Source organism: Sorex araneus, chromosome 9, assembly GCF_027595985.1.
Source record: "Sorex araneus isolate mSorAra2 chromosome 9, mSorAra2.pri, whole genome shotgun sequence".
Taxonomy (NCBI): domain Eukaryota; kingdom Metazoa; phylum Chordata; class Mammalia; order Eulipotyphla; family Soricidae; genus Sorex; species Sorex araneus.
Genome location: NC_073310.1, coordinates 1,764,831 through 1,831,901, shown reverse-complemented (window position 1 = coordinate 1,831,901; position 67,071 = coordinate 1,764,831). Strand labels below are relative to the sequence as shown.

Genomic DNA, 67,071 nt, shown 5'->3' with positions numbered 1-67,071 from the left:
GCTTCTCGCCCCGTCTGGCTGTCTCATCCTGCCCCCTGCTGGCTGCAGAAGTGTGAGGTGACCTTGGGAAGGAGCGGGTGGCGGGGTCAGGTGGGTTACCTGCCCCGCAGGGCCGCCCCGCCCGTCTCCCACCAGCCCCACTTTCAATCTCCAGAATTATTCTGTTTTCTTCTGTTTGGGGGGCCACATCCAACAGTGCTCAGGGCTTACGACCCCTGGCAGGTCTCGGGGGACCAGTTGGGGTCAGACCCAGATCAGGAGCGTCCGGGGAGGCGCCTCAGTTGCTGCCCTCGCTCTTGGCCAGTCTCCAGAGCTCTGTCTTCATCCCGCAGGAATCGGTGCTGTTCGAAGCGGTCAATGCTCCCCCCGCCCTCCCCCGTCCTTTCTGCTATCTGGGGGTTTGTTTTCAGTTAGGGGGGCCACACCTGGCAGGTTTGGGGCCCACTCCCGGCTCAGTTCTCAGGCTCGGAGAAGCACACATTGCTGGAGGCGGACCCCGGCTCCCTCGTAAAGCCCGTTTCCGGCCCCTTAGGCCATTTAGGCCATTCCCCGTCCCGCATGATCCTTTAGAAAGTCACAAGGTCGGGGCTGGAGCCATAGCACAGCAGGGAGTGCGTTTGCTGTTGGGGGTTCGATTCTCAGCATCCCATATGGTCCCCTGAGCACCGCCAGGAGTAATTCCTGAGTGCAGAGCCAGGAGTAACCCCTGTGCATCGCTGGGTGTGACCCAAACAAGCAAAAAAAAAAAAAATCCCCAAAAAAGAAAGTAACAGGGTCCGAGGGGTCAGCAGGCCTGTGTCCGATGCTGACGACAGAGTCTGGACCCCAAGAGCCAACGATGAGCATCCCTGAGTCAGCGAGAGCTGTCGGAGAAGCATCAGCAGGCAACGTGGGAAGCCCACAGCCGGGGCCTGGCCACTGTCCTGGCTGACAGTCCACACCCACCTCCCCTGCTCTGCGCCTGCCCCCGGGCCGGGCAGGTGGCACCAGCCAGCACCAAGGGCGGAGTGCCCGCGGGAGAGACAGAAGTCCCCAAAGAGTTTCACTTTGAAAGTGATTTTATCACATGGAACAATATAATAAAAATGTCAAATAATAATAATAATTGTTGGAATATTTCCCCTTTTCCAGCTGCCTTCTGGAGTTTTGTCACAGAAACCTTTTGTCACAGAAACCTAGCTGATCTTTGACCAGCAGATCTAAGGTGCTAGCCAGGCTTGATTTGACATTGTAGATTCCAGGCTGCAGCCCAGCCTGGTCTTTGGGATGTAAATCCGAGGTTTTGTATCTTCTTTCCGGGGGGCCTAGATTAAGGGCCTGCAGATACAAGAGAATTATGTTGCCTCAATGTTCTTCCTGTAAGATCTTTTGGTGCTTTTGGTGACGTCAATGTATTGCGCCCTTTGGAAGGGCCATGATGAATAAAAGGGGTTTGGAGAGAAGGTGAGGGGGGCGGAAAGTGTATAGAGGACGGAGAGTGTATAGAGAGAAGATTGGAATAAACTGCAAGTGAGACCAACCATCTTGGCTCCGTTCCTTCCTTTGCCGGCCACATCTTCGCCATCAACCCCCCCGGGGTGGGGGAAGCGGCCGGAGGCTACAGAACTCGGGTGGTGGGAGAGACAGCTGCTGCCCTAGGCCCTGTGCCTGGCTCCATGCGATGAGGCGTCCCTTCCCTCGCCCGCGCCTTTTCTTTTTATTTTTATACAATAATAAAATGAACTGTGTCCTTATCATCCTAGAAGAAACTCAGATAGGAGATAAGAGAGATAGGAGGGCAGGTTAGGTACTTGGCCTGCATGTAGCTAACCTGGGTTTGATCCCCGGCACCGCACAATGTCCCCGGAGCCCTCCCGGAGTGATTCCCGAACACAGGAGTAAGCTGTGATGGCCCCAAGCAAGAAAAATGAAAACTCTCCTAAGATAACGATGCGTCACTGCGGAGGAGCTTTGACTCACGTTCTCTTTGGCCCCTGCCCCCAAATCTTTAGATCATTTCTGCTGGAGACTAGAGGCTGCTCCAAGGCCCCCAAAACGGGGGCACTCCCCCACCTCAAAAAAGTAAGCGATGCCCTGTTCCTACTAGGCCTCTTTTCTTGAAAAGAAAACTAAGGGCTGGAGGGGGCTGGAGCTATAGCACAGCGGGTAGGGCGTTTGCCTTGCACGTGGCTGACCCGGGTTCGAATCCCAGCATCCCATATGGTCCCCTGAGCACCGCCAGGAGTGATTCCTGAGTGTAGAACCAGGAGAAACCCCTGTGCATCGCCGGGTGTGACCCAAAAAGCAAAAAAAAAAAAAAAAGAAAAAAAAAGAAAAAGAAAACTAAGGGCCGGAAAGATGGTACAGTGGGTAGGGCGTTTGCCTTGCACATGGCCAATCAGGGTTCAATGCCTGAATCCCATATGGTCCCTCAAGCATCACCAGCAGTAACTCCTGAGTGAGAGCCAGGAGTGAGCCCTGGCATTGCTGGGTGTGGCCACAAACAAACAAGAAAGAAAATGAAATGAAGGGGCCGGAGAGATAGAGTAGGGTTGAGGCGTTTGCCTTGCACGTGACCAATGCTGGTTTGATTTATGGCACAAAAACGGTCCCCTGAGCACAGAGCCAGGAGTAAGCCCTGAGCACTGCCAGGTAGGGCCCCAAACCAAAACATACGTACACACACATACAGTGTCTTCCACTTTGCACGGCTCGAATGAGTCAGCCCAGGAGCCGCTCTGGAGTGCCCCTAATCCTTACCCTGTTGGTGAGCCCACTGGCCAGCGTACTCTCCCGCCCCCTGGAGACGCCAGAGAAAACTGCGACTTCGCCAGGAGCCCTGCAGAACCGCCAGCACTGCCGGGCTCCAGCCCCGGGGCTGCCAGCGTGCCAGGAAGCAGCCGCGTGGGTGAGGCTGGTTTCCCCTGCAGTGACACACCAGCGCTGCCCTCAGGGGGGCCCGCGACTCCCCGCCAGCAGCCCTGCCCGACAGGGCCCCTGCACAGGCCCCTGTCCCTCTCAGCCCTGGCTCACCCCGCTTCCTTCGCTGGCAAATGGCTCACAAACATTTGCTTGATGTCTGGGAACGTATGAATGATGCTGTTTTCGAGGGCTCAGTATTTTTCTAACTCATCGTGTAGGGAAAACAAGTTTTCAGGACGTGTTTCCGTCCAAGGGAAAAGACTCCCTTGTGTTTTGAAAAAGAAATTTAGCCCCGGGGGCTGGAGCAATAGCACAGCGGGGAGGGCGTTTGCCTTGCATGCGGCCGACCCAGGTTCGAGTCCCAGCATCCCATATGGTCCCCCGAGAACCGCCAGGGGTAATTCCTGAGTGCAGAGCCAGGAGTGACCCCTGTGCATCGCCGGGTGTGACCCAAAAAAGAAAAATAAGGGCTGGAATGATAGCATAGCGGGTAGGGTGTTTGCCTTGCACACGGCTGACCCGGGTTCGAATCCCAGCATCCCATATGGTCCCCTGAGCACCGCCAGGAGTGATTCCTGAGTGCAGAGCCAGGAGTGACCCCTGTGCATCGCCAGGTGTGACCCAAAAAGAAAAATAAAAAAAGAAAAGAAATTTAGCCCCAGGGGTGCTCAGAGGCTATTCCTGGCTCTGCTCGGGAATGACCCTTGGGGGTGCGTGGGGAACCCTCTGTGGTGGGGGGGTCGCATTTCTGGAGGTCCTGATGGTGCTGTGTGTGTGAGGGTGAATGGCTTCCTCTCACACCAGGCCTCAGAGAAGTGCTTGATTATGGGCTCGAGGGCCATAGCCAACAGCACTGCACAGGGGCCTGTAGATGGCACAGCAGTTGGACTCATGCCAGGGGCCCTGGCACCCTGCGTCTCCCATGTACCCTCAGGTGTGCCCTGGTGGTCCCAGCACTCAGAGCCTGGGCAGCAACGCCTCCTCCTGGTCTTTATTTTTTTTGGGTCACACCTGGCAATGCACAGGGGTTACTCCTGGCTCATGCACTCAGGAATTACTCCTGGCGGTACTCGGGGAACCATATGGGATGCTGGGAATCGAACCCGGGTCGGCCGTGTGCAAGGCAAGTGCCCTACCCGCTGTGCTATCGCTCCAGCCCCCCTCCTCCTGGTCTTGCACTAATCACTGACCCCTACCTGACCAGCCAAGTATTGCTGGAAGTGGCTCCTGGGCTCCCGAATAAAGTGCTCCCTCGGGACCCGAGTGGGGTACCAGGCCAGGGCCTAGCAGAGCAGTGTCCCGCCGGAGCCCGTCTCGCTGTCCCTGTAGCACAGAGTGACATCTCCTCCCCACGCCACTTAATTTAGTGTCCTGACACCCGGCTAAAACTAAATTCAATCGCTTCTCCCCGCTGGTCCCGAGCAGAACACCGGCCGCTCGGGGAAGCCCGCTCCAGAAGCCGAGGCGAGGGGACAACAGGCGGGGGGAGGGGGTTGTCACACAGAGCGTGGGAGGCAGCAGCATCCAGAGATCTTCCAAGTGAGCGGGTGCTGGCTGCCGCGACAGCACAGCGGGGAGGGCGCGTCCCTTGCACGCAGCCCACGCCGTGGCTGCGGAGACGTGGGTGCGGACGGTGACACTGACTAGCGACGCTTCTGAAAGTCACAATCCCTGGGGGGGTAGGGAAGAGGAAGTGCAGGCTCCTCCATGGTGCCCACACAGGCCTGGGGACAGCCCCCTCCTCCCCCGACCCCCAGGCTGCCCATACCCGGCTCCCAGAGGGCTGCGGGTTGAGAGCGCCTGTCCGCTTCCATCTGGGGAGGGACGGCGGGGAGGGGGCCGGCCAGGGCTCCGGGTTCCTCTCTGCTCTGAACTCAGGAGTCACCTGGGTAGAGCCCCGGGGCAGTGCGTGCCAGGGCTCGTGCCAGGCCTCTGAGTCATCATTCCAGCCCTGGAGAGTTTGTCGATGCCCACGCCAGCGTCCCCTCTGGTGGGGCCTCGCGTCTGCCGGGCCCTCCAGCTCCAGCCCCTGTTTGGCCTTTGCACTGAGGGGCACAATGGTTTCCCTTTTGTTCCTCACACAGTGAACTCCACGTCCAGGGCTCCTGTGGCGCTGTGCGTTTTTGGCGGCCCACCCGCCGTGTTCAGCACCCAGCGCTTGCCCCATGCTCTCGAGAGACCCCTGCTCTTTCCCCAGGCCTCCACCTGGTGGTCTTTCCCCAGAAAGCCTCTCCTGCCCTTGCGCCGAGCAGACCTCAGTCCTCCTCCCCAGCCCGCCCAGGCTGTTCCTCCTGCTAGGCCGTCATGCCCGTGTCACCGGGGGCCCTGGGAAAGCTCAGAGCAGGGCCAGCGCTGCAGGTCACTGCTGGGCGTCCCGGCTGGAGCTTCACGGATCGCCCCAAAGCTCTGCCATCTGGGGGTTCACACCGTGAGAAGGTACCCAGCATGTGTGCAGGTGCTGGGGCGCTCCTTTTACACAGAGTGTGTAAACACATGGCCCTGCTCACTGCAGACACAGCGGGGAAGGGAAAGGGGAAAAGCCAAGCACAGCAGTAACCGAGTTTCCATAAGAGTGAGCTGAGAGCGGAGAGGGAGCACAGCGGGTAGGGCGCTGGCCTCGTGTGTGGCTGACCCAGGTGCGATCCCCAAGATCTCCTGTTTCCACCCCAGCGCTGCCAGGAATAAATACTGAGCACGGAGCCAGGAGGAAGCCCTGAGTACCGAGTCCCACCACAGGTGCCCTCCCCCCCCAAAAAAAAAATTAGCTTTGAGATTTGGGGGAAGATAAGTCATTCCCAATTGGAAGAGTGAAGAAAGACGTGGTGGGGGGCTGGAGCGATAGCAGAGCGGGTAGGGCGTTTGCCTTGCATGCGGCCGACCCGGGTTCAATCCCCGGTATCCCATACAGTCCCCCACGCACCATCAAGAGTAATTTCTGAGTGCAGAGCCAGGAGTAACCCCTGAGCATCGCTGGGTGTAACATAAAAAGAAAAAAAAAAGACATGGTGGTATCTTTTTAAATTAGATCCTGAGGGGCCGGAGTGATTGCACAGTGGGTACGGTGTTTCCCTTGCACACGGCCAACCCAAGTTCAATCCCCAGCATCCTAAATGGTCCCACCCCCCCCCCGCCGAGCACCACCTGGAGTAATGTTTGAGCGCAGAGCCAGGAGTAACCCCTGAGCATCACCAGGTGTGACCCAAAAAGCCAAATAAATACATTAATTAGATCTTGGCATTCAGTGAGATTTCACTTGTCCAGGTAAACGCCTGGTATTTTAGAAAGAGGCAGCGACCCGAGTGAAAGGTGGAAACAAGAGTGCCGGGAAGTGGCGGGGTGAGATCTGATGAGGCGACACAGGGTCCCTGCAGAGCTGGAGCCGCGCTGGAATAAGACGTTAGAGAGTAAGTCACGGGGTTGCAGGAGTCGGCTGCAGGGTTGCATGGGAAGGGGCGGGAAAGCCGACTTTTCCCAGAGAGTAGACGGGGGAAGACGGGGGCCATGATTCAGTGGCAAAGTGGGTCTCCGAGCTGCGGCCCGATGCCGCTCACCTGGCCACGCGCAGTCTCCGCGGCCCTGTGCTCGGCGCGGCCTGAGCCCCAGCACAGTACAGGCAGCTGTGGGGAGGCCGTGAGCAAGGACCGCGCAGGCGCGCAGCAGCACAGCACCCCCCCCCCCAAGAAGCGCAGCTAAAGAGCACAGCTGTGTGCGAGCACCCCCCCCCCCCCGCCAGTGTCCCCAGGGTTCCTTGGCCAAACATGTAAGCACAAACCAGACCTGTGGCCCCTCCGATCCCCACAGCCACAGGGAAGGAAGCGGGAGGAAACATGTCTTTGGTGTTCTGGAAAGGTCAAAGCTTGGGCTCGGGGGCTGGAGCGACAGCACAGCGGGGAGGGCGTTTGCCTTGCACACGCAGACCCGGGTTCGATTCCCAGCATCCCATATGGTCCCCTGAGCACCGCCAGGGGTGATTCCTGAGTGCAGAGCCAGGAGTGACCCCTGTGCATCGCCGGGTGTGACCCCAAAAAGCAAAAAAAAAAAAAAAAAGCTTGGGCCGGGACATAGCTCGGGGGCAGCATCAGGGGCCTGGATTCCATCCCAACCCCAGCTGCCGCGCGAGCAATGAGAACAAGCGCTGCTCTACCTGGCCTTAGCGCCGCCCACCAGGCTCCTAGCCCAGCAGTGCACATGGTGTCCAAGCCGCCAGGAGTTTCCTCAGCACAGGGTCAGGAGCAAGCCCGAAACACAGCAGACCTATGGCCCCAAACCCAGAAAACAGAACATTTAAAAAGCTTAATTAAATAAATTGCCTGCTCAAACACAGCCACGAGGGGGCGCTGCAGGCCTCATGAACAAAGTCTGCTCCGCAGCGCCCTCTTCTGGCAGAAATAAACATTGCCGCGACTGACGGTTACGTCCCAGTCTCTCTCCAGGTCTTACCTCGGGAGCTAAGTCAAACCAGGAACAAATAATGCGCTTTTCTTCCGGGCTGTTCAAACTTCAACGTGTGTAAGCAATTCTTACGTGTTCGTGCAAGGGTCTGAGGCAGCACAGGGCTAAGGCGCTTGCCTTCGTGGCCTCAGGAGTGAGCCCTGAGGACTGGGAAGAGACCAAACCAGAAACAGAAACAGGAATCTTCCAACTTAGGGGTGCTAGAGGTTAAACTGTCACTGGTGGAACTGAAGAAGCCCAGCGTCATTTTGGGGGGAGCAGGAGGGGGCACACCGGCATTGCTCAGTGTCTGCTCCAGGCTCTGTGCTTGCTGGCAGGGCCAGACCTCCTGATGCAGAGCAGTCTGACGAGTTCTTTCACCTATCTCTGTACCTCCATTCTGTAACAGGACTAAGCGCCCTTGATCTGTGTGTCTGTGTGGACTGTGTGTGTGTGTGTGTGTATGTGCGTGTGTGCGCGCTCACGCTACACTCCATGATGCTCAGGGGACACTCCAACCATTTCTGGCTCCTGCACTCAGGAATTATTCCTGACAGTGCTCAGGGTACCATATGGGATATCTGGAACCAAACTCTGACCAGCTGCCTGCAAGGCAAATGCCCTCCCCACTGTCCTACCACTGGCCCCTCAGGTCCCTTGACTGTAACAACTCCTCTCATCCATCACATCACTAAGGCAGATGTTTGCATCTGTTAGATGCAGTCCCTGATGTTCACAAGGAATGTTGTGGTGGCTTTATCCTTGAGAAAATTATTCAAGTTGTTTTCTTTATTTAAAACAAAAGGATAGGGGCCGGAGCGATAGCACAGCGGGTAGGGTGTTTGCCTTGCACGCGGCCGACCCGAGTTCGATCCCCGGCACCCCATATGGTCCCCCAAGCACTGCCAGGAGTAATTCCTGAGTGCAAAGCCAGGAATAACCCCTGAGCATCGCTGGGTGTGACCTAAAAAGCAAAAAAACAAAACAAAACAAAACAAAAAAAAACAGGCTGAAGCAAATGCTTTGCATGCAGGAGACGGGGGAAGGTTCTGTGAGCCTGCCAGGAGTAAGCCCTGAGCGTCACCGGGTGTGACTCCCCCACCCCCGCCAAAAGAAAAAGTATTGTAATGATGTACTTTGCAAGAGGATGAGACAGCAATGACCTGGAGACAAAAATTGGACAGGTCCCATTTTAAAGCATCTGTAAGTGGGACACTAGAATGCTGAGGGTAGACAGTATACAAGGACCAAGGAACTCAGCTTGCGTGTGGCTCGCCTGTTTGATCCCTAGTGCCACATAAGGCCCCTGTGCACCACCAGGCCTCATCTCTGGACAGAGCTAGGAGGAAGTCCTGAGCAATGAAGACTGTGACCCAAAATCAAAATAGGCCTGGAAAGACAGTACAGCAAGTTATTGCACACGCTGCCAACCTGGGTTCCATCCCTGGCATCCCAGTGGTTCCCCCAGGCACAGCCAGGAATGATCCCCGAGTGCAGAACCAGAGCAAGCTCTGAGCACCGCCCCAAAACAATGAGGTCAGAGAGAACATGGTGCTTGCTTGCCTTCCATGTACTTGCCCCCGTTTGATCCCAAACACTACCAGAAATGACCCCTGACCAGAGCTAGTAGCCCCTGAGCACCACCAGATAAAGCCCCAATACCCACACCCCCAGTGTACATATGCAGGACTGGAAACTGGAGAGGGTAGGGCTTTGGCCTTGCATTCAACTGACCTGGGTTCTGTCCCTGGCACCCCCCATGGTCCCCGCCAGGAGAGATCCCTGAACAGAAGCCCTGAGCATTGCTGGGTGTGACCCCTAAACCAAAAGCAGAAAATACACATATGCAGCCATGGGAAGTGTCTATAACTACCGAATTTAAAACAGTTAAGTCACAAACGGAGGGCTGGAGACACTTCAACAAGTAGGGCACTTGCCTTGTACACAGCTGACCTGGGTTCTGTCCCTGGCATGCAAACGTACACCCTATGGTGTACTTCTCATATGGGGCAATTTAAGTGTTTCAGGTTTTAGGGGCTGGAGCGATAGTAGAACAGGTAGGGCAGTTTGCCTTGCACACAGATGACCTGTTTGATCCCTGGCATCCCATATGGGCCCCCAAGTCAGGAGTAATTCCTGAGTGCAGAGCCAGCCATAACCCCCGAATCGTTTTTGTCAGGTACAACCCAAAAAAGTGAAAAAGAAAAAAATTGTTTCAGATTTTAATGGTATTTAACGTTGAAGTACAATGGGTAAGGGGCTTGCCTTGCATACAGCCCATAGTTTCAATACGACACCCAACATGGTCCTGCACACTGCCAAGAGTGGTCCCTGAAGTTGAGACAGGAGAGTTCTTAGGAACAGCCAGGTTCACAGCCCAAGCCACCCAGCCCACCCCAATATAGTCACTCCCACAGTCCAAATGGGCAATCGGAAATTTAGATTATTCTTAAATTCTTAAGCAATGTAGGTATATTGCAATTAAAGATATAATATGCATGTTACATAGGAAGGTAGGTATAAGCGTAATTATAACCAAGTCAAACATAGCCCTAATTCCTGTTCCTGGGAATTAAACACACTGGATCCTATAGCACTGTTTTTTATTTTGGGTCACACCCAGTGATGCACAAGGTTTACTCCTGGCTCTGCATTCAGGAACCATCCCTGGCAGTGATCAGGGGACCATATGGGATATTGGGAATCAAACCTGGGTTGGCTGCGTGCAAGGCAAAAGCCCTACCTGCTGTGCTCCATCCAGGCCCTATCAATTTACTGTCACCATGCCTGCAATGCACACCTTACACACTAACAACTTAACACCAACATGTACCTTTTTCTAGAAGTCCACTCCATCCACCTTTGGTTCTAGTTGTGACATAGCAACTATCAACAGCAGATTGCTACGCCACTACCAATTAAACTTATCTAAACAAACCTAACTGTAGTCATAACAGAGCTGAGGAAGAGACGAGGCCTTGCACTCCCCATCAACCTGGGTTCCATCTCCAGCATCCCATATAGTCCCTAGAGCACTGGCAAGGAGTAGCCCCCAAGGCACTGCCAGGTATGGCCCCACCACAAACAAAAAAATAAATTTATGTTGACTTTGGTGATGATATTCCACCCAATTCTATTTTGAGCCATTCTTATCTAAAAGTATCCCAGTAACATGAGACCAGAATAGCAGCACAGCAGGTAAGGCTCTTGTGTTGTGCACACAGCCCATCCACTGCAAGCCAGGCCCTGTGGGGAGTGAACCCTGAGCACCCTCTAGTGCAGGCCAGCAACAGTGAGCCTGTCCTGATGTTTTAAGCTTTCTCATTCTCAGGCACCTTACAAGCTACACACCCACATTATTGCCAGTGGTTTACAATTTTGGTAAATTCAAGTTTGTAAATTTCCCTAGTTTTGGGATATGTACCTTATTTCTATTATACCCACCCATAATCCAATTGCTATTTCACAAACCATTCATTTGACTGTTTACCTCAGTCCCTTCATACTTCACGCTAACCAACTATAATCTTTACTTAATATATTAAAAAAAAAAAGACACCATTTGGAATGCAACAACTTTATTCAAGGAAAAGTGCAATTGAATTTGTTGAAAGCTTAAAGGGGGTATTTAGAACCGCCCACCCCTCAGGCGCAGGACCAAGTGCAGAGTGGATTCTTTCTGGATGTTGTAGTCGGACAGGGTGCGACCATCTTCCAGCTGCTTGCCGGCAAAGATCAGCCTCTGCTGGTCGGGGGGGATGCCCTCCTTATCCTGGATCTTGGCCTTGACGTTCTCGATGGTGTCACTGGGCTCGACCTCGAGGGTGATGGTCTTGCCAGTGAGGGTCTTCACGAAGATCTGCATGCCACCCCTCAGGCGCAGGACCAGATGCAGAGTGGATTCCTTCTGGATGTTGTAGTCGGACAGGGTGCGACCATCTTCCAGCTGCTTGCCGGCAAAGATCAGCCTCTGCTGGTCAGGGGGGATGCCCTCCTTATCCTGGATCTTGGCCTTGACGTTCTCGATGGTGTCACTGGGCTCGACCTCGAGGGTGATGGTCTTGCCAGTGAGGGTCTTCACGAAGATCTGCATGCCACCCCTCAGGCGCAGGACCAGATGCAGAGTGGATTCCTTCTGGATGTTGTAGTCGGACAGGGTGCGACCATCTTCCAGCTGCTTGCCGGCAAAGATCAGCCTCTGCTGGTCGGGGGGGATGCCCTCCTTATCCTGGATCTTGGCCTTGACGTTCTCGATGGTGTCACTGGGCTCGACCTCGAGGGTGATGGTCTTGCCAGTGAGGGTCTTCACGAAGATCTGCATGCCACCCCTCAGGCGCAGGACCAGATGCAGAGTGGATTCCTTCTGGATGTTGTAGTCGGACAGGGTGCGACCATCTTCCAGCTGCTTGCCGGCAAAGATCAGCCTCTGCTGGTCGGGGGGGATGCCCTCCTTATCCTGGATCTTGGCCTTGACGTTCTCGATGGTGTCACTGGGCTCGACCTCGAGGGTGATGGTCTTGCCAGTGAGGGTCTTCACGAAGATCTGCATGCCACCCCTCAGGCGCAGGACCAAGTGCAGAGTGGATTCCTTCTGGATGTTGTAGTCGGACAGGGTGCGACCATCTTCCAGCTGCTTGCCGGCAAAGATCAGCCTCTGCTGGTCGGGGGGAATGCCCTCCTTATCCTGGATCTTGGCCTTGACGTTCTCGATGGTGTCACTGGGCTCGACCTCGAGGGTGATGGTCTTGCCAGTGAGGGTCTTCACGAAGATCTGCATGCCACCCCTCAGGCGCAGGACCAGATGCAGAGTGGATTCCTTCTGGATGTTGTAGTCGGACAGGGTGCGACCATCTTCCAGCTGCTTGCCGGCAAAGATCAGCCTCTGCTGGTCGGGGGGGATGCCCTCCTTATCCTGGATCTTGGCCTTGACGTTCTCGATGGTGTCACTGGGCTCGACCTCGAGGGTGATGGTCTTGCCAGTGAGGGTCTTCACGAAGATCTGCATGCCACCCCTCAGGCGCAGGACCAGATGCAGAGTGGATTCCTTCTGGATGTTGTAGTCGGACAGGGTGCGACCATCTTCCAGCTGCTTGCCGGCAAAGATCAGCCTCTGCTGGTCGGGGGGGATGCCCTCCTTATCCTGGATCTTGGCCTTGACGTTCTCGATGGTGTCACTGGGCTCGACCTCGAGGGTGATGGTCTTGCCAGTGAGGGTCTTCACGAAGATCTGCATGCCACCCCTCAGGCGCAGGACCAAGTGCAGAGTGGATTCCTTCTGGATGTTGTAGTCGGACAGGGTGCGACCATCTTCCAGCTGCTTGCCGGCAAAGATCAGCCTCTGCTGGTCGGGGGGGATGCCCTCCTTATCCTGGATCTTGGCCTTGACGTTCTCGATGGTGTCACTGGGCTCGACCTCAAGGGTGATGGTCTTACCGGTCAGGGTCTTCACGAAGATCTGCATTATCTGTTTGGGTAGGGGTGAGGAAAGAAAAACACCCACAATTTTAACAGCCAATTCTCATGCTACAACGCTTGTGTTTAAAAACAAGGGCCAGAACAATTTTAACTATTTTAATTACAGTGAGGGCGTTTGCCTTGCATGGGGCCCACCTGGGTGGGTTCGATCCCTGCATCCCGTATGGTCCCTGAACAACGCCAGGAGTAACCAGAGCAGCGCCAGGAATGAACCTCCCTCCCATCCTCCCCCACCCCCCCAAAAAAAGGGCCAAAGAAACTGTCAAGTGGGTTAAGTTCTTCCTCTGCACACAGCAGACCTGGGTTGGACCCCCGACAAGGCGACGGTCCCCAGGACCCTGAAGGCGTCACCGTTAGGTTACCTCGGGGTGTGGCCCCGAGCACCAATAAGCCCCATAGGCTAGCCAAGGGGTCAAACTGACAGACTTGCCTAAAACAGCCGGCGCGATCGAGTTCGAAACCGCAAGCCCGTCACTCACCCGGGGACACGGTCAACCGGGCCGGCCCGGCAAAGTAAAACCTACAGGGGTCCTCACTTCCCGTGCCCCCCTCGCGCCTTGTTGCCCCCGGCAAATGCCGGCAGTCGGCCGCGCACACAAGCGGGCGGCCCCGCCCGGGATTGTGAGCGCACAGGCGGTGACGTCACGGCGGCGGCGCCCGCCGGCCGAGGGGCCCCCGCAGCGCCGCCCCAGCCACTCCCCGCCGGGTCCCTCAGGTCGCCCACGGCCGGGCCAGCGCGACGGGCGCTGCCCGAAGCCCCCGAGGCCCCCGGCGTCTCCCCACACACTCCCCAGCAGCCCCCCAGCAACCCCCAACCTCAGTCCCTCACAGGGCGGCGTCCGCTCAGGAGCGCTCGCCGGCGACCGCCATCTTGCCGCGTTCCCCTCAGGGCCGCGGCGGTCCCCACGGCCCGGCGTCCCTGCCCTCGGCCCCGGCGGACGCGCGCCTCGCCCGGCCGGGCGGCGGCTCCCCGGCTCCGGTCCCGGCGGCTTACCGAGCGGCGGTTGGCGGTAACGAGCAGAGAGGAAACGACTGGACTCGCGGCACCGGCGAAACTGCCCGCGCCACGCCCGGCGCCGCCTTATATAGCATCCGGCGCGTCACTCGCCGGATCCCTCCGCAGAAAGGTCGAGAAGGAACTACTTTTCCCCGCCCCCGAGGGCCTCCCGACCGGAAACTCGCCCCCGGCGGCCACGGAGCCCCTCAGAGCCCCTCACAGTGTCCCTCTGGCCGGCCGGGGAACGGGGCTCGGCGGGGCGGGGCGCGGGGCGCGCTCGGGGAGGCCGGGCGGAAGGATCCGGCGGCCCGTGGAGCGCTGCGGCCGGCCGGCGCTCGGCGGGGGCGGGGCCGGGGCCCGGGAAAGCCCGGCGCGGATTCCCGCACGCCCGGAGCGGACTGTCCCCGCGGCCGCGCCCCGCCGCCCCCTCCCCGGCGCCAACGGCCCCCGCCGCTCACGTGGCCCCGCCTCACCCGGGGTCCCACCGCAGCTCTGCCCAGTCGCGGTCCGCTGTCCTCGCGCGCGCCCGGTCCCGCCCCCGCCCGAAACCGAGGGGGCCTTTATTGGGGGGGTCTCAGCCGCGGTGACGTCACAGTGCTTCACAAACGCCCCCCACCCCAGCGGTCCGGAGGGTCCCGACGGTGGCCGCGCGCGGTGGCCGCCGGCCCATCCCCCGCAGCGGGCACCGGGACAAGGCCGATGACTCGACAAATCTCGGCAGGGCCTGGACGCGGGCCAGCCGGAATTTGCCAAAACAAAGGAGTTACCAGAAGCTTCCACGGAGGCAGCACTGGCGGGGGCGGGGGAGGGAGTTCCAGGCGGCTTAGTAAACTCGGTAGCCCCGGCCGAGAAGCCGACCAGGTCCTTCTAGATCCTTCTAGAGAGTTCCCGGGCGTCCCTGCCTAGCCGAGACCCCGGCCGACAGGCTCTGCGGCCTGAGGGCTGACTTGGGCGCGTGTCTGTGGAAACAACGCTTCGCTCTCCCTCGGAAGCCCCGTGGCGGCCTGCGGCGGCCCCGCGCCGGCTGTCGCGTCAGGCTTCACAGCCACACCTGGGCCCGTGTGTCTGTCTCAGCGACCCCCGTCACAGCCCCCTCAGTGGCTTCTAGAACGGTCCCCGTGCGACCTCGGTGGGGGGCGGGCAGGGGGCCTCTAGGGGTGTCCTGAGGGAAGGGTGACATGGAGTCTGTCGCGCCAAGGCGCCCGCCCAGCCTGCGCGGTCTCAGCCTCTCCCCAGCAAGCGCCCGAACCTGACAGGTGACGGGTCGCTGGTGAGGTAACCCGGAGCCGCCCTTTTGTTCCCCCAAACAAGGTGACCTTGTTCAAAACAACTTGTTTTCTTTCCTCCTCCCGGGTGACTCACGGCTGCAGCTTCCTTGAGCCTGTGGAAGCGTTTCCTTCTCTGAGGCCAGGCGGGAGGCTGCGGGCTCGTGAGTCACCGGGCAGGGTCCCCCGGAGACGCGTCAATACCGCCTCCGCGCCCCCTCGGGGCAGGGACTAGTCCCCCAACCCTGAGTCCCAGCCCACGACAGAAACCAAGGGAAACTTTAGCCTCTGATTCTTAACCGCCTCCAGTGGGGACGAATCCACCATTAGGACATTAAACTGAAGAATAAAAGTATTTTTGGAGGGGCCAGAGCCGTAGCCCCCGCGCGAGGCAGCGCCCCGCGTGTCCCGGAGCCCCACCAACACAGCCGGGAGTGCGCCCAGCCGCGGTGTTGTTGACGACAAAGTAGAATAAGGAGGGTGTGTTCCAGCGGGTGATGTCACGCCGCGGGAACACTGTGTTTTTAAGTCGGCGATTAGAGCTCAGTCGCCTCGCCTCGACACAGATTTTGGGAAACGCTTCTCTGTCTCTGGGCAGGGGCTGAGAGGAGCCAAGCGGTGAAGCTCTGTAAGGTGCTCCCTGAAGTCCCGGGGAAGGACCCGGAGCCAGCAGGCGCGAGGCCTGTTTGCTGTGGGCTGATGCTGCCGCCCCGTCTCGTGACAGGTGTGGGGCTGAGTCATGCGTTGTGTCGCACCTTTATTCCAGAGTCCAGGGTACGGGAACCACAGGCCCCGGCGGCGGGAGGGGGAGGGGTGCGGGGCCAGGAAGGAGGGGCTGTGAGCACTGCTCTCTGCAGAAAGGAGCCCCAGCTCCCCGCAGGACCCAACAAGCCTCTGCCTCCTCCTCACGAGACTGACTGGGGCGGCTTTTGCCCTCGGCTGCCAGCGGTGTCTGCAGATGCCTCTGAGATCAGGAGGCGGGAGGCAGGCGGGGGAGCTGGAGGACCCCTCCTCCAGGGTCTGGCGCTCCACTTACACCCCCCCCCCCCGTCCCCCCTCCCCCCAGTCCCAAGGCCCTGGGTCAGAGCCCTGCTGACAGTGCATCATTATTGTCCTCACAGCTGCTTTTCTTTTTTCCCAAAAGGGACCGGGGGGGCCTAAACGTCCCACTTGGATTTGGGCTTGGGTATCGAGTCACGCTGCTGAAGCCCGGTGTCTCCAGCCCCAGCCTGAGACAGCTAGAATGTGCCAGAAATGAGATGAGTCATTGGACCCGTTTTCAGTTCCACCCACAGATCCGTCCTTTGCAGGCACCCCAGAGGAGAGGGCCTGGCTGGCACCAATGGGGAAGTGACAGAGGCCCAGCAACACGGCGCGATTGGCGGGCCCCAGCACGTGACGGGCTGAGTCACAAAGGGGGGGCGGGGGAGGCCGGGGCCTGGCTCCCTGTGGCCCTTTCTTCCAGCCCACAAGGGACTCGGGTCCCCTGAAGGTCACCACCTTATTTGGGATCTAACTCAGCGTCGTGACAATGTCCAGAGCACAATCAACAGACGTTTCCCCCAAGAGAAAGGAACCAGATCCCGGAGCTGGCTGGGGACAGCTGGCCTGGCTTTGTCATCGGTTATATAACCATAAAAGGTCGCTGCCGCATCTGCGGCGCAGGGGGGAAGCCAGGGGATTCTGCTCCTTCTCCTGCCCACACACCCTCGTTGCCTGGAACCGGCACAAACCGTTGGTGCCAGGTGCAGCCCCACCGCTGGCCAGGCTCCTTCCAGTGGGCCTGGGCTAGAGCTCTCTCTGGGTGCTTGCCTGGCGCTGCTCTGCCCGTCATAGGGGCGGGCTGTGACTCAGTGGTAGCACTTTGCTTGCCTGTGTGAGGCTGTTGGGTTCAGTTCCTCTGCCCATCCCCCACCAAAAAAGCCCCCTTGTGACAAAATACACGTATGATTTCTACCAGTGCAGTCAGGCGCAGTGTTAGGTAGATTGTAGCGGAGAAGAAATTTTTCTTCCACCCTTTGGAGTTACTAACTGAGACCCTGTAATGAAAGACTAACAAGAGAAAGACAATTTTATGAACAGCTGAAGTGTGCAAGAGAGATAACCAGGGTTTTTGGGTTTTTTGTTTGTTTTTGTTTTTTGGGTCACATTCAGCAATGCTTGGGGTTACTCCTGGCTCTGCACTCAGGAATTTCTCCTATGGCGGTGCTCAGGGGACCATATGGGATGCTGGGAATCGAACCCGGGTCAGCCACGTGAAAGGCAAACACCCTCCCTGCTGTACTGTCGTGCTCCAGTCCCCGGTTTTTGTTTTTAGGGGGGGCCACTCCTGGCAGTGCTCAGGGCTCACTCCTGGCAGTGCTCAGGGTGCTGCAGGCGGGCAGACAGGGAAGCCCCTCCCGAGGCAGGGCGGTCCACTTCCTGGGAAGGAATCCCCTGACCTGGCAGGGGTCCGGGAGCTGAGGCCTGATAAGACCCACCTGGTACCAGTCTGTAACAGACCCCAAGGAGGCTGGACCCCCTCTGACAGAAGCTCCCTGGCAGGCACCAAGGGCCAGGAGGGGGTTTCAAAGACCACCCCCACTGGCCCCCGCAGCCTCCTTGGCAGGCTCAGCCCCAGGGAGCAGCCCCAGTGGGGCAGGTTGGAGAAACCTGGAAATGCCACCTCGAATGAAGGAGGCGCCCACGGAGGCTGCCCGAGCCCGTGTGCTGCTCGTGCCACGTGGCCGAGCACATGCGGTGCCCGAACACACGTGTTGCCGCATTTGGCCCTTGAGATGTGGACTTTCCTGCCTTCCTGTCTAACGCTGGGGTGGGGTCTCTGCCCTCGGAGAAGCCCGGGCTCTCTCTCAGGCACGTTCCTCTCCACTCTCCCCCACCCTCTCCCTCCCCCTTCAAACCTCCAAATAGTGTCACCCCCTGCTCGTCTGCTCCTGAAATTCCTTTCTGCGGGCGAGACAAGAACCCCGTGGCCCTGGGTCCCGGGTGGCGGAGGCGGATGGGGAGAAGGTGACCGTCTCTCTCCTCCCCGCTTCACACGAGCCACCCTGGCCCCCACTCTCCCCACGACATCAAGGGGACAATGGGGGTGTCGGGGATCAAACCCGGGGGTCCCGTGCAAGGCCAGCACCCTCCCCGTGGTACTCCAGTCGGAGAGAGATACCAGGAGAACATACTTTCCCCTTGAGGTGTAAACGCTCTGCTCTGGGGCTACCTCTGGGGAGAGCTGGTCAGTTTCCGCCCAGATTGCTGGAATGGGGGTCCTCCTCACTCAGGCCTCCCCTCTGCTGGCACCACCCCTTCCCCTGCCCCCTCCCTGCAGGCTTTGCCTTTAAAACAAAAATAGGGGCTGGAGTGATAGCACAGCGGGTAGGGCGTTTGCCTTGCACGCGGCCGACCCGGGTTCGAATCCCAGCATCCCATATGGTCCCCCAAGCACCGCCAGGAGTAATTCCTGAGTGCATGAGCCAGGAGTGACCCCTGTGCATCGCTGGGTGTGACCCAAAACAAAAAAGCAAAAAAAAAAAAAAAAATAGACTTTAGGGGAAAGGAAAGGGGAGTCCGGGATTAGGGGGGTGTGCGCAGGAGGGGGCCCCTAGAGGATCCCCAGACCCTCCTCGCTGGCAGGGGTGAGATCAGAGCAGGGGTCCCCAGCAGCCTTGCCCCCCGGCTGCCGAGCCCTGCTGAGTCATCACCCACGGCTGCCTGTCCAGAGGGCCAGCCTCTCCCCTCGCAGACCGCCTGGCCCACGCATCCTTATTTTTCAAGTCAAAACAGGATGTAACAATCCAAAATAAAACAAAACAAAACAAAACAAAACGATTATTTATTTTTCAGTGACACCATTTCCCTAGGGAGCTCCGTATTCCAGCGCAAACCCTGAGGCCTTCCTTCCTGGTCATTGTTCTGTTAGAAATACCTAGTCATAAAACAAAATGGGACAAAAGCATCTAGTTTCAATCCAGGCCTTGATAACTTAATTTTATTTATGTGTTTATTTTGTCTCTTTGGGTCACCCCTGGCGGTGCTCAGGGTTCCTCCTGGCTCTGCACTCGGGATTGGCCCCCGGGGTGCCGGGGGACACTTCGGGACACTGAGTTCAAGGCCAACGTCCTTCCTGTCCTTCCTGCCGTGCAGTCGCCCTGGCCCAAGGCCTTGATAACTTTAGAAACAACCTCACCAGCTCCTGCTCCTTTAAAAATGGACGTTCAGGCCGAAGCAGCGTCCGTGGGAGTGGGAGATCACTCGCTGCAGGGGGTGGCGGGGCTTGTCCACCTCGGGAGGAGTCTGGGCCTCAACTCAGCTTCCTCCAGCACCCTCGAGTCGTCTCCAGGCCTGAGGGAGGAAACGGGAGGATTTGAACCTGGCAGAGTCCGGGCCTGCCCAGCCACGCCGCCCCGGCCCCGCGGCGGCCTGTCCCCCCTCCTCTCCGAGCAGTCAAGGCCCTTCCTAAACGCAAGCAACCGCAGCAGCAGAGGGGAAGCCAGTTCAGAGCACTGGACCTAGGAGTCAGCATTATACCAAGAACTGTCCCCTCAGAAGGCAGTGGGGGCCCTTGCTTCGCGCAACAAAATACATATTTTAATGTCTGATGAGACGCAGAGACACAGGCCTGGAGTCCAGCTGGAGGAAGCTGGCCTCGCAGACCAGCCGGGATTCTATCTCGGTTCCCCGTACGGTCCTCGGACCCCCCTCAGGAGGGACCCCTGAGCACAGAGCCAGGAGTAAGCCCTGAGCACCGCCAGGTGTGGCTCCAAATAAAAAAATAAATGAAAATTAAATGAATAAAATACAGATACAGGCACCAGGGAAGTGGCTGAAAGGCCTGAGCAACTCCGGGAGGCCCAGGTTTGATCCTGATCCCCTGAGCCAGGAGCACCGTCACCCAGGGGCAGCCCGCCCTCCTCTTGTCCACCTGCAGGTGGTGGCCAGGACAGGTGGGAACAGTCCCCACTCCCGAACACCCAGCTGGTGCTCATTCCTTCCTTCATTCTTTCGCGCACAAGTCGTTGCTGATCACAGGGCGCTGACAGCGCCGTGAGGGCAAAGGTGAGTGCAAACACAGACATTCGCTGCGGTCACCCTTCCACAGAGTCAACAACCTGCCAGCACGGGTGGACTTTGGCGGGCCACAGCGCCAGGAAACCGTCACCTCCCCAGTCCGTCCAGTTACTCACTTTTGCTTGCAGTTTCAGCCTTCTCTGAAAGTTTCGGGGTGTATACACACACACACACACACACACACACACACACGGCAAGGGCCCCCCTCCCCCCCACAGTTTTGGGGTGTACACACACGTATACACACACACACACACACACACGGCAAGGGCCCTCTGTTCAGCCACACACACACACACACACACACACGGCAAGGGCCCTCTGTTCAGCCCCCCCCACACACACACACATGGCAAGGGCCCTCTGTTCAGCTACACACACACACACACACACACACACACACACACGGCAAGGGCCCTCTGTTCAGCTACACATACACACACACACACACACACACACACACACACACACACACGGCACGGCAAGGGCCCCCTGTTCAGCTCCAGCCCCAACCCCTTGACATTTCCCTCCTAACTGCTAACTGCTCCCCTCTTTCTCTTCTGACAAAACACAACAGAGCCTTTGGAGCTTTAGCGTTAAGGATTCCAGAAAGGGAATTCTCTGCGGCTCATGAACAAAGATCCCGCTTCTGCACGACCCCGGGACTATACAGCCACTTGCTTGTGCATTATCCACAGGAAAAAAACTAGTGGAGATGCCGGGGATCGAACCCAGGGCCTCATACATGCAAAGCATGCGCTCTACCACTGAGCTACATCCCCCGCCTCTGTGAGCAGTGGCTCTGAAACTCCCTGCTATAGGCTAGTCACAGATTTTTTTTTTTTTTCTAAATTGGCATTTTGTTGATTTGAATGAGCAAAAACAAAGCAACCAAATCCTTTTGTATTTCCTAACTCAGCCTGTTCTTCCCAAGCAGTAGCTGAAGACTGGAACAAAGGGCTCGATCCTAACACTTCCCCAGTCTGCCTCCAGTCCTGGGGCTCTCGGGACCCCCGAGGCTGAGGGCTGCGAGGGGCCTCTCCTTATTCAAAGCGGCGGTCTCCACTGTCCCTTTGCACTGAGGCTCACGAACTTATTCGGCCTGCGCTCTCCTTTTCAGAATTTGCTTTTTAACCCAGTTTTTCCCGGGAATCAACAAGCAAATAAAACATCAGCCACGGGGACCTGACTTAGCAGAAGATAGTGGGGTCACTGCAGGGGGCGCCTCCCCGCTCGTCCTTGGCTCTCAGAGTCTAGACGGAGCCCCCCAGCGGGGCATGGGACGCGTCCCCTTCCTCTCTGCTTGGCCACCCCGTGTCCGTCCACGCACGCCCCATCTCGCCGTGTGTGCGTCAAGAAGTGAAGTTTCCTTTCCCGTCTAATGCTGCCTTCACCCTGCTCCAGCCCTAGGAGAGCACAGTGGGGTGGAGTCCGCCCCCCCAGCCCTGCCATGCCCCCGAGGTCTCCTGAGCGCAGAAATGGCACCCGAAGGCCCCGGGCTGGCCCTGACCTTGGAATCTGAGGACTGGCTCCTCTCCTCCTCGCTGGGGAGCCCCGGCACTAGCTCTGTGCCCAGTGCTCTGCGTGGCACCCTTTATGGCTCTGGAACTCGGGTGCCCGCCATCTGTGTCCCTCGAGGGGCAGGAGGCTCAGCAGCGCAGGGTGGGGCCACCCTGCTACCTTCCACGTCCCAGGCCTGCAACAGCGCCTGGAGCACGGCGAGCACTGGACTCGAGCACTTGACCCGAGCACTGCACCCGCATCCGTGAGTGGAGGTGAAGGAGGAACCAAAGGCGCAGAAGGCCCAGGGCCCCGTGGGCCGGCCGGGTCTGCAGCTGCACGAGACAGGGAGGGTCTCGGCCCCGCACCTGCCGCGAGACCAGCGTGTCACGGGGTCCCGCGTCCCTGCCCCGGCCCCCTCCGGTCAGGGCGCCCGGCCTGAGGCTGGACGTTGCCCACCGAGGCGCAGGCCCCGCCCGGTTGTCCACTGGGGGGTCTCTCCCCGCCGACTCTGCCGGCCGCGACCCCCGGTGGCCCCGGCGTGGCCCAGAGGCAGGACCCACTCTGGGCCCGGGGCCGAGGGTCCGGGCTGCCGGCGGGAACGGGGGGCGCGGGCAGAAGGGGAGTCGAACCCCGGCTCCCGCGTGCCGGGAGGGGCCCCTCGCCACTGCACCGGCGCCCCCCGCAAAAGGAGAGTCGGGCCGGCAGGCGCGAAAAAGGAGCTGCCGAAACCCGGGATCGAACCAGGGACCTTTAGATCTTCAGTCTAACGCTCTCCCAACTGAGCTATTTCGGCGCCTGCGCTGCCCGGCGCTCCCCGCCTCCTGAGCGTCTCCGCCGCCGCCTCCGCGCCGCCCGCCGCGCCGCCCCGCCCCCCGCCGCGCCGCCCCCCGGCCCCCGCCCGCCGCCCCCCGGCCCCCGCCGGCCCCCGCCGAGCCCGGGGGAGCCGGACGGTGACCCAGGACCCCCCGACCCCCGGTCCCGCGGTGGGCGGCGCGCGCTCGGCACGCCCGAGGCCCCGCGCCCGCCCCTCCTCCGGGCCCAGCGGGGCGCGCGACCCCGGCCCGGTCGCGGACGGGGCTGACCGCCGCCCCGGGCCGGGCAGTGGCGGGGGTCGGGCGCGGCCTTGGGGCGCTACGCGAGCCCCTCGGCAGGCCTGTCCGCACGGGCCGCGGCGTGTGCCAAGGCCCTGGGGTCGGGGCGCGGGTGCTGCAGGGGGACGGACTGAAAGCTCGTGCTCCGGCCCGCGCGGGGTCCCGGGGGGCGCCACTGACCCCCGCCCCCCACCCCGCGCGACCGGCCGCCTCGGGCTCAGGTGCGGCCGCGCCCCCTGGTGGCCCCGCGGAGCACAGCCGGGCTGCAGGGGCCGGAAGGACCCGGTGCCCGAGGAGCGAGCCGGGCCCTGGCCGGCTTCTGGGGGGCAGGGCCGAGGGTGCAGGGAGGGGCCGTGGCCGCCGTGGCGGGAGCCTGGGTGCGAGTGTCAGACCCGGTGCTCCTGTGGCTCGGGGGCCTGGGGCCACCGCACCGCCCCAGCCCGTGTCCGGGAGGCCCACGCCGCACGTGCGCACACGGGGCAGCTGCGTGGGCGCTGGGCTGCCTGCCCGCGGGACCCCACCCAGGGGCCGAGGAGCGTGTTTGGGGGCTCTCGGGGAAGGGACGTGGGCAGACAGGACCCCCGAGTGCTTGCCCCGCACACACAGGCCATGTCAGTGGCCGGGACAGCTGCAGGCCCCGGGACCCCAGGATGGGGCTGTGGCCAGGCAGGCCCCCCCTGCCCCCCGGGGTTTCCCCGCGTGCTCCGACAGAGGAGGGCGGCCCCGGCTTCCTGGTCCCGCTGGGAAGGCACAGGACAACGTGGGCTTCAGCCAGAGGGGCTGGAAGGGCAGGGGCGCACGCTCTGCACACAGGGTCTGGGTTCGAGTCCCGCCGCCCCCAGCTGAGTTTCACGGCTCAGGAGTGCCGTGGTGCCAGGGCAGCTGGCACGATGCTGGCGCCGTCCACGCGCTGCCGGGCTGAGACTGGCCACGGCCCGTGGGCTCCGACAGCCGAGTCAGGCCCATGCCGGGCTGGGCCCCAGCGCCTCACTGCAGTCGGCAGAACCCACGTGGGCAGATCAGCTGGGGGAGGTCGCGGCAGGGCCGCCCCTCAGGAACACGGGCAGGGCGAGGGCCAGGGCCGCGGGGCGGAGACACACCCCCAGCCTCAGCCACACACCACCTCGGCCTGTCCCTGCCCCCCCCCCCCCCCCCCGCTATGGCCGAGGGGCAGCGCAGCTGTGGGCGGAGCCAGGCCTGCGCCTGGGGGCGCCCGAGTCTCCCACTCAGACCCAGCACACGCGACCCGACAGCCCCCCAGTGACGGACAGCGCTGTGGGGGAGGGGCTTTATTCTCCCCGGCCGCCCCCTCCCCGTCCAGTGTCCCGGCCAGCCCGGCCTGCTGGCGTGGCTGCCGCTGTGGCCTGATGCCCGAGGGGAGCCTGGGCACCCGGGCGGCTCCTGCTGCCCAGCTCGGCCGGCCACTCGCTGGCCGTTCCAGGGCGCCTGCTGCACGGGGTGCTCTCGGGGCGCCCCAACTCCAGGAACAGGTCGGGGCCCAACAGCAACGGGAACAGCATCCACGGCTCGGACGCTCCTCGGAGCAGACTGTGGTCAGGCTCGGGTCGAGGCCAGCGCCAGGGGTCAGCGTGGGGGCCAGGCCTTCTCCACGGCACCGTGCAGGGACTGCGGCAGCCACTCGCAGTACTCGGGCAGCAGGTCTGTGGGCAGCGGGGGTCAGAGGCTGCCCACCCTCCCCGCTGCCCCCCCACGCCTGTCTGCTCCAGCCCGCCCCCACGCACACTGGGCCTCCTGACCCCGCCCCCACGCACACCTGGGCCTCCTGACCCCGCCCCCATGCACACTGGGCCTCCTGACCCCGCCCCCACGCACACCTGGCCCTCCCGACCCCCGCGCCCACGCACCCCTGGGCCTCCTGACCCCCTTGCCCATGCACACCTGGGCCTCTTGACCCCCTTGCCCACGCACCCCTGGCCCTCCGACCCCCTTGCCCATGCACCCCTGGCCCTCCCGACCCCCTTGCCCATGCACCCCTGGCCCTCCCGACCCCCTTGCCCATGCACACCTGGGCCTCTTGACCCCCTTGCCCACGCACACTGGGCCTCCTGACCCCGCCCCCACACACACTGGCCCTCCCGACACCCCCCCCTTGCCCACACACATCTCGGGTTCTTCTCCCACGCGGCCAGCACGGCGTCGCGGCTGTCGGCTTTCTGGGCGACCAGCGCCTGCAGGAGGTGCTCTGTGCGGGGCTGCAGCCTGCGGGCAGGGGGCCGGGGGTCAGGGCAGAGCCATCAGACCAGGCCCTGCCCAGCAGAGCCACCCCGGGGCCGCAGGGCTGTACCTGGCCCAGGTCTTCAGCATGGTGCCAGGGCTGGACAGCAGACTGCTGCGGAACGAGGCCAGCCTGGGGAAGACCTGGGGAGAGGGACGGGACGGTCAGTTCCGGGTGAGGAACGGGGGAGCACGGCCCGGGAGCACCGCACCCACCTCTCCTTCCAGCAGGAAGCGGGCGAAGTGCTTGTAGCAATCGATGCCATCGGGGAAATCCACCTGGACGGCGGGGAGGGGCCAGCCAACTCGATCTGAGGGCGGGAGCCGGTTAGTGGGGGGTGGGGGCGGGGGTGGGGGGGGCCCGGCCTGCACACCCCGCCCCGACTCACAGAACACGCTGCTGCGGTGGCACTGCACGCGGCCCCGCGTGTGGCAGTAGGCGGGGGGCGGGTCCTCCCGCGGCGGGTCGAACTGGCAGTAAGACGGCAGCAGCTGCGGCACCCACTGGGGCTCCACGGCCGAGACGCCTGGGCACAGGGAGGGCGGGTGAGGGCGGTGAGCGCAGCCGGCCCAGCCTGCCCACAGCCCTGGCCGCCGCTGCGCCGCTACCTTTCATGTACATCTTGGTGGTCTCCACGATCTCCTGGTAGACCACGAACTCGGGGAGCTCCCTGAAGAGCACGGAGCTGGGGTGGATGAAGACGGGGTCGTCGAGCAGGGGCGTCTGCGGAGAGGGCACAGGGACAGGGCTGTGTCCAGGGCGTGGGCCCCGACTCGCCCCCCCACGGCCGGCGCTGTGCGGCGGGGCCGTGCCCACCTTGTAGGCGTTCTTCCAGCCGGCGTCCAGCAGCTCCTCGCTCTGCACCCTGCGGGCCAGGTGGTCGCCCATGCCGGCCACCACGATCTGCCGCAGGAAGGTGACCTGGCTCTCGGAGGGCGGCTGCATCCGGGGGTCCACGAAGAGTCCGGCCTCGGGGCACACGGTGTTGACTGCAGGGCAGGGGAGGCCGGGGCTGACCTCTGGGGCTGACCCCGGGGGCCTGGGCTGCCCGCCCCCCACCCCCCTGCCTGTTCAGCTCCAGTGGCCGAGGGCTCAGTGCCCTCCGTGGATGCTGCGGGTGACGGGAGGGTCCTGGGGGAAGGCCCAGCCCGCACTGTCCTCCCGGGACCTGGACAGCAGCGGGAGCCTTCCCCAGCCCAGGCCGGCAGGCTGCTCAGAGCCGTGACCTGCACTCAGGGATGCGGCGACACGGCCTGTGACCCGGCCCTGGCCCCCGCCCCAGCCCCCAGCCTGACCGAAAGCCCAGGTGAGCGCGCGAAGGGGCCAGCCGGGAGCACGAGACGGCAGCACCGGGCACAGGGCCAGCAGCTGCGTCCACCCAAGTGCTGCCCAGGCGCAGAGACGCGTCAGCGGCGGCACGTACCTGCTGTGGTCAGCTGGCCGCGCAGACGGCGGATCTCCAGCATGGCCTTGTACCGCAGCCCGTGGGCCTCGCAGAACTGCGGCGAGCAGCCCGCGAACTCACAGGCCCCCACGGCACCTGCGGCGAAGGGTGGGCTCAGGTGGGGCGTGCGGGCACCCGGGCACCGGGAAGGGTTGGCTCAGGCAGGGCGGGTGGGTGCCCGGGCACCGGGAAGGGTTGGCTCAGGCAGGGCGGGCAGGCACCCGGGCACCGGGAAGGGCGGGCTCGGGCGGGCACCCGGGCACCGGGAAGGGCTCGCCCGCGCCCCTCGCTCACCCAGCAGCACCATGACGTCGCCAAGCTGCAGAGACGCGCCCTGCCCGGCCCAGACCCGCTTCATCTGGGCCACCCGCGCCCGGCGGGCCTTCAGCTGGGCGAGCTCCTGGTCGCTGGACGCCGGCCTGCGGACAGTGTCCCGTCAGACCAGGGCAGGCACAGGGCGAGGCTGGGCATCCAGAACAGCAACGTCCAGGGCCGTGTCCCGAGAGCAAGGCCCAGCCCGGGACTCGCCCGGCTGGCGTCGCCGCAGCCCACCCTGGAGCTCAGCCGCGGAGGGTCCCACGAGAGCCCCCGGTCCCAGGCGACCCCGCACCTGTCCAGCTCCTCGAAGAGCTCCCGGACGGTCATGGCGGCCACGACGGTGACGGCGTAGGGCAGGCAGCCGTGCTGGCGGCTCAGCGCCAGCATCTTGGCGTAGCGGGGGGCCACGGGGAAGCTGGCCATGGTCCTGCCCAGCGCCGTGATGGGGCAGCTCAGCTGTAAGCTCCGCAGCTGCTTCACCCTGCGGGGCGGTCAGCAGCGGGGACACCTGCAGGGGGCCCCTCCCCGCCCGGCCCGGCCCGGCCCGGCCCGGCCCCCCCTTACCTCGCTGTGCTCGGGGGCGCCTCCAGGGCGCCCAGGGCGATCAGCAGCTCCTCGGCCGCGATGAGGGACTCCAGGGACGGCGGCGTGGGGAAGGGGAAGTTGATGACCTGGGAGGCGGGGGGACGCGGGGCGGAGTGAGTGCAGAGAAGCAGGGCGTGACCCGACATGAGCAGGGGCACTGGGCACGCTGCTGGGGCCCGGACACCCCCGGGGGCCCCCCGCTGACCCTCCTTCTGTGAGCACCATTCGCCGAGCGTCCACTTGGCCAGCAGGCGCCCAGTGTGTGGGAGAGGCAGGAAAACGGCAGAGGACGGGCCCTCCCCCTCAGGGACAGGCTGGGCGACGGCTGCGGCTCAGGGCGCCCAGACACGGCCCCAGGGCCCCCACGGCCAGCGGCGCAGACCAGGGGCCGCCAACCGCGGTGAGCACCAGGCCGGACAGCCGCGGTGCATAAACGCCGACCCCTCTCTCGAGCTGCTGGCTGTGGCCCCCGGGCAGAACACTCTGCCCCAAAGACACTGACCACCCCCGGCCCGGGCCTGGGAGCAGGGGGAGGGGGCGGGCCCACCTTCTCGATGCTAAGCGCCTTCATCTGCAGGATCAAGTCCTCCACGGGCCTCCGGGTGATCTCAGGGGGAGGAAACTTCTCGAAGTCCCCGAAAACCGCGGAGGAGTAGAGCCTGCGAGGAGGGGCCCCCCGGAGGGTCAGGCCGGCCACTGCCCGACACGAGCCCCCACCTCCCCAGCAGCGGGCGCGGCCTGGCCCCGGTGTGAGCTGACCGCCGACAGCCCCCACAGGCTCCTCCAAACACCATCTCGGCCCCCTCTGGTTCCGCCACGCGGGAGCCGAGTACGGCAGGGAAGGCGCCTGCCTGGCGTATGGCAGACCCGGGTTCGACCCGTTCCCCATACCATCCCCGCGTCGGCCTGGAGTGATCCTGAGCTCAGAACCAGGAGTCAACCCTGACCACCGCCAGGTGTGACCCCAAAAGGAACGGAAAGAGCGTGTGGGGGACACGGGGCCAGGACAGGAGGCCAAGCCCGCGGCTGCCCAAAGCTGGCAGTGCCCACCGGGAGACCCCCCGGCAGGCCAGCCCCAGCACTGCCTGTGTGGCCCCCACAGCCCCCCGAGGAACCCGTGACTGAGACCGCAGAGACCCCACAGCTCAGCAGCGGGAGGACAAACCGCCCAACTGAAAACAAGCCACACGGCCGAGCAGACGGACACGGCGACACGCGGCCACCGCGGCACTGCAGCCATGCGACAAGCCAGACAGTGCTCAGAGCTCCGGGCCCCGCCGCGCTGCGTGGACAGGAGCAGACACTGCCCCGGGGGCCTCAGTGGCCTGGCCAGGACCGCAGGGGGACACGACCCAGAGCCCCAGCCTAGGACAGAAGGCCGGACACCCACCCAGGCTGCGGAACAGCACGTGGATCGGAGCAAGGGGGGGGGGCTGCTGCCGGGCACACGTGAGGGTGTGTGTGTGGCGGGCGCTGCCAGGCACACATGCACAAGGGGTGCTGCGTGTTCCATGCACACATGTGCGTGCTCTAGGGGGTGGCATGGTCATGCTGGCAGGGATGTGCAGCGCTGTGACCACCACACGCCGCTCTCGGACGGAGGTTGTGGCACGTGGGTGGCGCCCACGGGGGACCCTCTGGGCAGCGGCTGGAGCAGCCCGGAGCCCACCTGTAGCAGTGGCCTGGCTCCGTGCGGCCGGCGCGGCCCGCCCGCTGGTCTGCAGAGGCCTGGGAGACCCAGGTGACGCGGAAGGACGACACGGCGGTGACACGGTCGTAGTAGCGCGTCTTGACCTTCCCGCAGTCCACCACGTACTTGATGCCCGGGATGGTGAGGGACGTCTCAGCCACGTTGGTAGCCACCACGCACAGCCGGGTCCCCTCCGGGGGGGGCTGGAAGACCTGGGGCGGGGGCACAGGCAGGCGCCCGCATCAAGAGACAGCCGCAGAACAGACAGCGCGCGACGAGACAGTGAGGGACAGGCAGCGCCTGAGGAGACAGCTGAGACAAGCAATGTGAGGAGACAGCTGAGGGACAAGCAGCGTGTGAGGAGACAGCTGAGGGACAGGCAGCGCCTGAGGAGACAGCTGAGAGACAAGCAGCGTGTGAGGAGATAGCTGAGGGACAGACAGTGTGTGAGGAGACAGCTGAGGGACAGACAGCGCGTGAGGAAACAGCTGAGAGACAAGCAGTGTGTGAGGAGACAGCTGAGGGACAGGTAGTGTGTGAGGAGACAGCTGAGGGACAGACAGCGCGTGAGGAAACAGCTGAGAGACAAGCAGTGTGTGAGGAGACAGCTGAGGGACAGGTAGTGTGTGAGGAGACAGCTGAGGGACAGGCAGGAGCCCATGTGAGGAGACAGCTGAGGGACAGGCAGCAATGAGGAGACAGCAAAGGAACAGGCAGCACATGAGGAGACAGCTGAGGGACAGGCAGCGCGTAAGGAGATGGCTGACGCGCGGGCGGGTCCGTGTGTGCAGCGGGCAGGGCGCGCACGGGGTACAGCCCAGGAGGGGCGAGTCGGTCTGGCCAGCCGCGCAGCCAGACGAGCTCCTAGTCTCGTGGGCAGGAAAGCCCGGGCCCGGGCCGAGGCTGAGGCCAGGCCGTGTCCGCCCCAGCCCGGCCGTACCTGAGCCTGTTTCTCAGGCGCCAGCAGCGAGTAGAGCGGGAGCACGTGCAGCGGGAGCGAGGCATCGGGCTGCTCGTCTGCAAGGAGGACAGGCTGCTGGCACCTCCCGGGCGCCGGCGACACGGCCCACCTCACACACACTGACACTCACACACATGACTCACACAACCTGTCGGGCATGCCTGAGACACGGCCTCCTCACACGCACACACAGACACAGTCACACAGCCCGCCAGGCATGTGTGACACGGCGACCTCACACACACAGACTCACACACAGACTCACACAATCTGTCAGGCAGGTCTGAGACACAGCCACCTCACACACACAGACTCACACACACACACAGACACACACACACTCACACAATCTGTCAGGCACGTCTGAGACACGGCCACCTCACACACACAGACACACACACCCCGCCCGGCGCGTGTGACACGGCCACCTCACACACACACACTCCTGGGGCTGCACCCCGTGACGCCGGCCCAGGGGCGCTGCGGCGGTGACTGAGCCTCAGGGGCAGAGGCGACCCCCTAGCATGTGCAGCACAAACCCGCCAGCCGTCCAGCCGTGACTCGCCTCCATCCGCCCCGCTGTCCCCCAAGTCCAGGTCCAGGTCGGAGCCGAGGGCATCCTCCTCGTCCATCTCCGCGTCCCTGTCCTCGTCGCCCTCGCCCGCGGGCAGCACCGAGTAGCTGTCCAGGCTGATCTTGGGCAGCGTCTGGAACAAAGAGCACCGGGCCCGGAGTCCCCTCCCTGCCGCCCTCCCGGGGCCCCGGAACCCAGGGCTCCCCCCGGCTGCTGCCCGAACGCTCGGGCAATCTGCAGAGAAGTTTCCAGAAGCTTCCTGATGCCGAGCACAGGGGCCATGCACGCTCCCCGCCAGAGCGCCAGCGTCACAGCGACTGTCCCCAGGGAATGTTCCAGACCAGCGTTCCCATCGCAGGCCGGGCCCGGGGGTGGACGGCGGGAAACCAGTCCCAGCTGCCTGCCCTGCCCGCAGCCCGGCGCTGGGTGCCGCCTGCTGTGACAGCCACGGGCACCCCGCGCGCTGCTGGGTGTCACTGATGCCCAGACAGCAGGCGGGTGCCCGCCACACGGGTGGGGTCAGCGTCCAGCTCCCGCGCCACCTACCGCAGCCTGGGCCTTCCTGCCTCGCGCCCGCGACTTCTTGAACTTGCGCATCTCCTCTGCGGAGTCTTTCTCGGCGTCCTCTGGGGGTGGGAGAGCAGCTGAGGGGGTGGCCAGGCGGGAGGCCACGCAGGACGCCCGGGGGAAGGACAGGCCTGCGGGGTTACCTGAGGGGCGGCAGCGGGCCTGAGGAAAGGCCTTCCGGAGCCTGCGGCACAGGGCGTGCACCTCCGCCTGCCCAGTCAGGAACACCAGGATGCCCCCTGCAGAGACAGCCCTGAGCGCCTGCCGCGGCGCCCCACCCGCCGACGCCAGGGCAGGGAGAAGCCCCCAAACTACGGCCCGGCAGCAGCTGTGCGGGTGGGGGACACGGGGAGCAGCCAAGCACGGGTGGGAGTCGGGGTGGGCTGCCGGGCAGCAGCTGTCCAGCACTGGACAGGACGTCACTACCCCAGGGAAAAGGCTGGAGCTGGCGTGGCGGAGCCCGAGGCGGCAGGGGAGCCTCGGGGCCGGCCGCGCTGGGCGCTCACCGGCGGGCAGCATCCGGTGGATCTTGCAGACCTTGCGGAAGGTCTCGCCGCTGTAGTCCTCCAGGGGCGTCCGCTTGTTGAAGTGCACGGTCACCGGGAACTGCCGTGACGCCACCTGCAGCAGGAGGGGAGTGCAGGTGCGCGTATGCAAGGACATGTGTGCGTACACTTGTGCAAGGATGTGTGTGCACGGGGCTAGAGTGATAGCACAGCAGGTAGGGCGTTTGCCTTGCACGCAGCCGACCCGGGTTCGAATCCCAGCATCCCATATGGTCCCCTGAGCACCGCCAGGGGTGGTTCCTGAGTGCAGAGCCAGGAGTGACCCCTGTGCATTGCTGGGGTGTGACCCAAAAAGCAAAAAAAAGAAAAAAAAAGAATGTGTGTGTACGTGTGCATGTATGCAAGGACATGTGTGTGCATGTATGCAAGGACATGTGTGTATGTATGCAAGGACATGTGTGCATGTGTATATGCATACACAGACCTGTGTGCACAGGTGCACATGAGAGCCCAGGAGGGGTCAGCCCAAAGAGACGCCCCCCTGCCCCCGCCCCCCCGCAGGCCTCACCTTGATGACAGGGGGTGGCTGGGCGAAGAGCCGCGGGTTCTGCGTGAAGTCCTCCACACGCAGCGTCGCCGACATGATGACCAGCTTGAGCGGCATGTCTCTCTGCAGGGCGGGACACAGTGACCACGACCGTGTCAACGAGAGGCTGGGGTCCGAGCCTGGGGCTGGTGGGGATGCCAGGCAGGTTCCCAGACGAGGGACAGGACCGGGCGCAACAGCGACCTGCACCCTCCTGGCGGGCACAGGGCGCAGGCACAGGTGGGGTGTGAGCCCAGGTCCCCACAGGGCTGGGCACCCACCTTGGCCCGGAGGGTGACGATGCGGGACAGGAGGCCGATGATGATGTCCGTGTACACGCTCCTCTCGTGGGCTTCGTCGATGACCACCACCTTGTACCTCCGCAGCAGGAAGTCCTGCAGGGCGCCCCGACCGTGAACCTCGGCCCCCACACGGGGCTCCCACGGCCGGGGGCTGCTGGGCCCAGAGCAGCGCAGGCGGAGGGCAGTGCTGCCGGGTGGGCAGGGGCGGCCAGGCTGCACGCACGAGGGACTTGACCCCAAACGTGTCCACACCCACTTGCGGGGGCAGAGAAGCTCAGGGCCTCTGGGGGCTGTGCCCCGACAGGGAAGACCGGGCCCCGGCATGGGGAGCGGGCCGCGGGGGCCGGTCCGTGGTGCCCACCTTCTGGATCTCCTTGAGCAGCACGCCGTCTGTCATGAACTTGATCCTTGTGTCGTCCGTGACGTTGCCCTCGTAGCGGATCTGGTAGGAGACCACTCTGCGGGGCGGGCGGGGTCAGGGCAGTGCCGGGGACACGCGGGGCAGGAGCGGGCCTCTACACACCCGGACACGCCTCTGTCCAAGGCACTTCCGAAGCCGGCAGCCACACGCCCAGCCACATGCGAGACCCAGGGCTGCCCAGCCCAGCCCAGCCCCAGGCCCACCAGCAGGAGCAGCAGGGGTGGGGCGAGAGAGAGGCTGCCCCTGCAAACAGCGTCCTCACCGTGACGACAGGTTCATCTCTCTGGCCACACGCTGGGACATGGCCACAGCGGCCACTCGGCGGGGCTCCGTGACGCCGATGACGCTGCCGTCACTGGGAGGGAAGAGGCTGCGGTGGGCCTGGGTCCCACACACGGAGCAGTTCTCCCGCTCAGGGCGCCGCCTGGCGGGCGAGGGCGTTCCCACCCGAGTCCTTCCACCGGGCGCGGGGGGTGTTGGGGGTCCTGAGCATCCCCCCACTGTCTCCAGGGCCCCGGCCTCACCTGCTGTAGCCGGCCTCGTAGAGGAACTGCGGCACCTGCGTGGTCTTGCCGCTGCCCGTCTCGCCGCACACGATGACCACCGGGTGCTCGGCCACCGCCTCCATGATGGTCTGCTCCTCGGAGAGGATCGGGAGCCGCAGCCGCTCCTCCTGGGGTGGGGGGCGGGGGCTCAGGAATCGGGTGCCCCCTGCCCAGCGGGCAACAGAGGGGAGGCCCAGAGGGGTGTTCGGGGGCGCCCAGGCGGGGCCGCAGAGCTGGGGGCACCTCCTACGGGCACCGCTGTCCCAGTCTCATCCCGTCCACGTTGTCAGACACGAGGTGCCAGGGCCAGAAGGACACGCTGGCAGCCAGGAAGGGGGCTGCCTGAACCCTGACCAGGCCCCGCACCCGGGCACCTGCACACTCCCCCCGGGGGACATGCCTCGCCCGCGCCCACCACGACCCCACAGGCCGCACCTGCATTTCCGGGGTGCGGTTCACAGGGATGAAGACGGCCGGCTTTGAGGGGGGCCGGGCCTGGCTGGAGGCTGCTGCCTGGGGGGTTGCAGGGGTCCCGGGCGGAGGGGGCGGGGTGCTGGGCGGGGGGCTCTTGGTGCTGGCCCCGGGGGGCAGGCATGCTGCCTCCGGACCTGCGTCCGCCTCGCTGTGCTGGCCGGCAGGGGCCTCGTCCACCTCTGACTGGCCTGAGCTCTCCTCCTCCGACTCAGAGAGGGGGCGCTTCCGGCGCGCCCCACTGAGGCTGCTGACCTTCTGACCTGGGGCCACGGCCTCGGCGAGCTTCCTGTGGAGGATGAGCGGCAGCTGCAGAGACCAGGGCCTGCCTGTCACCCGCAAGCAGGTCCCCCCAGCCGTGCTCAGGGCATCCCTCCTGGCAGTGCTCCGGTGACCATCCGAGGTGCTGGAGATCAAACGGGGTCGGCCGCATACGGGGAAAGCACGCGTCCATTGTACAAGCTCTCGGACCCGGGATGGGGCCCTTGACCTTCAGAACCCACAAGAATGAACATCTGCTGGCTTTAAAAAGTCAATGTCTTGGGGCTGGAGTGATGCTAAAGCAGGCAGGGTGCTCGCCTTGCACGTGGCCAACCTGGGTTCGATCCCCCAGGGTCCTGGAACCCGCCAGGGGTAATTCCCAGTGCGGAGCCAGGAGGGACGCCTGAGCATCGCCGGGTGTGGCCCCAACACGAAACAACCCAAAACCGCTTGGAGTCGGAGCGATGAAGCGATGGTTCCAGCTTGATGCCAGCACCACCGGCACCCAGAGCCCCCGAGTGTGACCCCGGAGCAGAGCTGCGGCGACCCTGAGCTCAGCCGGGGGTGCCCATGCCGAGGCAAGGCTGCCCACTGGTGCCTCTTCCGCCCGAGACCCCAACGGCCATTCCCATGCCCAGGGCTGGCTCAAGTCTCCCGGACTCACTCCTTGGTGTGGTACATGCGCTGGCCCGTGCCCAGCTGGGACGTGGTGTACAAGAGCTTCAGCTCCGTGGCCGGGACCTGAACTTCGCTCAGCTGCTGCAGCAGTTCAGCTCGCTGGGGAAGGCAGAGGGGACAGGTGGCACCACGCCCACCTCCAGGGCAGCCCCCGGGGCACGAAAGGGACAGGTGGCCCCATGGTGGTACCCCAGGGCAGGGAGGGGACAGGTGGCCCCAGAGCGGTACGGGGGGAGGGGGGTCGGGCATACCTTGTTCTTCTTCTCCTTCTGCTCTAAGACTTTCTGAAGCACCTTCCGCTCTCTCTTGGTCAGGGGCTTCTTCTCCTTCTTGGACAGGGGCGGGGCTCGGGCCTTCTTCCTGCGCGTGCCAGGCAGGACCAGTGCGTTGCTCGCGTCCACTCCTTTCAGTGTGTCCTTGTCTGGAAAGGCACGCCTGCTGACCCCAGCCTGCGGAGGCCACTCAGCCTCTCCTAAGGTCCCCGGAGAAGAGCACTGCCCACGTCCTGCACTTGGTCATTCCCTGGTGCTAGGGATACCAGGTGGGGGACAGAGAAGGGGGGAGCTGGAAAGGAGGAGGTCACCCCTGTCCTCACGGCCAGTCCTGCCCACAGGGGGCTCCAAGACCACGGCCCACCCTCATCTACTTTACAGTGGACCAGGTCCTCCTCACTGTCTTATTTTTATTGTGTGTTTGCTTTTTGGGGTCACACAAATGTGATGCTCAGAGGTTACTCCTGGCGGTGCTCAGGGAACCAAATGGGATGCTGGGGATCAAACCCAGGTCCGCTGCGTGCAAGGCAAGCGCTCAACCTGCTACACTATCACTCGGGCCCCCTTGCTGTTTGCTTTTGAGGGGGCGCTGGGGTCCATCCCCGTGGTTCGGGGATGGAAGCTGGGTGGGTGCCGGGAAGACAAGCATCACAGCCCTGCACTTTCTCCGGCCCCAGTCCCAGCTTCCCTTGTGGGGGCGCAGACCTCCCTGGAACCCCGATTCTCAGACAAGCAGGTCAGCTGGGTTCAAAAGCCCCAGGGTTCCCCACGTCACCCAAGCGGGGCTGGGGGCTTCCAGGGCAAGCCCTGGGAACATGTGGGATCTACCAGGACTCGAACCGTGTCTGGCACACACATGGGAGGCGTGTGCCAACGGCTCCAAATCTCCTGATCCCAGCCAAGCTTCTCAAAAGTGGGTCACAACCACATATAGGGGGGGGTGTAACAATTGAGCGTGGGGGTCGTTTCCAACTTCTCGTCCCGATGAACGTCTGGCCTGCACACCAACTCCACCCGGGGTCGTGGAAGGCCTGCGTTTCCCCGACCGTGTCGGGGGAGTGCCCGGGCGGCCCTGCCGGGAGCGCGCGAGCGGGTCGCGGCCACTTCCTGGCGTGGCCGCCTGGCGGCGAGGCGACAGCGGGGATAGTCCCGGGCCCGCGCTGCTCTGGCGTGTCCAGCGGCGTGCCCGGGGCTGACCTGCCTGCCCCTGCCCCGGGGCTGGGCGCGGGCCGCGGTGGCCGCGCAGGGCCCTCCCGAGCCCGGCCCGCGGGGGCGCCTTACCCTGCAGCTCCAGCCGCACCGCGGGCGGCTCCGGGGGGCCCTGGGCGGGCCCGGGGGCCGCCTGCAGCCGCCCCCTGACGTTGTAGCGCCGGCGCAGCTTGCCCATAGCGCCCGCCGCCCGCGCCGACCCCAGACCCGACCCACGTGGGATCCTTCCTGGACCACCGGCTCGGGGCAGGAGCACTTCCGGGATGTGCTCTCGCGAGAGCGGGGCTGACCGCCTTCCCGCGGGGCGGGGCCGGCGGCGAGGGGCGGGGCCGGCGGGGCGCTCTCAGCCCAGCCCCGCCTCCCCGCGCCCGGGTCTCCTCCCGGCGTGGGACCCCCGCCGTCCCCCAGACCCCGGCCTCCGTTTTCCCAGGCCCCCCGGAAACACGCGTGAGCACGTGTTTCCGCTACGGGCGCCGCGAGGTCCTGGCTCTGCGCCGCCCGCAGAGCGTGCGCTTTGGTGCGTTCTCGCAGGCCTGCGACTCCCGGGCTGGGAGCATCCTCCCCGCCAACTGCTGCAGGGCGACCGTTGAAATTCTAGCATTTAAAAAAAAACGGCGACGGCACTAGGATTTAGTTTCGTGTTTTGTTTATTTGGGAGCCAGCCCCAGCGGCGGTGCTCAGGACTTAGTGCAGGCTCTGAGCTCGAGGTGCCAGGGATGGAATCCAGGTCAGCTGCACGCAGGGCCCTACCCGCTGCACTATCCCCCCCAGCACCAGGGTTTAAGAATGTTTAGAAAGAAACCTAGGGTAAGACCTGGCTGCAACGCAGGTAATTAGCTGTTGAATGAAGAAGGTGTGCACTGAAATTTGGATAAGCACCTCCCCCACCCAAACCCAAATCGCTTCCAACAAACTGAGGCAGAAGGTGAGATTTGGGTACTGCTCATCTCAGCACGGCTTCAAAGGGACACAATGAGTTCAGTGGGCTTTGGGGGAAAATATACTTCACACTCATGAAGATACATTCTGTCGTGTAAGATGGGTGATCTCTGATTCCTTCTGGTGCTCATTTGGGGAAGATGGGGTCACACCACTGGTGCCCAGGGTCAGCTCCAGACAACGCTCAGAGGACCACGTGCTGCCGTGGACCCAGGCCAGGCCTCCGGCGGGAAGCGAAGCCTGCGCCCAGCTGGCTCTGCCCCTGCTTCCTCTGAGTCCATGAACAGTGTGCCCGCTTCAACATGATTAGACACCCTCCTGTGCTTCCTCTAGGGTCTGTCCAGGAGGAGCAAGGAGCATTCTCAGCGCAAGAGGAAGAAGGCCTGGGCCGAGTAGGCGGACACAGAGTGTGGGGCAGATACGTGATGCCATGGAGAGCCCAGGGGTGGGCGCCAGTGTCCGCCCACCCGGCCCTCCCGCCCAAGCTCTATTTTCTTGGTTAATTCTGTGGGTTTGGAGGCAGACCACCCGGGTTTCCCGGCACCTGCTTACAGGAGAGACGCGGTGGTCTGGGGGCCACCCCGCGCCCCCCACCCGTCTGCTCCTGATTCCGCCCCCTCCTCGTTTCCTGCCCGTTGAAGGAGACCCGGGGTCCCGGGATGGGGCCGGGATCAGTTGCGCGTTTCCCGCCGAAACGGGCGCGCTGGGATCCAGGCGGGCCGGCCCCTGGGTTCTCCAGCTCCACCAGCCTCGGTCCACCCTCGGGCCGCTGCCTCTGCTGACCCTCGGGCCCACGACCTCCGCGGGCCCTCGGAAGGATGCTCGGCGACCCTCTCCCCTGGGCGCGCTGACTGTGGCCCGGCCGGGCGCGCCGACCCCGGGGGGAGAGGACCCCGACTGGCCCTCCCCGCGGCACGAGGCGGGGCACCGGGTCCCGCGCCGGGGCGGGCCCTGCGGGCGGGGCGGGGCTGTTGCGCGCGCGGGGCGGGGCCGGGCGCGCGGGCAGCGCGGGCAGCGCGGAGGCCCGAGGAGCCGGAGCGGCGCTGACCATGGGCGCGGGCGGACCCCGGGCCCGGGCCCGGCTGCTGCCGCTGCTGCTGGCGCTGGCGCTGCTGGCGGGGGGCGCGCGGGGGGCGCGGGGCCGCGGCGGCGCCGAGAAGACGGGCGGCCGGCGGGCGGCCAGCACCTTCGCGCAGAGCCTGGGCGGCCTGTTCGGGGAGGACAACGTGCGCGCCGCGCAGAAGGTGGGCCGGGGCCCCCGGGACCCCCCCGGGACCCTACCCCCGGACCCTGCCCCGGGACCCCCCCCCCGGGACCCTGCCCCGGGACCCCGCCCGGGAACACCCCCCCCCCCCGGACCCTGCCCCGGGACCCCCGCCTGAGCACCTACCCCCGGACCCCTGCCCCGGGACCCTGCCCCGGGACCCCCTCCCGCCCGGGACTCCCCCCCCAACCTGCCCCGGTGAACCGCCCCCCCGCCCCGGGTCCCCGCTTGGGACCCTACCCCGGACCCCAGCCCCGGGACCCCCTCCCGCCCAGACCCCCCACCCGGGATCCTTCCCTGGACCCCTGCCCCGGACCCCCGCCCGGGACCTCCGCCCGCCCCGGGGCCCCCCTGGTAACAGGCCGGAGCCCGCGCGCGTGGCCCCAGGAACGGAGAGGAAGTGGGCAGCGGGCTCGGCCAGGTGGGGAGGGGGCAGCCCCTGCTCTCCCGCCCTGCCCTGCCCTGCCCTGCCCTGCCCTGCCCTGCCCTGCCCTGCCCTGCCCGCCCTGCCAGGCCCGGTACTGGAAAGTGGGGGTCAAGTTCCAACCCCATCAGGCGCGCAGGGAGCCGGGGCCAGTGTCTGTCTCTCCCTTTGGGGCCACACCTGGCTGTGCCAGGCGGGTGGGGCGAGCCCATCCCTGGCTGGCCCTTGGGGGGCCCCACAGGGCGGCTTACCTGCCGGTCTCTGGCCCAGTCCCTAGGCTCCAAGTGAGGCCGGCTGGGGCGGCTGCTCACTCCCGGGCCGAGGCCTGGGGGTCATTGTGAGCTCCTGGCTGTGTGTGCTGTGGGCTGACCCCACCCAGGGGCCTTCAGGGGAAGGGAAGGCCCCAGGCTGAGGCAGGGGGAGAAGGAGTAAAACCCCAGTGTTGACCACGGGGCAGTCTCCTGTTCTTGGTGTTGGTTTTTGTTTCTGTTTTGTGGGGTGCAGGGGTGGTTGGGGCTGTCCCGGGGGTGCTTGGGGCTGACTCCTGGCTCTGCACTCAGGGATCAGTCCTGGCGTTGCTCAGATGGGTGCTGGGGGCTGCGCCAGGTGGGGCGAGTGCTACCCACCGCGCTATCTTTCTGGCCCCGGGACAGTTTCGGAATTCGTAGGATTTTTGTGGTGGGGCCAACACAGATCGGCCTGTCTCCGCGGAGGCCTGTGGGAATCTGGGGACAGAGGTCTCCGGTATTTCAGGGCTGACCTCCGGCCTGGGAGCGGAGAGCAGAGGCGGGCCCGGGTCTGAGTGAGGCACGTGCCGGTGGCCGGCCCAGGGGCTTCTCCTGAGAGCAGACCCAAGGGCCGCCCCTGAGACATTTAAAAAATTTTTTCCTCTTTTGTCCTTTTGGGTCACCCTGGTGATGCTCAGGGGTCACTCCCGGCTCTGCACTCCGGAGTCACTCCTGGCGGTGCTCCGGGGATCCAGCCTGGGTCGGCCACGTGCAAGGCAGACGCCCTCCCCGCTGTGCTGTCTCTCCGGCCCCAGCCCCCGAGGCTCTGAGCCGCCCTGTGTCTGGCGACCCCGGGCTTGTGCCATCAGCAGAGAGGACGATTATATCTAAGGTCTCGTGGCCGTTGGACCCTGAGCACAGCCCTGTGAGGTTGGCTCCTTCTCTTTATTTTGCAGATGAAGAAACTGAGGCAGAGGGGCCAGTGGCCGGCCTGCAGTCGGGCGAGGCAGAGCTGCGCCCCGCAGGGCCTTGCGTGGCCCGTCCTGGTTTCGGGAGGGCTGGTCCTGCCAGCAAGGCGGCTCGTGGAGTCTGAGGGTGTTGAACGGAACGCCTGGTTTTCTGACCCAGAACTTGTCTGAAATAACTCCGCAGCCTGGTCTGGGGCTGGATGTGCCACTCGGCTCACAGCCGGTCTCTGGCTGTGTGACCTTGGGCTGCTCGCTTGACCTCTCTGTGTCAGAGATGCCTCAGGGCGTTGCATGCGGGCAGCCGGCTGGGCGGTGGGGAAGCTCAGTGCGAGGGGAGCAGTTTGACGTCAGGAAATGGTGTGGGCACCTGGGGGGGTGGCCAAAGCAGTGCCAGGACGTTTATCCTGCTTGTGCTAGGCCCTGGGTTCGAGCCCTGGCGCCCCAGAGTGACGCGCGCCAGAGTACCCACGGGCTGGGCATGGGCTTGGCACGTGGGAGCCGGGGTTCGGTCCCCAGCACCACCTGGTCCCCAGCCGCCCGCGGGAGTGACTCCAACAGCCCGGGGTAGCTCCGAGCACTGCCGCCCGGGGCCCGGGCCACAGGACGAAGCCGTCACCGCGTGTCGGCTGCGGGGCCGGGAGGCGCATAATCAGCTCCGCAGTGGGCCCGTGGGTGGACGTCACCGGCCGTGGAGTGGCGGGTTCTGACGCACGCCCGCGCCCGGCGGACCTTGAGAGCGGGCAGCGTGCGGAGCCGGGCGCCGGGCCGCGGGTCGTGTCCGGCTCTCCTGTGAAGGTCACGGAGCGGAGGGCCGGGCGGGCTGCACCCTGGCAGTGCTCCGGATCAGCCCGGGTCAGCCGGCAGCGCGCCTGCCCTCCCCGCCGTTCCCGTCTCCATAGTAACGGTGGAGGGTGTCGCTGACGCCGAGCGCTGCCCGGGAAGTTCTGTCGTGCTCAGCCGCGGGGGGAGGCCGGGAGGGCGCGATGCCCCCCTCAGGGCCTCTGCCGAGCAGGGAGGGGGGGCGGGGGGGGGGGACTGGCCAGGGAGGGGGCTCGGGAGAGGGCCAGCGCGTGCCCTCAGGCCCAGAGACAGACTCCAGAACTCGGGGACCAGGCTCGCGGGGAGGGGTGCGGCTCGCTCCTGCCTAATTTCAGTTGCTTTTAGGTTTTCATTTTGCTCGTGGGTCACCCCCGGTGGTGCTCAGGGCTCACTCCTGGCTCTGCTCAGGGGGCCGTACGGAATGCCAGCCGCATGCCAGGGACGTGCCCTAGCCCCCACCCCCACCCCCACCCCGGCACGGTCTCTCCTCGCCCCTGCTCAGGGCTCTGATGGAAACGTGGGGGCTTTCCCGCGTCGTGCGTGTGTGAGGAGCTCATGTTTGCTGCTGCTTCCCCGTGGGGGTGCGGCGGTCGGGCCACACTGGGCCCGCGTGGCTCCGGGCTGGGCTGGGTCCTCCCTGTGCAAGGCCAGCGGGGCCGCCTGCGTCTCTGCCTCGCGGTCTGGTCTCGGGCTCTCGGGCTCTCGGGCCCCACGCCTGGGCCTTCGCCTTCTCCACTCGGTTGCTCCCGGCTCCGCGTTTAGGAATCGCTCCTGGCGGTGCTGGGGGGCGGTGGGGGAGGCCGAGGATCGATCCTGGCTCAGCCGGGTGCAAGGGAAATGCCCTCCCCGCCGGACTGTTGCTCTCCCTCTCCCCCCCCCCGTGTCTCTGTCTCTCTCTGACTCTGTCTCTGTCTCTCTCCCTCTCACTCTCTCAGGGAGCCTTGCATATTTTCCTTTTTGTAAGAAAATATTTTGAGTCAAGTAACTGACACTTCCCAGCCCTTTTCCCACCAACGTTCTAACAGCTTCTCGAGGCGGATTGGCACATGTGGGCAGGCCAGGTGGGCAGGCGGTGCGCTGACGTGTGCTCGTCTGCTAACCGTCACCAGGGCCAGGACACAGCAGCCCTCTCCTTACTCCGGAGGGTGCCGAGGGGCGCGGGCCTGGAGCGGCGGGGACATGGGAGGGCTGTGTGTGTGTGTGTGTGTGTGTGTGTGTGTGTGTGCGTGTCCAGCTCCTCTGTGTGTGTGTGTGTGTGTGTGAGTGAGCCCCAGGCTACTCGCTGTGTGTGCGTGTGTATGTGTGTCCAGCTCCTCTGTGTGTGTGTGTGTGTGTGTGTGTGAGTGAGTGAGCCCTGGGCTACTCGCTGTGTGTGTGTGTGTGTGTGTGTGTGTGTGTGTGTGAGCCCCGGGCTCCATCCCTGACGCTGCACCCTCCCCAGTAGCCGGGGAGCCCCGCAGACTGCTGGGCGGGGCCCAAGGCTGAGAGTTCAGGAGAGGTAGAAGCCGGAGGCCGGTGGGTTGGGGGTAGCCTGGGCCCAGCCCCAGAGGAGAGACGGCTCCTCCCTCCCCGCGGCCAGCTGTGGCCCAAAGATAAGCCCCCATCGACTCTGTCCCTGCCGCCGTCTCCCACCGGCCTGCACCCCGGACTCAAGGCACTTGTCCTTTCCTTGGGCTTCGGGGCCGTGCCGGCGATGCTCAGGCCGACTCCTGGGCCACAGGTTAGTGCCGGGTCGAGCTCGCCTGCAAGGCAGGTGCCTCCCGCTGGCACCCCATGGCGCGTCCCTGCAGAGCCCAGCCCCGGGGCTCCCGGCCTCTGTCCCCGCTCTCCGGGGCGAAGCTTCTGCACCCGGGACTGGGGGCTCTGGGGGCCGTGGCGGGAGCCGGGCTGTTCTCCCCTTCCGCACCCGGGACGGGGGGCTCTGGGGGCCATGGGGGGAGCCAGGCTGTTCTCCCCTTCTGCACCCGGAGAGCGTCCGCGGCTGGCGCCCCTGCTCTCAAGCCAGGCCCCGCCAGTCCCGCGCCTGGGACCCCTCGGGTGTCAGATGAGGGGCGCCCGCCCTTGGGGAGGCCACACCCGGCCCCTCCTGCCACGTCCTCCTGCTGGCCCAGCCCCAGCTGCCCCGTGAGCCCTGCAGCAGGAGCCCGGGCCCCTCGTGGCTGTGGGGGGTGTGCACTGAGTGATGTGGATACACCTGTGTGTGATGTGACATGTGACACGTGTATTCCTGTGGGCTGACATCTAACATGCAGCCGTGTAACGTGTAATGGCCGTGTGGGTGTGAGGTGGCCTCTGTAACGCAGCGACAGACCCGCTGGGACAGCTCCTCTCTTCCTCACTCCTCTCACTTTTTTTTTTTTCTTTCTGGGTCTCACCCAGCGATGCTCAGGGGTCACTCCTGGCTGTGCACTCGGAATCACTCCTGGAGGTGCTTGGGGGACCCTGTAGGGTGCCGGGATTGAGCCCGTGCCAGGCCAACACCCTCCCCGCTGTGCCAGGCTCCGGCCCCTCTCCTGTCACCTCTTTAAAACCTACCTCGGGCCACACCGGGCTGTGCGCAGAATCACTCCTGCAGGCCCCGGGAGCAGGTGAGGTGCTGCGGAGTGACCCCAGGCGGGCCGTGGGCGCCCTCCCCACTGTCCTGCCGCCCACTGGACCCTGCTCCTGGCCGCCCCGGACAGTGCGGGCCAGAGCTGCTGCTTACCTTCTGCAGGGACACGCCAGGCCCTGGGAGCCTGGGCACCTGCGGGACAGTGGTGTGTGTATGTGTGTGTATGTGCGCGCGCGCGTGTGTGTGTGTATGTGTGCACGTGTGTGTGCGCGCGCGTATGTATGTGTGTGTGTGTGAACATGTGTAGCATCATGTGCACTGACACTACCACATGTCAGGGGCACTGCATGAGCCAGTGAGACGCGGAGGCCTCAGGGCCCAGGAAGGAGAGTTTGTTCTGGGCACAGGCAGCAGTGCTCAGGGAGTCCTCCTGACTCTGTGCTCAGGGATCCCCTGGCTCGGCTGTGTGCAGGGCGGGCATCCTCCCCGCTGTGCTCTCTGGCCCAGGGGGTGGGAATTTCTGTCTGCCACTTTGGTTTTTCCACCCTGTTTTCCACTACTGGTTGTTTTGAGAGGGGCAGGAGTGGAGGCTCACTCCCGCAGTGCTCAGGCAGGGTTACTCCTGTCTCTGTGCCCAGGGATCACCCCAGGCAGGGTGTGGTGACCCTGGGTGGTGCTGGGGATGGGATGCCTGTTTGCCATGGCCTCTCATACTGTCACACGCTGTCACACACATGTCACGTGCTATCCCGGAACCCCGGGGAGCAGTGGGGCCTCCCTTCCCGTGGCGCGAGCCTGGTGGCCATGAGAGATGAGACCGTGACTCCATCCCTTGAGGCTCGCGTGGGTCCCTCACTGGTGGGGGAGGGGCGGGAGGCGCCCTTCATGCGGCGCTGCGGGTGCTGACCGTCACCCCCTTGCTCCCACAGTTCCTGACCAGGCTGACCGAGCGGTTCGTGCTGGGCGTGGACATGTTTGTGGAGAGCGTGTGGAAGGTGTGGACGGAGCTGCTGGACGTGCTGGGTCTGGACGGTAGGTGCCGGGGAGCGGAGCCTAAGAGCCACTCTGTCACACCCCCCAGGACCCCGCCTGTCACCCCCTGCAGTGACCCCAGCACCACCACAGGGGAGTGCGTGCCGTCCAGGGGGCCCAGGCCCTCCTGCCCCTGGCCAGGCGGGTGACCTGCCCAGTGCTCGCAGTTCGGACATGGCGGACCCCTCCCACGCGCGGGGTCCCTGGGCGCCCTCGGGCCAGCCCTGCCCATCCGGGGACCCTCTGGCCTGCTGACCCTTGTAGGTGCTGCTGCCCGGGTAGTGCCCCCCACACCCGAGGGGAGGCCAAGCCTTTCCAAGGACGTGGGCAGGGCAGACTGCACCCACTCAGGCACTCCCCTCAGGGCGCCCCACGGCCCATGCCGAGACCCTGGGCTCCGAGGCCTCCCCGCACCCCTGCCCCAGCCCGTCCCCATGCGACACCTCCGCCAAGAGACCCACCGGCTGCCCCCTGTGAGGGGACCTTGGCTTCTGTTCTCACACTCTCCCGCTGTCGCGCGTGCCCGGCCCTGCTGACGGGGGAGCCGTGCCTCCCTCATCCCTGCAGAGCGTCCCCCGAGCTCAGCCTTGTCTTTGAACGGAACAGCCGGGTGCAGCCAGGCGGCTTCGGGGTGGTGCCGTGTCCACTCCGTGTCCTCCTACAGGGGACACATGGGCAGGGACTCGGAGACTCCCCCAGGGGGAGGCCGAGGGCCGCCCTTGGACGCGGGAGTCGTCATGGCTGCAGGCCCGCCCTCGCAGCAGGGGAGGGAGCTCGGCTCGTGCCAGGCACTCTTGGAGCCCGGAGACGCCCCTCGGCTCTGAGAGACGCCGGCCGCACTGTGCTCAGGCCTGTGTGGACGCCGCGGGGAGCAGCCGTGGGCCCTGCAGAGGCCGCCTCGGGGGAGAAGCAGAGGCGACTGCAGCAGGTCACAGTGACTCAGAGCAGCTGCTGGGAACCCACCTCCTACCCCGTGGTTCCCCCGAGCTCCCGTCCAGCCCGTGGTCCCTGCCTCCGTGGGTGCTCAGGGCAGCCTCGGGCCCACGGCCAGGGCAGGTCAAGTGGCAGCTTTGCAGGAGTCTCCTGGGGAGACTGTGCCTCCAGCCTGGGCCTCTCCCGTTGCTGCCGCAGAGCGTTTCCCCTGCTGGCTGGAGGGGCGCCCTTGCACCCGGGAGCACTCGCACCAGGAGTACTCACCCGGGAGCACTCGCACCCGGGAACACTCGCACCCGGGAACACTCACCCAGAAGCATGCACACCCGCAGAGCATTCACACCCACACAGCACTCACACCCACAGAGCACTCACACCCGCAGAGCACTCACACCCGCAGAGCACTCACACCCACAGAGCACTCACACCCGCAGAGCACTCACACCCGCAGAGCACTCACACCCTCAGAGCACTCACACCTGCAGGCCTCGGCTCATGAGGGGAGTCTCCATTCTCGGTCCCCCGTGAGTGGAGTCCCCTGCCCCAAGCTGCCCACTTCTCTCTCCTTCTTGGCGTCCTGGGACTTATGACTCGTGGGGCGTCCGTCTGTGGCGGCATTCTGCTTCTGGGAATCCTGACCACTCTGACGCCCGGGAGGTGCCCCCCAGGACTGCACCCAGGCTTTCGGGCCCAGGTGTGACTCCCCACACCAGACCCCAGGATTGGATTTTGTGGGTCCTGCCGTCTCTGACAAAGCAGGTACTAGAGAGGTTTGCGGGGCCAGAGACTGTATGGGGGACGGGGGGGGGGCGCTTGCCTTGGCCCACCTGATCCCAGTTCGATTCCCGACGTCCCATATAGCCCAGTGAGAACCGCCAGGGGTGATCTCCAAGCACAGAGCCAGGAGTAGACTCTGAGCACTGCCAAGCCCAAAAACCAAAATAAATAAGATCAAACTGCAGGACCCCCCGGCGGCAGCGGCAGCACGCGGCCGGGGTGACCCTCGTGAGCAGGGCTGTGTGGGCGCCCAGGAGCAAGCCGAGAGTGCCCAGTGGACAGCAGGCCTGGGGTGGACAGGAGACCCACGGACCCGGGTCTCAGCTCCCCCACACGCAGGTGCCCGGAGAGAGCAGGGCCCCCATGGGCTCGGGCGCCTGGAACTCCTGGGGGAGACGTCGGCAGTGACCCTCTGCAGGGTCTCGGTAATGACCTGGGGTCTGACATCTGAGCCAGGCCCCCCGCAGAGCTGCGGGTCGCCGGCTAAGCTCCCAGCCAGGACCAGTGGCTCGGCACCGCCGGGTGGCCCCAAACCAGTGACGGCAAGTGGGCCCGGACGGGACCCGAGCTGAGAATCCCCCGGAGAACACACCAGCGGCCCGCGGGCTCGTGGGCAGGCCTCGTGCCCGCTCCTGGGGAAACGTGTGTGCAGGTGGCCGTGGGACCGGCTTGCGTGTGAGGCTGTGAGTGGGGCCCCCCGCCCCTCCCAAGAAGAACTTTCAGATTCCAGAGATGCAGATTGAATGCTCAGCGCAGCAGCCTCGGGCCCGTCAGGAGCGCGGCAGGGACGCAGGGACGGTTTTCGAGGGCCCGGCCACAGCGCCGGGAGACCGAAGCGCCGCAGGCCTCCTGCAGGCTGGCGGCTGCCACCGGCAGGCCCCGAGGCGCTCTCCTGCGGCTCATCTGCGGGCAGTGGGGCCGCGCATGCTGGCCGGACATGCAAGCCCAGGGGCCAGCGCGGCAACCGAGCCAGGCATGGTCACAGTGAGTGAGGTCACACTCGCCGCTGGGGTCTGGAAAGGGCCGGACTCCCCGGGGAACGCCCGGGACTGTGGCTGCCAGCCAGAGGTGGGGGCAGTGAAGGGGCCCAAAGGCCCAACCCGGGGTCAGCTGGGTGAGTGCGGGGGTGTGGTACCAACACCGGGTGGACGGCGGACACACCACGTAGGGCTTGACAGAGCCAGAGCCAGAGGCTGGACCGTGCTGCAAGGGCTGAGCGACTCTCCGATGGGCCCCCGGCCCTGAGCGCCACCTGGCCCTGGCCCAGAGAGGGAGGGGGAGGGAGGGGTGCAGGGAGCGGGGAGAGCAGGCCCTTCCCTGTGCCTGTGCTGGAGGGTGCTGGGGGCTCCCTGGGCTCTGCAGTGGCCCGAGTGGCCAGGCCGCCGTGCCAGCGCCTCCTCGCACTCTCCCTTCCTCTCACACGTTTCCCGCCACGCCGGCCCGGGGTGGAGCTCCCTGTTTCCCTCCTTCCTTGAGCCGGAGCCTCCGGGTCTGCGCTTAGGTTGGCCCGTGAGTGGCAGCCCCAGGCCCAGCCCAGCCACGCCGGGCGTGAGGGCGTCTGTGCCGGGGGGTCGGTAGCTCTGGGCCCGCAGGCCGTGGGACCGAGGCACCCCCCGTTGTTGCCCCCGTAGGTGTCTCCCTCTCCCTCTCCCCCTCGGCCCACGACGTCTGCTTCCACCTGGGCCGGCACCAGTGCATCCCAGCAGGCAGGAGGAGAGGTAATGGGCGCGGCCCTGCGAGTCGCGGGCACGCGCCCCAGAGAGCCCGGGAAGGACGGACGGGCGGACGGCCCCGGCTGTGTCCGAGCCGCTGCCCTGGTGGCGGTCTCCGAGGGGTGCCCTGGCACCCCTGACTCGCCTGGCACGAGGGCAGCGGGCGGTGGGTTTGGGTCCCGGCGCAGCCCCCGGCCGCCGAGGCTCAGCGCCGCCTCTGTCTCCCGCCCGCAGTGTCCAACCTGTCCCAGTACTTCAACCCCAGCTCGGTGGCCAGCAGCCCGGTGCGCGCCCTGCTGCTGGTGGGCGTGGTGCTCCTGGCCTACTGGTTCCTGTCGCTGGCGCTGGGCATCACCTTCGGCCTCCTGCAGACCGTGTTCGGCCGCTTCTTCTGGGTGGCGCGGGCCGTGCTCTTCTCCATGTCCTGCGTGTACGTCCTGCACAAGTACGAGGGCGAGCCCGAGGCCGCCGTGCTGCCCATCTGCTTCGTGGTGGCCGTCTACTTCATGACCGGGCCCATGGGCAGCTACTGGCGGGGCGGGCCCGGCGGGCACAGCGTGGAGGAGAAGCTGGAGCACCTGGAGGCCCAGGTCCGGCTGCTGAACATCCGCCTCAGCCGAGTCCTCGAGTCCCTCGACCGCGCCAACGGCAAGTGACAATCAGCCGCCCGGCCGGGACCCCCCACCCCAGCGCCCCCCACCAGGAAGCAGAAGAAGCGCCGCAAGAAGAGAACCGCCAACCCCAAACCACCCTAATAAACGTACTGAGCAGCAGAGGGTGCCTGGGCGGGTGTCTCGGCCCCGGGCTCAGGACTGCCCCAGGGCCCTGCCAGCCCCACCAGTGTCATTAGGAGAGAAAGATATTTTTTAAACAAAGGATATGACCATATTTGCTGTACAGGGAGAGAAGTTTATCTGTGCATAGACCATAAAGTTAGTTTCCCCCGAGCACTTAGCTACATCTTTTGTAAGGCTTTTTTAATAAAGGCAGGCGGAGACCAGGCCCTGGCACCATCGCACCGAGGGAAGGACTTGCTGGCCGCAGGCCTGTGTGTCGGGACAGGGGCTGCGGGGGAGGCTTCCCCCTGTGCTGTTTTGGGTCGCCCGTGACTTGGTTGACAAGTCCTGTCACTGAGTGAACGTGGCCCAGCCAAGCTCCCATCAATTCTGTTGCTCCGGAGACTGTCATTTGTCGAGTCTGAGGTGCGCCCGCACACGTGCCCGCAGTCGGACTGGTTTGAACCACATTTTGCAGAGTCCCATCTGGGTCCAGGGCATCCACGGGAGCCTGATGCCCAGAGCTGCGTGGAGCCCCGGTGCCTGCCGTGCCCACTCAGGAAGTGTCTGCTCTACAGATGTGTGTGTGTGTGTGTGTGTGAGTGAGAGTGTGAGTGTGTGTGACTGTGTCTGTGCATCAGTGTCTGTATGTGTGAGTGTGTCTGTAGGAGTGAGTATATGTGAGTGTGAGCATATGAGTGTGTGAGTGTGTCTATGTGTGGGAGTGTGTGTGAGTGTGTGAATCTGTGCATCTGTGTGTGTGTGTCTGTTGTGTGTCTGTGCGTGCCTGTGTGTTTGTGTATGCGTGTGTCTGCATGTATGTCTGTGTGTGTGAGTGTGTGTGTCTGTCTGAGCGTGTCTGTCTGCACCTGTGTCTTTGTGTGTGTGTGTGTGTCTGTGTGTGTGTCTGTGTGTGTGTATGGGCGTGTCCTCTGGGCGGGCAGACCATGGCGCTGGCCGACATTCCCCAGGTTTGCTGCTCGCCTCCCTCCCCCGGCACTTCTGTGGGCGCCTTGCGGGCGCTGCTGGCTGGCACAGGAGAGCTCCTTGCGGGGCCGAGGGGGTCCCGTGGCTCACCCGGAGGAGGTGAAGCTCCCATGTGCCGGGCGTGTTGCTCAGGCCTCCATGTCTGGCCTGGGGGGCGGCCTGGGGGCTTGAGCCCCGCAGCCTTCCCGGGCGCAGACGCGGGAACGAGGGCTTTCCCGGAGCAGCCGGCCCCACCACGCCGGAGCTTGCAGTTCCCGAGGACCCGGGACCTGCCGGGTCTCCAGACCGAGGGGCAAGAGTGCCACCTTTTGGAGGGCGATGGTGGAGCAGCGGGGCGGGCGGCGTCTGTTGGCAGCCTTGGGAACAGTAGCCGGGAGGTCCCAGGACGCTGGCGGCTGGTCAGCCACAGTCTCTGGGCCGCTGTCCTGGCGGGGGGGGGGGGGGGGCGTGCCTGAGTCGCCCACGAGGCCGCATCTGGTGACCGCCCGGGCCCAGTCCCTTCTCCCTGACCGTCCCGAGCCGGCTGCCTCGACGTACGTCAGGAAGCTGGCGTTCCTCCGGGCCCCGCCTCTGCTCACGGCCACCTCCGTGGCACTCCCATTCCCCATGTGAATCCCAGGGTCAGGCGTGTGTGAGCGTGCGTGTGCAGGCGTGTTTCGCAGGGTCCACAGTACCTTCAGCATGTGGCTCTCCGTGGCCCCGGGACGCACTGTTCAGTGTCGTGGTTTCCGTGTGTCGCTCGTGATGCCTCCTTGGTGGGCGGCACCGGGGCTGGCCAGGGGCACCCAGCAGCGCGGTGTCCGTGGCTCCTGACGCCGTGGCCGCCAGTGGCGTCCTGGCCCACGTCCCAGTGTCCTTTTGCAGATGCCCAGGTTGTGTCCTGGCGTCAGTTCATCGCCCGCATGTGTGCTGAGTCTGGCGCTGTGTCCTTGAAGTGGTTTCTCGTGGTGGTGATGGTGACCGCTCACATCCCGTAGCCAGCTGTGGTTCCTCCCTCTCTGGGAACCCTGCCCTCGAGTGGCTCCTGCTCTGCATCTGGTTCCACATTTCTATAGCATCCGACAACATACAGCCACTTTACCTGAGCCTCGTGGTGTGTGAATGTGGTGTGTATCCACGTCAGTCCTCCGAGCCTTGGAGACCGAGTCTTCAGATATATAGATACAATATACCAGGCTTATTATTTTGGGGTTTTATTTTTTGGGGGGGCAAAGTGAGACATCATTCCTCTTTATGAAGTCACTGGTTTTGGTGTTATGTTGTTTTGTAGATTGATTCCAGAACAGAATTAAAATATTGTGAAAATTATAGCTTAATAAACGTTCATGAGAATTTTCTGGAACAGGCGTCCTAATAGCACTGACTCACTTCCAGCCACTCCCGTGCGGTTTCTCCAGTCTAGCTGTGGGTCTGGGCAGTTGAACGTTGCTCCAGTCTGAGAAGATTCTGGAAGCAGACAGGGTCGCCAGATGTGATCCAGAACACTTGTTACAGCCGAGCCTCAGTTATGCCGCAAAAGTATTTCTTGTTTTGTTATTGGCTCAGGCTGGCAGTGCTCTGAAATCACTCCTGGCGGGGCTCAGGGGGCCGCGTGGGGTGCTGGGGATCAAACCCAGGTCAGCTGTGTGCGAGGCAAGTGCCTTACCCACTGTACTCATGCACTTAGGAATCACTCCTGGCGGTGCTCGGGGAACCATATGGGATGCTGGGAATTGAACCCGGGTTGGCCGAGTGCAAGGCCAACGCCCTACCCACTGTGCTATTGCTCCAACCCCATCCCACTGTACTCTCTAGCCCCCTCTCTTCTTAAAAATATTGGGGGGTGCACGGAGTGATCCCATAGGGTCCCCCGAGCACCGCCAGGAGTGATTCCTGAGTGCAGAGCCAGGAGGTACCCCTGAGCACAGATGGGTCTGACACAACAGCAACATTTTTTCTTTGTGAAACTTTGTAACTGGGCATTGTGAATTTCGACTAATTTTTGCATGTGTGTGGTGCCAGGATTGATCATGGTGGCACATACGAGGCACATGCTCCGCCTCAGTGGCTGGTTCCGAGAATTCCAGCTGGCATGCACCCCTCCCCCTGCCCTAAACCGAGGTGGCTTTGTGGGGGCCACAGTCACGCGTGCGCCCCACGGCCCTGCCACTGACGCACGTCTCCCCTGGGCTTGGTGGCGTGGGGGCAGTCTGGCCGTGCTCCAGACATTCACTTGGTGGGGTCTGCGCCGCCGCGTGCCTCAGCCCGGGAGGGTCCCTCCAGCCCCACGCCCGTAGCACGGTTGCACCAGCTGCACGTGAGAATGCAAATGTCTCCGCTCTCCCCTGACCCAGCAGCACTGAGGGCCACTTTGTGTCAGAACGAGACAGATTCACTGAGGGCGATCTGGCTGTGACATCTGTCACCCCACTGATGGCCAGGGTTGACCGGGCTGATCTGGCTGGCCAGGCAGGTGTCCCTCCAGGAGCTGCGCACTCGGTCGAAGAGGACGGCCCTCCCCAAATAGAGAATATACATGTCTACATACGTGTCACATCCATCACTGCTTGATGCTGCCCGGGCCCGAGTCGGCCGTCTTTCAGCCCAGCAGCACTTACTTCTGAGCAGCAGTGAGGGCCAGAATGTCACGCGCAGGGGGTCACGCCTCCCCACACAGCCCACGCAGCAACTCAGTGGCAAGACCCAGCCCCGGCGCCCACCACAGGCCCGGAGTCAGCTACTGTGACCGCTCTGCCTCGGGTGGGCCCTGAGACCCTCAGGCTGGCCTGCGTCCAGCTGCCCAGGGCCCCTCCCCTGCCCGCTTTGGCGTTAGCAGCTCCTTTGTAAACGGGCGTGGGTGAAGCGCCTCAGCTTCTCCCTGAGGGTACACGAACAGTGAAGGAGCTGCTCCCTGAGCACTGTGGGCCGGGCCACACACGGAGCCTTGTCTGTGGCCTAGTCAGACAAGCGGGTGAGCTGGGAGACGCTTTGTGCCACTGAGTCTCAGGCAGGGACCAAGCCCTTTCCGCCCCGTCAACTGGGGGCTGGGTGCAGCTCCTGGACCCGGGTCGCCGGATGGACATGCTGGACAGGGACCCTCCGCAAGGGGCGTGGTTAGAGTCCGTGCAACCCCAGCTCGCGCGGATCTTTCCTGGACATCTTCGGGTCCTCTCGTCTCGTTCAGGCAGAGAAGAATCTTTGGCCCCGGAATTCCGAGAAAGTGATTCCAGTCAGCACAGACTTCACACAGGCGCAAGGCCCTTATCGCATCCCTTGTTCTCGAACCCGCGCAGGGCCTGCTGGCCCCGTGGGCCTGAGTCCACATCTCCGCCACGGAAGAGCTCAGGGAGCTGCCGCCACCTTCCCGTGCTAGAGTCCAGCTGGGGGATGAAGAACGGAGGGGTTGGTTCACAGCTGACTCGCTCGGGGCTCAGGCGGGTGACGTGTGAATGGCCCAGAATGTCACAGCAGAGCAGGGCCGACCCGCCACCCTGACCCCCGGCACCAAGCACCCTCTGAGGGCCCGGATCTGCGGGGTGGGGTCCCCGTGTCGCTCTGCTTCCACAAGCCAACTCGCGGCCAGGCAGGCCGAGGGGACACATGATGTGTGGACGCCCAGAACCCCAGCCTGGAGCGATCTTTCCTTTGCATTTTTGGGGCCTCAGGGGCCAAAGTTTGCCTGATTTCAGACAGGGCAAGTCTACGGGGATTCACCAACGTCGTCCGCGTAAGAGTGGAATGTGTCTGGCCTCGGGAATCAGATAGAGCGATTACATTCCCCTCAGACTTCACAAACATTGCAAAACTCCCACCGCATCCCTTGTGCTGCACACCTGCCCTCACACTGTGAGAACAGCGCTGGACGTGTGTGAACGTCTGAACGTGGCTCCCACGGTGCTGGGGGGAGGTTCACCGAGAGGGCCTGGAGGCATGGGACCGGGGAGGGCGCTTGCCTTGCACGTGACCCCGATGGTCCCCCCACCCTCTGGGAAGGACCCTTGAATGCAGAGCCAGGAATAAACCCTAAGCACCAACAGGTATGGCCCCCCCTTCCGCGCCCTCCCCCCTAAAAAACAGTTCATCCCAGGGCTCAGGAGACAGCTCCCAGCAGAGCCCAGCTTTTGCTTGCGGGGCCCCGGGTGGGGGCCCCTGTTCTGCACCCTGCTGGCAGGGGTCCCTGAGCACTGAGCCGGAAGTAGCCCCCACGAGGATCGCTGGGGTCCCTCGCTCCCCAGAAGCACACATTCTGTGTCCACTGGTCCAGGGCTTAGTCTGAAACCCTGAACTCGTGGCCACTTAGATAAAAACCTGTCACTAGTCCAGGCCTTCAGTCCCGTGGCACCCCCACGGCTCACTCTCCGACTGGCCACAGGAGGGCGCCCCAGGGCGCCGTGCAACCCCCAGCTCCTAAGGCCGGGATGCTCCAGAACCTCCCGCCGGGTCACGCTTGGGGGTTGCAGCTTCTCTTGCTCTGTGGGACTCGGCGTTCTGCCACGCGAGGGGCAGGGCTTTCTCAGAAGGGCAGTTGGCGTCTTGAACGGGCTTGCCCCTAAGTAAGATCTTTGGTTGTTGTTGGAGCCGCCCCGGCCACGCTCAGGGCTGCCCTGGCTCCCACGCAGGAATCACACCTGGGGCTCTGGAGGCCATCGGGGTGCTGGGGATCGGATCCCAGCTGGCTGCGTGCAGGCAGGTGCCCTCCCCGCTGTGCTGTTACCCCAGACCCTGGATAAGATCTAAGGGGCAAAAGTTTCACTCGGGCAGAGCAACAGCACAGCGGGTAGGGCGTTTGCCGTGCACGCGGCTGACCGGGATCTGATCCCCAGCATCCCCTAGGGTCCCCCGAGCACCGCCGGGGTGATTCCTGAGTGCAGAGCCAGGAGGAACCCCTGCGCATCGCCGGGTGTGACCCAAAAAGCCACACAAACAAAAAAATAAGTTTCAGTGGGCTCATTTTCACTGAGCACTGCAGCGCCCGAGTAACTACCCGAAGGCCTCACCCTGCCAGAGTAAGCATTTAAATAGGGGCGCGAGGCACACGCCAGTTTCTCCCTGAGAGTGTGGGTGGGGAGTGTGTCACTAGAGAGGACACGCAGGCTTGACTCACTTCCTGCGTGGAGCCGCAGTAACCCCCCACGGCTGTGTTCTGGGGGAGCCGCTGCACGCGGGCTGGCTGCAGGCGGCCTGCGACAGGGACCCTTCCCACGGCCCCCAGCCCAGCCTGACCAGCTCCTCTGGCGCCGATGTCTGGCCCCCGCACTCGGGCACCGCGTCAGGGAGGGCCAGCCCGGCCGCCTACAGCCCACGAACCATCCCCCGCTTCACAGGGCCCCAGCATGTCCGGGGGCGACTGGCGAGCACTGGGCAGGGAGCAGCACCTTGCACCGATGCCAGTCAACAAGTCATTAAAAAAAAAAAGAGTCCAACGGGTAACTTGGCCCCTGGGCTTCGCCCCGCTCTCTGCATCCTGGGAACGGTTGATTCCCTGGTGGGCCAGACGCACCGGGCTCTGCCCACTGCCCTGCCAGGCCCTCGCCCGTCTCTCCCCTGCACGTGCCGCGCCCGGTGCAGGTCTCCGAACGGCCACGAGGGGGACGCGCACCGCGCCAAGCTCCCCGCGCCGCCCGGCCCGACGGTTGGGTTGTCAAGGTGACGGCGCCCCGCCCAGTCCGCGCGGCGACCCGCCCCCTCGCCCTGCTCCCATTGGGCACGCCCTTTCCGGCGCCCGGTCTCCGATTGGCCGGGAGGCGCGGCCGTGCGTCGGAACGCCCTGCGATTGGCTGCCGGCCGGGCCCAGTCTCGCGCCGCACGGCCGCCTGGCCTGATGTGGGGCCAGCTCCCTGCCAGCCAATCAGCGTGCGAGCGGCGTGTGGCGCGGCCGCGTGGCCGGGATCCTTCCGCGGCGGCGGGCTGCGGCTTGGAGCGCGGGGCGCGCGGCCGGGCGGGAGGGACGCGGCGGCCTTCGCGCTCCGTCAGGCCCCTCAGAGCCCCGCCGGCGGCTGGAGCACAGCGGCGAGGCCGGCGCCCAGGAGGGAGTGACTCCACACGAACCGCGGGAGGCCGCGGCCTGGCCGGAGGGGCCCGCGGGCCGGCGCGCGGCGCAGCCCGAGGCTGTGACAGACTCCCACAGTGTCTCTCAGCGCAGCCCGAGGCTGTGACAGACTCACGGTGTCTCTCACAGCACAGCCCTGGGCTGTGGCAGACTCACGGTGTCTCTCACAGCGCAGCCCAGGGCTGTGACAGACTCACGGTGTCTCTCACAGCGCAGCCCTGGGCTGTGGCAGACTCCCCCGAGCGCCAGAGAGAGGCTGACACGCGGGGCGGGGCGGGGCGGGGCGGGCGGCTCCGCCCCTGACGGGACTCGGCGCTCCCGGCCGCGCGCCTGGGGCCGGGGGCGGGCGCGGGCGGGCGGCCCGCCGGGCCCGGGGCTCGTTGCGCCACCCGCGCCCCCCGCGGGCGGTGCCAGCTGGAGCCGGTGCGGACTTTGTCTCCCACACGAGTGTTCTCCGAAGCTTCTGGGAGGCTGACGAAAGAGGAAGGGGAAGGGGCGGGTGCCAAATGCGCCCAGGGGTTGAGGCTCACTTGATCCTTCGCTCTTTTTATTTATTTTTTTCAATCCTTTTGGCTCTGGGGCCACACCCAGGGGCGCTCAGGTCTGAGTCCGGCTTCTCCACTCGGGGGTCACTCCCGGGCGCTGGGGACTGAACCCGGTCGGCCGTGAGCGAGGCAGACGCCCTCCCGCTGCGCCCCCTGCACTGTGCTCTGGCCCGTCCCCAGCACCTTGCCTGCCCCGTCGCGGGGAGGGGGGCAGGGAGCTGAGGTGGCAGCGGGCGAGCGGGGCTGAGTGTCTCCGCCCCGAGGCCGCCGCTGGCGGGCACCTGCCCGGCCTCCGCTCGCGGCCAAGAGGGTCAGACGGTCCCGTCCTGAAGCGAACAAGGTGGCTTTTGTGCCCCAAGAGTTCTGAGGCGCGTGTCCGGCACGCGGGGCCGAGCCCTGCGGGGTAGGAGGCACTGGGTGTGTGTGGGGGGGACACTGCCCTTTGCCCTTGCTTAGCGGGGCGGGGCCTGCGGAAAGGGGGGCCGTGGGGTCGGGCTTGCTCTGCAGCCTGAGTGCGGCCCAAACGCCTGGAAACGGGGTGCGGTGGGGAGGGGTGAGGCCAGCGCTGACGACAAAGGGTTCTTTGAAGTCCTCCTTGCAGAAGTGGTTAAAGCTAATTTGTTTGGGGGCTGGAGCGATGGCACAGCGGGGAGGGCGTTTGCCTTGCCCGCGGCTGACCCGGGTTCGATTCCCAGCATCCCATAGGGTCCCCTGAGCACCGCCAGGGGTGATTTCCTGAGTGCAGAGCCAGGAGTGACCCCGGTGCAGAGCCAAGTGTGACCCAAAAAGCAAAACCAAAACGAAACAAAAAAAAACTAATTTGTTTAAAGCGGATCGGCCAAGTAAGCAAAGGCCAGATTCATGGGTTTATAAAGGGGGGTGGGAGACCGCACAGCAGGTGTGCAGAGCGAGGAACAAGCCCTCTGAGCCCACTACAAACAGCAGCAGCTGCCAGAGGGATAGGGCAGTGGGTAAGGGGCTTTCCTTGCCTGTGGCTGACCGGGTTTGATCCCCGGCATCCCATTTGGTCCCCTGAGCCCACCAGGAGCCATGCCTGAGTGCAGCGCCCTGAGCACCGCCGGATCTGGTCTAAAAGCACACAAAACCCAGCAAGGGTAAATTTTGGAGGCCGGAGAGATTGTAGAGCCGGTGGGTGCTTGCACACGGCAGACCCAGGCTCTTTCCCAGCATCCCCTAGGGGCCGAGCCCAGCCAGGTGTGTCCCCAAGGCAGAACAGCCAGCAAGAGCGGGGACAGAAGCACTGGGATGGGACAGAGAGGGGCGTCCTTTGGACGGCCTGTCCTGGGGGCCAGCTCCCCGGGAGCCCCAGCCTCCTAGGGCTGCTCAGAGGACCCCCCAGATGTGGGGGCACACAGCTCCATCGCCCCCGTCTGGGCACCAGGCTGGGCAGGACTGACTCCCTGGGGACCCTCTTTCCTCTTCTGTGGCTGGCAGAGGCTGCACCCGGAATCACTCCCCCTTCTCATTTCTGAGGACACTTGACAGTCAGGGTCTGGGAAGCGGTTGCAGTAGTGCCTCCGCAGACCCCGACCGGAACAACCCCCCTGCCCACAGGGGGTCCCGTCACAAGGGCCAAGGCCACGACAACACCCTCCGAGCTGTCCCCCCATTTACAGGAACATGTGGAATGAAGGCAAAAGAGCCCCAGAAGACACGTGTACCGGGCCAGGCTGCACCCCAGCAGCCCGTGCCCTGCTGCCCCTCCATCGTGTCCTGACACGTCTCCCAGCGTGCCTTTGCTCTGGGCACAGCTGCTGGCTCTGTACTCCGGGATCAGTCCTGGAGGAGCCGGGAGCAGGACGCACGCGGTGCCAGCATGGTACTGGGTGGTTGCGTCCAGGCAAGGCCCCCCTCTGCCCCACTGACGGTGCCCGGGACACCACTCCCACGACCTGCTGGAGGACTGGGCTGCTCGCACGGGGCTCAGCCTCATGGCCACCTAGCCCACGTCGGCTGCAGCTGCACCCTCAGGCTTCGTTCAGGCCCCTGTCCCTGGCTCGGTCAATGCCAGCGTCCCACGTGTCCTCGGAGCTTGGGGCCCTGCTGGCTGGGTGAGGAGAACCGGGCCTTGCATGCTCCCAGCCCTGGTTTGACTCCTGGTCCTGTGTCCCTCAGTGCTCAGTCCCCCGAGCACTGCTGGGGGTGGTGGATGCAGGAAGAGATTAAGGAGGGGCCAGAGCCATAGCACAGTGGGGAGGGCTCCTGCCTCGAAGGCGGTCAGCCCAAGTTCGACCCCTGGCACCACACATGGTCCCCAGAGCCCTGTCAGGATCCCTGAATGCAGAGCTCGGAGAAGCCCTGAGCACTGCTAGGTGTGCACCCCCCACCAAAAAAAAAAAAAAGAGAGGAGCCTGTATAATCTCTAGGCAGCTAGGGAAAGCCCCAGCGGCTCTCCCTCTCTCCCTCTCGCCACCTGGGTTGGGTGGTCCCGGGCTGCTCCCTCACCCAGGGCAGCCCAGGTCATGGGCAGACGGAGGAGGAAACGAGGGCCAAGCCGGTTGGTTGATCAGTTGCCGTTTATTCCGCCTGTTCCCCACTCTGGTTTCACACTGCCCCTCGTTCCCGCCTCCTGCTGTCTCTCCCGCTCATCTCTCCGCGCTCCATCTCGCAGCCTGCCTCTCTCTCCACGCGCCTGCTCCTGTATTCTACGTCCTTTTCCCTCAGTGCCCCTTGCTAGCCTCTCCGCGCTCCATCTTGCTGCCCTGCTCTCTCTTTCATCTCTCTCCAACTCTCTCTCTCCAGCTCCCCAGCACTGGGCGTAGATGCACCCAGTCCAGTAGCAAAATCAACTAAGAAAGCCCTTTGCTCAAGGGCAAAATACTACTTAAGGTGTTTTTCTCCTTTCCTTAGACCAATAAATTAATTAACATCTTAATTAACATTTTAATATTAGTTATTTTGTATGGACACAGTAAGAGATACATTGAGCTTGTAGGGTGGCTCTCCTGGGAACATCTCGCCACAGACTCAGACTACAGTGCTCAGGCCAGATTAATCTTTCCTAACCCTAGCAGGGTCCAAATCTAGTTATACTTTTTGGATCATGACAGAATTTGTCCATGACCGGGGGCCGGAGCAATAGCACAGTGGGTAGGGCGTTCGCCTTGCACGCAGCCGATCCGGGTTCAATCCCTGGCATACTATATGGTCCCCCGAGCACCACCAGGAGTAATTCCTGAGTGCAAAGCCAGGAGTAACCCCTGAGCATCGCTGGGTGCGACCCAAAAAGCAAAAAAAAAAAAAAAAAAAGAAGAAGAATTTGTCCATGACCAAGCTCTTATAGTTAAGTATTATGGCGCTTTGGCCTGGCCCATCTCGATGCCAGGGTAGCACATAGCTCACAGCTCTCCCTGGCTCCATCCAGTCCCTCGTTGGGACCCTGCTTTTGGAGTGCTAGGAAGTTAGGGCAACTGAGGCTTAAGTCGAGAGAACAGTTGTCTAGGAGGTAAATATCATCCAGAGTCAATTAACTCCCAAGTTACGAAAGCATAGCATTAACTGTCTTCCTGTGTCCATACAAAAAGGACATGGCTCTGAATTAACTATGCCAAGGTGGGGCTGGAGCAATAGCACAGCGAGTAGGGCGTTTGCCTGCACGCAGCCGACCTGGGTTCGATTCCCAGCATCCCATATGGTCCCCTGAGCACCGCCAGGGGTAATTCCTGAGTGCAGAGCCAGGAGTGACCCCTGTGCATTGCTGGGTGTGACCCAAAAAGCAAAAAAAAAAAAAAAAAAAAAAAAAAACTATGCCAAGGACTTAAGGAGAAGAGAAAACAATATTTACAAGTCAACAGAGCACAAAGAAAGAGGTTACAAATAAACACAGAGGAATGGGAGCACTGTGATGGGAGCAACCCAATAAACCTAAGCTCCCTGTGGCAAGGCAGAAAGGACAAACCGATGTTATCCTACAGGGGCCAGAGCAATAGTATCTGGAGTAGAGCATTTGCCTTCTGTGCTGCTGACCCAGTTTCAATCCCCAGCATCCCACATGGTTTCCCGAGCACTGCCGGGAACAATTCCTGAGTGTAGAGCCAGGAGTAACCCCTGAGCATGGCCAGGTGTGTCCCCCAAATCAAAATAAACAATAAAACCAAAACAAAACTGAAAGAGAGAAAGGAGTGATTCGGCCTCTCACACCTGCCTCACTGCTCTCTGGGGAGGAGAAGGGCCGCGTCCCTGACCCACGGAGCAGGGGCTGCGGGGCTCGGGCACTGCAGAGGGCGAGACTTCCCTCCCTCGGGGGTGCCGGGTGACCAGCTGCAGCTGTCCCGGGGCGGGGGGTGGGGGACAGGGGGGACAGGGCTGGGTCACGTGCCCTCGGCTGACTCCTCGCAGGAGCTGAACCCTGATGTGGGTCACTGGGCCCCCATCTCCCCAGAGCTCGGGTGCGTGGGCTGTGGCTGTCGGGAACCCCCCTCACTCCACCGCTGGGGGGGCTGTCGCAGGCCACGCCCCTTCTGCCCCCATGGTTGTGGCTGGGATCAGATGAGCTTCCTGCTGGAACTGGCCCAGCTGGCACAGGCAGCAGCACCCTAGCTGGGCCGCTCTTTCGGGATCTTTCGGGCCCTGCAGGCACCTAAAGGCCCTAACTGCTAATCTCCAGATTTGCGAAATCCCCCCCCCCCCCACACCCGCCAGCAGCAGTTAGGACAAACCTTTCAAAACTTTCCAAATAGTTCCGCCTCTCACTCTGGGGAAGAGCCAGAGTCCCACCTGCATCCGACCTCCCACCACAACTGGCAGGACCAAGCAGGCCCCAGGGCCTTTGCACTTGCCCGGGCCTCTGCCCAGAAGGTCCTTCTGCAAGGTCACCCCTGGGGTGGCTGCTCATTCCCATTTAGGTACAGAATCTCCTGACATGGGCCTAGCAGAGGTGAGAGAGGGGCCATGACCGGGTCCTTCTTCCGGCAGCCTCAAGAGTGCCTGTGAGTTTGGCTCCCGAGTCGAGGGCAGTCACGACCGAGTCAGCAGCTCCACCGCCCTCCCCAAGAAGGCCCCGCTCGCCCTTTCCAGCTCTGTCCTATCGCCGTCCCCACCCTCCGAGGGCTCCAGTCCTGAGGGACCCTGCGCTGCCACCCCACAGAGCCTTGTCGGGCCCCGCCTGTACCCAGCCTGGCAGCCGCTCGGCCTCGGCCCTTCTTCTCGCACAACTGCTGTTCCTGTGCTTGGGGGCTGCTTCCAGCGCTGTTCCTGGGGTCACTCCTAGAGGGACTCTGGGAGCCGGCGTGGAACTGGGCCTGTCACTGCCCCGGGAGAACTGGGCTGGGAGCTGGTCCAACGGGCTGAGCACAGGCTTTGTATGTGGGACGCCTTGGGTTTGACCCCTGGCATGGGAGGGTCTCCCGAGCACTAAGCTGGGAGCAGCCCTTGAGTACAGCGGATGTGGCCTGAGAGAAAGGGAGAATGAGGCTTTTGCTCTTGTTAAGAAGATTTGGGGGGAGGGGCTGGAGCGATAGCACAGCGGGGAGGGCGTTTGCCTTGCACGTGGCCGACCTGGGTTCAGTCTCCGGCATCCCATAGGGTCCCCTGAGCACTGCCAGGAGTGATTCCTGAGTGCAGAGCCAGGAGTCAGCCCTGAGCATCGCCGGGTGGGACCCAAAAAGCCAAGAAAAAAATCAAACAAAAAAAGACTCTGGGTAGCAGGGTGAGCTCAAATACCTCTTGCTTTATTTCACTTGCTTCTTTGTGGGGGTCACACCTGGTGCTGCTGGCGCCCGGGGGGGCAGAGGTGACAGGGCCATGGGTGGAGCCAGAGCCCGGGGGGGGGGGGCAGCACCGGACCCGGCCACTGTCACCCCCAGTCACTCCCACCTCACACCCTGGAGGCTGGTCTCTGCTCCCACGACCACTCTTGACGCCTGCCCTCCGCAGGCGGCTGGGCCGTTCCAGAGGCTCCTAGTGCTCCCCCGTGCCTCGGCCCCAAGACCTCAGGGGCTGACGGGAGGACCCTGAACACAGACTCCCGCTCGGAGTCAGCTCGGGATCCCGGAGACTCGCCCCGCGTCCTGGCCCGGGTGTCCACCTTCCCCGGGTGCCCGGGGCCGCCCGAGCCAGGCCAGCGTGCTCCCAGACTGTCCAAACTGCGGCCGGGGTAAGCTGGACAGGGTCACTTGTCAGGCTCAAACTTCACTAGAGACTCGGGCAGGGCCCAGCGCAGCCAGGAGACCTCCCGTCCATCCCGCGCCCTCCCGCCCTGCCAGCCGCCAGGCCCCGCATCCTGCTCCCCGGGGCTGCTCGCGGCCGCCAGGAACTCTCAGGCCTCAGCCCGGAGGAAGGCCGCGTGTCTTGGCGCGGCAGGCCCTGGGGCACTGGCCCGGGGGCACTGACCACTGGAGTACTGACCCCTGGAGCACTGGCCCCTGGGACAGACCCCCAGGACACTGACCCCTGGAGCACTGGCCCCTGGGACAGACCCCCAGGACACTGACCACTACTGGCCCCTTCTGTGCAGGGTTCCAGGTCAAAGCTGCTGCCTCCTCTTTGGGTCCCAGGCCAGGGCCTCGCTGCCTCACTAGCCCTAACCCTTTGGCTCACTGTCCCTCTGCCGCACCTGCCCCACCCCTCCTGACCAGGGGCCGCTCTCTTCAAGCGCCTGTCGAATACAGTCACCATTTTTGGGTTTTGGGGGCTCCCTGCAACAGTGCTCAGAATCTACTCGTGGCTCTGTGCTCAGGGTTCACTCCGGCGGTGTCGGGGTCAGAGCGCGTCTTCTCCGCCCGACACCCCGGGGCCGCCCTGCGCGGCGGTGCCCACGCCCGAGGCTGTGCCGGCGCCCCCCCGCGGGCTCCCGGGGCCGCCACCGGCCCCCCCGCCGGCGCCCCCCCGCGGCCCCGGCCCCGGGCGCCGGCACAGGGGCGCGCACTCCTTTGCGAGGCGCGCGCCGCGGAGGGTTACAGCGGAGTAGGCCGTCGGGGCGGGGCCTCCGGGGCGGGGCCAGGCCGGGCGGGGCGGGGCCAGACCGGGCGGGGGCGGGGCCTCGCGCCGGTGTCGGGCTGCCGGCTGCGCCCCCCGCTCATTCGCGCGCTCCCGCCGCCCTCGCCGCCGCCGCCGCTGCCGCCGCCGCAGCCATGTCCCGGGAGCCGCGGGCCGATCGGGAGGAGATCGTGGGCAGCCAGGTGATGTGGGAGCCGGACAGCAAGAAGGACTCGCAGATGGACCGCTTCCGGGCGGCCGTGCGCGCCGCCTGCGGCCTGGCGCTGGGTGAGTGCGGGGCGGGGGTCCCGGCCGGACGGCGCCCCCGCCCGGCAGACCCGCCCGGCCCCGGGAAGGGGCCATCACCCGTGCCGCGTGCCCCCCGCTCGCCCCCCGACCCCGTCCCGCCAGCGCCGGGCAGGGGCGAGGCTCGTCGGGGCGGGGCTGTCCGGCCCGGCCGGGAGGTGTGCGGCCCCCGTGTGCCTTAGCGGCCGGTGGTCCCTGGCAGGGCGGTTCCGGGTTTCGGTCCCCAGCGCCCGCCCGGCTGCATCCGTGTTGCTGCTTGGAGCAGCGTGCATAGCCTGGGGTGGTGGGGTGACTCGGGGTGTCCCAGGACCAGGAGCAGCCCCGGGTGGTGGCGTGACTCGGGGTGACCCAGGACCAGGAGCAGCCCCGGGTGGTGGCGTGACTCGGGGTGTCCCAGGACCAGGAGCAGCCCCGGGTGGTGGCGTGACTCGGGGTGACCCAGGACCAGGAGCAGCCCTGGTGGTGGCGTGACTCGGGGTGTCCCAGGACCAGGAGCAGCCCCGGGTGGTGGCGTGACTCGGGTGTCCAGGACCAGGAGCAGCCCCGGTGGTGGCGTGACTCGGGGTGACCACAGCTGGGAATAGCCCTTCTTCCTCAGGTGCCGGGAGGTCTGTGGTCCCCGTGGTTCTCCCGCACCAGCGGCCTTCCTGGTCCCCCGTGGTGGGCGGGGCTGGGAGCCTGACCAGGCTCTGCTCAGCCCAGCCTTAGGCTGGTGGCCGTCCGGCGGGGAGCAGGGCGGGGCTGCAGGTGCCCACAACACCAGCTGGTACCCAGCAGACTTCTCTGGCACTGAATGGAGCCTGCACACGTTCCTCCTAATCCCTAATCCTGCTTTTGTCTCCACCTTCCATCTGAGAAAACAGGCTTAAAGTCTCAGCTGTCGTCTGGCCACCGTAGGGGGCAGCGACACACACACACACACACACACACGTGCACACATACAGAAAAAGAGGCAGAGGCACACACAGGTACACACAGGCACACAGGAGCGCACACATACAGGCACACACAAACACAAATTCACAGGCACAGGAGTGTGCACACACAGGTACAAAGGAGTGCGCACACAGGTACACAGGAGTGTACAGGCACACACAGTGCACACATACAGGAGCGTGTACACACTCATAGGCATGCACAGGAGGAGTGCGCACACACAGGCACACACTCACACCAGCGCACACACAGGCATACACACACACTGGCGCACACACATAGAGGCACACACGTTCACACATAGGCACTCTTGCTTGCACACACATAGACACAGGCACACACAGGTGCACGCACACACTCAGACACACGCAGGCACAACACGTGCACACAGACACATACACACAGGCACACAGACACAGACACTCACAAGCACACTCATGTACACACAGGCACACACAGATACAGACGCATACACACAGGCGCACAGGTGCACACACACATGGGTGCCTGTACACACAGACACACACACACACTCATGTACACACAGGCTCACACAGACACATACACACAGGTGCACACACACATGGGTGCCTGTACACACAGACACACACACACACTCATGTACACACAGGCTCACACAGACACATACACACAGGTGCACACACACATGGGCGCCCGTACACACAGACACACACACTCATGTACACACATACTCATGCACACTGTGGGGTCATTGGTCCTGACCCCACCATGTGGCTGCAGGCACGAAGGTGTTTGGGGTCACGTGGCCTGGCTGGAGTGTCCCAATTGTTAAGTCTCATCCCTGGAGCTTGTTGACCAGATGGGGACGAGCCAGTCACCTGGCTGGCCCCTCGCCTGGGTCCCCTGGCCAGCACCACTGTGCCCGTGAGGACAGAGGCTTGACCGTGCGGGACCCCGAAACTCGGGGCTCCTGCTTCAGTGGACCCTGAAGTTGGCCCTTCTGAGGGTCCCCAAGGCCCTCCTCAGCAGCTGGCGTCACCGAGGCCTGCCCAGGCTCTCTTGGCAGTGCTCTGATGTGCCTTAGGGCCTGGCTCCTGTCTTAAATGTCGCTTCTGTAACGCCCGACCAGAGGCCAGGTGGGCGGGGGCTCCCGGCCAGGCGCGCCCCCCCGCCCCCGTGTCCTGCTCGCTCTGACCCCTGCGCTCTGCAGCGGGACCTGGGCTGGGATGCAGCTTCTGGACGGAGGGCGTGGGAGCAGGAGCCGGACGCTGCCCTCGAGCCCGTGGCCAGCCACGCCTGCCACCCCGGGGCCGTGGCCCCCGCTCTGCCCCCCACAGCCCCTGGAGTCGGGCGGGCACACGGAGCGGAGAGACCTCGGGAGACAGCCCTGCACCCCCCACACGGACAACGGGGCCGCGCCGCCGCCTGTTTGTCCAGCGCCCGGTCCCCCGGGCCGCGGGCTCCCCCGAGGCCTACTTAGTGGCACTGGCCAGTGCTCAGACGTCCCTGCTGGTCCCTGTAATGGTCCCTGCGCTGGGCCCTGTGCCCCCTGGGAGCCGTCTGCACGGGGCTGGGAGAGGCTGACACACCGCGGTGCCCGCTCGCCTCGTGCCAGGCCTTGGGCCTGCCGTCATGCCCGAGCCTGGCGTCTGCCCGTCTCTGCCCGTCTCTGCCGTCTCTGCCCGTCTCTGCCTGTCTCTGCCTGTCTCTGCCTCGTCTCTGCTCGTCTCTGCCTCGTCTCTGCTTGTCTCTGCCTGTCTCTGCCCGTCTCTGCCCGTCTCTTCCTTGTCTCTGCCCGTGTCTGCCCGTCTCTGCCCGTGTCTGCCCGTCTCTGCCTGTCTCTGCCGTCTCTGCCCGTCTCTGCCATCTCTGCCGTCTCTGCCCGTCTCTGCCTGTCTCTGCCCGTCTCTGCCTGTCTCTGCCCGTCTCTGCCCATCTCTTCCTTGTCTCTGCCTGTGTCTGCCCGTCTCTGCCCGTGTCTGCCCGTCTCTGCCTGTCTCTGCCGTCTCTGCCCGTGTCTGCCCGTCTCTGCCATCTCTGCCGTCTCTGCCCGTCTCTGCCCGTCTCTGCCTGTCTCTGCCATCTCTGCCGTCTCTGCCCGTCTCTGCCCGTCTCTGCCTGTCTCTGCCTGTCTCTGCCCGTCTCTGCCCGTGTCTGCCCGTCTCTGCCTGTTTCTGCCCCGTCTCTGCCCCGAGTGGGGGGTGGGCCCCTGGGTGGTGGGTTTGCCGGCAGCTGGCCAGGGCCGGACCAGGGCTGGGCCACCGCGTGGCGGAGTGGACAGTCACGCAGGCTGCAGCCGCTGCTCCTTGTGGGCCAGAGCCCGGCTCTCTCCAGCTGTCCTGGACGCTGGCCCGGTGGGTGCTGCCCTGCCCCCTGCTGGGGCCTCACCTGCCTGCCCCGGGGCCTTCCCCCATGGCCCCCAGGCCGGTTCAGGAAGTCCTGGTGAGAAGGGGCAGGCCTGAAGTCCAGGTCACGTCCCCGGGCCTGTCCCCGGGCCAGGCAGGCGCTCAGCAACCAGGTGTGCCCTGGAGGCTGCGCCTGCCTTCCCCCTCCCCTCCCTCCCCTCCCTCCCCTCCCCC

The 67,071-nt window shown here is 64.2% G+C and overlaps 4 protein-coding genes and 2 non-coding genes across 6 annotated transcripts in view; 2 read left to right on the top strand and 4 right to left on the bottom strand.

Moving 5' to 3' along the window:
* Positions 1–10,893: 10,893 nt before the first annotated feature.
* Positions 10,894–13,958, bottom strand: UBC (ubiquitin C). The gene is made up of 2 exons (XM_055147627.1): positions 13,802–13,958; positions 10,894–12,796 (listed from the first exon to the last, which is right to left on the bottom strand). Exon 2 carries the CDS (start codon positions 12,791–12,793, stop codon positions 10,961–10,963), a length of 1,833 nt encoding a protein of 610 aa, XP_055003602.1. The 5' UTR covers positions 12,794–12,796; positions 13,802–13,958; the 3' UTR covers positions 10,894–10,960.
* A 6,882-nt stretch (positions 13,959–20,840) lies between these two features.
* On the bottom strand, positions 20,841–20,912 carry TRNAA-UGC (transfer RNA alanine (anticodon UGC)). Its single transcript has one exon. It is a non-coding gene; the product is annotated as a tRNA-Ala (tRNA).
* Positions 20,913–22,353: 1,441 nt separating this feature from the next.
* Positions 22,354–22,426, bottom strand: TRNAF-GAA (transfer RNA phenylalanine (anticodon GAA)). Its single transcript has one exon. It is a non-coding gene; the product is annotated as a tRNA-Phe (tRNA).
* A 1,572-nt stretch (positions 22,427–23,998) lies between these two features.
* Positions 23,999–36,744, bottom strand: DHX37 (DEAH-box helicase 37). The gene is made up of 27 exons (XM_004611135.2): positions 36,423–36,744; positions 35,121–35,290; positions 34,856–34,968; positions 33,895–34,219; positions 33,439–33,587; positions 33,177–33,269; positions 32,855–32,951; positions 32,473–32,586; positions 32,174–32,275; positions 31,606–31,720; positions 31,243–31,338; positions 31,079–31,158; positions 30,524–30,665; positions 29,938–30,014; positions 28,977–29,209; positions 27,855–27,966; positions 27,287–27,393; positions 27,015–27,203; positions 26,699–26,823; positions 26,384–26,500; positions 25,777–25,949; positions 25,569–25,683; positions 25,349–25,486; positions 25,176–25,270; positions 25,030–25,103; positions 24,847–24,944; positions 23,999–24,385 (listed from the first exon to the last, which is right to left on the bottom strand). The coding sequence occupies exons 1-27, from the start codon at positions 36,526–36,528 to the stop codon at positions 24,309–24,311; spliced, it is 3,432 nt and encodes a 1,143-aa protein (XP_004611192.2). The 5' UTR covers positions 36,529–36,744; the 3' UTR covers positions 23,999–24,308.
* A 1,562-nt stretch (positions 36,745–38,306) lies between these two features.
* Positions 38,307–51,101, top strand: BRI3BP (BRI3 binding protein). Its single transcript, XM_055147650.1, has 3 exons — positions 38,307–38,533; positions 44,472–44,574; positions 48,231–51,101. The coding sequence occupies exons 1-3, from the start codon at positions 38,339–38,341 to the stop codon at positions 48,650–48,652; spliced, it is 720 nt and encodes a 239-aa protein (XP_055003625.1). The 5' UTR covers positions 38,307–38,338; the 3' UTR covers positions 48,653–51,101.
* A 12,222-nt stretch (positions 51,102–63,323) lies between these two features.
* The window catches only part of AACS (acetoacetyl-CoA synthetase), a 19,451-nt gene continuing 15,703 nt past the window's right edge, over positions 63,324–67,071 (top strand). The window contains exon 1 of the mRNA XM_055147626.1: positions 63,324–63,556. Within this exon, the coding sequence (XP_055003601.1) occupies positions 63,424–63,556 (133 nt within the window). The 5' untranslated portion in view covers positions 63,324–63,423. The remainder of the gene's footprint in view (positions 63,557–67,071) is intronic.

Bases quoted from the DNA above. Each gene is read 5' to 3' on its own strand.
- DHX37 (XM_004611135.2), bottom strand. From the start codon at position 36,528: ATGGGCAAGCTGCGCCGGCGCTACAACGTCAGGGGGCGGCTGCAGGCG. The intron at 32,276-32,472 runs GTGGGTGCCCAG...CCCGCCCTGCAG, and splicing joins TCGTCACCCTCCGGGCCAAG to AGAGACATGCCGCTCAAGCT. The intron at 26,824-27,014 runs GTGCGGGGTCGC...CACTGTCCGCAG, and splicing joins CTCTTCGAGGAGCTGGACAG to GCCGGCGTCCAGCGACCAGG.
- BRI3BP (XM_055147650.1), top strand. From the start codon at position 38,339: ATGGGCGCGGGCGGACCCCGGGCCCGGGCCCGGCTGCTGCCGCTGCTG. The intron at 38,534-44,471 runs GTGGGCCGGGGC...TTGCTCCCACAG, and splicing joins ACGTGCGCGCCGCGCAGAAG to TTCCTGACCAGGCTGACCGA. The intron at 44,575-48,230 runs GTAGGTGCCGGG...TCCCGCCCGCAG, and splicing joins GGACGTGCTGGGTCTGGACG to TGTCCAACCTGTCCCAGTAC.
- UBC (XM_055147627.1), bottom strand. From the start codon at position 12,793: ATGCAGATCTTCGTGAAGACCCTGACCGGTAAGACCATCACCCTTGAG.